At 37.9% G+C, this 58,342-nt stretch overlaps 1 long non-coding RNA gene across 1 annotated transcript; it reads left to right on the plus strand.

The window, feature by feature from the left end:
* Window positions 1-36,238: 36,238 nt before the first annotated feature.
* Window positions 36,239-44,476, plus strand: LOC116273839. Its single transcript, XR_004182298.1, has 3 exons — window positions 36,239-37,450; window positions 43,566-43,726; window positions 43,809-44,476. It is a non-coding gene; the product is annotated as an uncharacterized LOC116273839 (long non-coding RNA).
* Window positions 44,477-58,342: the final 13,866 nt, after the last annotated feature.

Consider the following 58,342-nt stretch of genomic DNA (forward strand, 5'->3'; position numbering starts at 1 on the left):
CTGCATCTACCAGAGTCATCATTGATACTGCAAGGTAAAGGAATCATTATGAGAGCTGGACTAAAGCTGTATCTTAGTGTCTACTCAATGCTAATGTAATGCAACTTTAAAACTGATTGTACCCTAGCTATTTAAAAGAACTCATTCGCTAAGAAAATGCTGGTTGTATTTGGGGGGTGGACTGGTGATCAATCTTAGTTTATATTTATTTCATGAATAGTTAAGTTTTCATGATGATAAACAACAGGAATCTGAGAGTAGGTGGTTCTACAGTTTGTATGGGGACTGTGCATGACTCCAACCCAGTAAGGATATGAGAGAACAAGCAAACCAAAAGAAAGTAGTGGCAGGTGAGGAAACCATTTGGGGCCACTGTCAGAGAAGGAGAAGTGAAAGAAAACCCAGATACAACTCCAGGCGAGTCCCCTGGCAGGGGAAGTTACTGTATACAACTAGAGGTTTATTCACTAACTAAATGATACTTCAGATGTTTACTAATTATTTCCTGAACTGCTCAATAAAAAACTCAATGTGAAATTGGTTGTCAGTGCATTTGGCATGAATTTTTATTACACTTTGGAAAATGTCAAGTCATATTACAGGCACTGCTTATCATAAATGCAGCCCAGATTTTGACTACTTCAAAATCTAAAAGGAAAAAGATGGGTCACAAAGTCAGAAAAATTCCTGATTCTCTCTCAATATGCAAGTGGAAAGAGGGAAAAAACGAAAAATCAGACTTGGGATGAATACATAGATAGTACATTTATGAAACTGAACGCTTCTTATAAAAGGTCTCTTGTGCCATTTAAGCTTTGCTATAAAATGACTGGGGGCCTTCAATGATTCTGATAGATGAGTATGTCTTTTGCCCCGAGTTCCTACAGCAGTGATTTTTATTTCATCACAGACATGATTTATGTGCAGGTCTATGTAAGGGACTCACCAAGCAGTTTTATTTTCAGATTAGGGAAACAAGCTTTTTCTTGTCCCTCAGAATCCCAGGAGCTTCTCCCTCCAACCCAGTTCCTTTTTTCTCTCCAGTTTCTCTCTCTAGTTCTTTCCCTTTATTATCCCATGTTCCGCATTTTTGATCTCCCTTCTATATCCTTCTCTCTTCTCTTAGTTTGGATTTCCACAGAAGCAGGCACTGAGTCAAAGATTCAAGTACAAATAGTTTATTTGGAAAGTGTAGGAAATACCTGTATAGAAGCATGGAAGGAGGTCAAGGAAGAAAAGGCAGTCAGTAAAACTACTTATTTTATTAAGTTAACATGGTGAGTGACTGGAGTTTAAGCCCACAAGAAAATTCTGGAAAATCATGTGAAATCATAAAATCATATGCTCCAGATTTATCCCAGCTGAGGGTGAACTGGCGTATTTTATACCATCTCTCACCACTCACTGACTGAGGGTTGCTCCTAGTGGAATTAATTCCCTGCTATTTGAGTTCTTCTGTGTACTCAGGCAGAGATCCACCTGACTTGGAGAAGGAGGTAAAGAGATGCAGAAACTAGCAGCTGAAAGTGACAGAAGCAAACTGAAGTGGAAAAGCCTAGTATAGAGTACCTCTCCTCTTTCCCCAGATTCTAGATCTTCAAGATTCCCCATCACAGTAATGATCTCTCCCAGTGGTAATAAGGTGTTCACAGGTGTTAAATCAGGAGAGGCTTCACAATTTAAGATGCAGTCATTAGAGGACTTTAGGCTTTGGTTGATGATAATAGATATGTATATCCCAGATCTGGATATCCATGGTTAAAATGTTCTGTAAGCCTCAGAAAATTAGGAAGACAGTTAAAGCCACAGTTCCCCTATGACAGCAGTGATGGAGGAGCTGCCAGACGACTGTGAGAGTGCCAAAGACAGATCATAGTATCAAGCATCAAAAGTCATTAGCAAGGATCAGTGTGCATTAACTCTTTTCATTTTAGGGCTAGATATATCAAAATATGCTATGTTGGCAAAAATGGTGTTTTAAATATGTATATCTGTCTACCTTTCTATAATACTTGGCAGAGAAGGCTATTTTTCATAGCGAGTGAAATTATAGGTTGTGAATTAGACCAATAAATGTAAATGCCAATTTTCCTTCTTACTAAAGCAAGTAATTCAGTCTATCTCTTTTCCTATCTATAAAATGAGGTTTATATTCCTTCAGTATATGTTGAAATAATTAAACTATATATATACACATGTGTATATATGTATATATATGTCTATAGTTTATAATTTATATATATATAATGTGTGCATGTGTACACAGTGTTTAGTAGAATACCTAATAGTCCTAAGGGTACTGAAAACATACGTGGTGGTTTTGGCACAGTTTCAACTCACTGGAGCTAGAATTATGCCTCCCAGAATTCCTTTCTGTGTATGGTTCTAAGCTAGCACTGGCCACAAGAGAAATTCTCATGAGCTTTGGAAGGTGGGAGTGAAGCAGCAGCCATTGCCCTTTGAAGGTAAGTGCAGAGCAGCAGGCACTGTGGCAGCCCACACACATCGTCACTGACCTCTGCCCCATTTGGCTGGCGTGGAGAAGTGCGTAGATCTGCAGCTTCTCCGGCTCCCACCGTATCTCCTCCTCCTTTAGCTTCTCCAGGACCTGGGCCAGATGCACGTGCTGCTCCACAGTGAAGAGTGTCAGCTTCTCCTACAGTCACCCACATTGTCAAAATTGCAGGTAGTGAGAAACAGTCATGGGTTCTAGTTCATCTTTCTGAGTTCCCATTTGTCCTTGCTGTCATTCACATCCAGCCTTTCTTCCTGATCATAGGTCTAGCTGAACCATAGCAACTTACAGGTAAAGATCAGACACACAGCAGCCCGCATAGCCTGTCCCACCAGCTCGCACACTTACTTAAGGTCTAACCCCAATATACATTTCTTATTCTAGGTCAAGACCTGACTGATACAACACGGTAGCTATGTGACAGGATGTGAAAATGAAATTATTTCAGATTCAGTTGTACCTAAGTGGTGCCATACATAAACCTTAAGAGAATAAATAATAATGAGGTATGCTGAGATAAATGACAGATGACAGCAAAAGTGATTATGTCATTCTTCTGTTTATAATCTTTCAGAGCTTTCCCACTGCACCCGAGATAAAGTTTAAACTTGTTTACACAGCACACAAAAACCTTCATGGTCAAAGTCCACTCTCCAGCCAAACTGGAGCCTCCTTCAATGACTCAACTCCTTTTCTCTCTTCCCCTCCCTCCCTCCCTCCCCCTCCTTCTCCCTCCTTCACTTCCTCCTTTCAAGCCTTCTCATAAGCTCCGTTGTCTATAATACCCCACTCTCCTACTCAACCGTAACACATACACACTCCTTTCACCTGACTGGCTTTGCTTATCCCTCGTATCTCAGTGTATACCTTACTTCTTTTAGAATATCTAACCGTACTCTGAGAATCCGGTTTGGAAGTTGTTCCCTAAGCATTACCTACTTTCTAACCTCCTAGCTTTCCAGTCTTCCCTCTTCCTTCACATTTGTCTCTCTAACTTCCAATCATCTTTCAGAATTTATCTGCTACTCCTTTTTCCTCTCTAAACTACATTAAATTCCTCTGCTATGAGACACTCACTGTTATTGTAGTCCCTATCACACAACATTGGAATTAGATTTTTACTCATCACCTCTACTAGACACTTAATTTTCTGGCCACCATTTATGGTGGATGCTGTGATATGCTCCCCAGATCTCCCTTTAAGAAAAAAGGACTTATCCTGGGACTTGGCAGAATTTGAGGGAAAAAAAGAATAAAGAACTTAGTACTGTAGTTTCTGGGAGAGCTGCTGGAGGAGAGCCCTCTGTTACCAGCAGCTTTGGGGACTGCAAAAAGCTTAAAACTGAAAAAAGTCACTTTGCCCAAGGTTGCACCCCCTCCTAGGAGTGGCCAATATTGATGCAGATGTATGAAGGCCCAGCCTTTCTTGCCCCAGTGCAGACCAGCTCTGAAAGGTCATTCTTCAGTCTTCTAAACTCCTCATATGGTTGCCTGAGGCTTCCCTTGAAACTGCATCACAGTTTAACCTCTCCATCTACCCCATCCAGCTTCCTTACCTTCTCTTCCACAGGTGCTGACCCCGTGAGCACTCCCCAATATACCTCCTACACACTAACATCTGTCTCAGAGTTTGCTTCCCAGGGAACCTAATCTGTGACACCCTTGTCCCCATCACCCTCAGCACAGGGCCTGGAATAGACAGGGTACTATTCAGTAAATATTGGTTGATTAAATGCAAGACTTAAAAGGGGAAGACTTCAATAGTCCAAGGAAAGAACACAGCTGGGGGCCTACTAGTCAGCTATCTCAAATACTTCATGTGATCTCTAGAAGGCTCATACACTTACCTACCACTTACAAACCTTCTGGATGTTGCTACAACCCCAGCCACTGGCTCCTTTGAGATAATTTAACTATGTAGGGAATTCAGCCACTGGCTGAAAGAAACAAACTCTGGCCTAGGTAATTCATGTTTCTAGAAAATTAATAGCAAATTAATTCTCTAACTGAATTATTAGTGTGTGTACACAGTGTTTGGTAGAATACCTAACAATACTAAGTGCACTGAAAACATGTTGTGTGGTGGTTTGACACAGTTTCATCTCCATGGAGCTAGAATTAGAATTCCCTTCTGTGTATGGTTCTAGGTTAGCATTGGCCACAGGAGAAATTCTCACAAGATTTCGGAAGGTGGATAGATTCTCTATGAGAATCCATTCCTAAATTACAACAAAAGAATAGGACATTCAAGGAAGAAAAAAATAAGAATGTATTATTTACATTATAGAAGAATAAAAAGTTCAGTCTGTCCAAAGTTCATAGTAGAAAGTGATGGAGAATAGGTAAGAGTCATATGGGCTATAGAGGGAGCAGTTAGTTGTAAAAGAATTGTATCAAAATACTTTAAATTTTTACTGAAGCTAACAATGGTATTTATTTACTAGTCACAATACTTTAAAATTTTTATTCCATTTTCCCAAAAAATCATTAAATTTATTTTTTTTAATTACTCCCTCTAAATCTAATCTACTCCCAAAGATTGAGTTATCTTCACAGCACTTCCGGTTCAGATACTTTCTTACTTGTCATTTAATAGAATAAATTAGATCTGTTAATAAGGAGAAGATAGGAAATACGATAGATGAGTGAAGATAAAATTTTGTTGTGCTGTCTAAGAGAAACCAATATAAAATAGTCTGATTATAAATATTGTGAATCCTGTTGAAAGATAAGTGCTTGCAAGATAACTTGACATTCTTCTAAGAATGTATAGATGCATACTTTGAAAATTTTTAGCATCTTAGCTATGTGGTTGCATCCAGTTAGATAACAGCATTCATGTTATCTCCATCGTAGCAGTTACCACAATCTGAAATTATTGTATTACTATGGGACAGGGGGTGAGATTGGGGAGATATTGATAAAGGACACAAAATTTCACTTAGAAATAAGTTCAAGAGATCTGCAGTACAAGATGATGGCTAAAGTATATTATATTCTTGAAAATTGCTAAGAAAGTAGATTTTAAGTATTCTCACTACAAAAAAAAAGATAAGTATGAGAGGTAGTATGTATGTGAATTAGATCAATTTAGCCAGTCCAGAATGTATACATATTTTAAAACTTTCTGTGCACAATAAATATATGGAATTTTTATTAGTCAATTTAAAAATGAAATAAAATTATCTTGTGATTATTTAAGTATTTACATTTGTCTCCCTTTCTAGAATGTTAATTCCATGGGAGTAGAAATCACGTTTTTATTGTTGTTGTAGCTGATGTTGTTACCCCATTTTATCTCCAGCACTTAGCATAGCACCTCTCTCACAGTTGGCACTAAATCATTAATTGGGGAATAACAATGAATAAATGATGAATAATTGTGAAGTGAAAAAAAGTCATTTTGGAGTACTTGAATTGCATTGGTAGCAACCTTAGAGACACTGATAAAACTGAGCTAGAGCCACTGAAGCCCTGGTTTAAACCCATGACCACTCCTCATCTGGTAGAATGGCAAAAAGTCACATTTGTTTACTTCTCTTATGCCATTTGTGTGCCTGTATCAATGCTATCCCCATCGACAGGATAGGGTTGAGGAAAGAGAGAATAAACTATAAATTAAACCATTTTGTGAGTTAGGGTTCTTCGGTGACAAGTAACAGAAAAACTTCTTGACTAACCTAAGCAAAGGGAAATTAGATTACCAAAACAAAAACGCAACAAAACCAAAGCACTGTTGGGTTTTTGACTGGAACACATTGAATATATAGACCAATTTGAGGAAAGCAAACATGCTGACTATACTGAAACCCTAATCTTTGAAAATGTATCTCTTCATTAAAAGTCCTCTATAATGTATCTCAACAAATTTTTATATTTTTCTCCATAAAGGTGCTGCATGTCTTTTGTTAAATTTATTTCTAGATTTTTCTACACACACATACACACATACATGCACGTATGTGTCAATATTTAATATGATTTTAAAATTACATACTTTACTGGTTATTTGCTGGATATATGAAAATTAAGTTGAACAAGGTATACTGATTTTATAGCATATATTATCCAGGCTTAGGAGTGTAAAAACCCACACCAGATTCAATGGCTTGTGTTCGTGTGCCTCTGTTATAAGAGGGAGATACATACAATCTTCCACATCCATGAGACATGAACTCATTGGTCCACTATCTTGTACAGAGTATGAATCTGAGTAACTGGTAGGTGGATATGACTCTCCAGGCAAGTTGTAACACTGATTCCTAAGCCCTGCTCTAGGTAAATGGAAACATAGACAATTGCATTTTTGAAACTGGCCACAATAATATCTCCCATTTCTCATGCTCTTCCACATTGTAACCTTACCACGAACTCATTAAAAGGTGGAAACTATGTTCCTTCCTCTCAAATTTTGATGGCCTCTGACTGCTTCGATGAATAACAGTGACACTCTGTGACTTCTGAGGATAGGTCATAAAAGATGACACGGTTTCTGCTTTCTTCAGTAAAACACTCACATTTAAAGCTCTGAGCCCGCCTATAAAAAGTCCAGTTACCCTAAGGCCTCCATGCTTAGCAGGAAGGCAAGCTCTGCGACATGGAAAGTCTGCACACAGATGCTCAAGTTGAGCTACATAGCCAAGGTTCCAGCCAAAAGCCAGCACCAACATCCAGACGTGCAAGGGAAGAAGCCACCTTTGGAAGTGGATTGTCCAGCTCCCAGCCATTTGAGTTTTCCCAGTTGAATGTCCAGACATCCTGAAGCAAAGAAATCTGTTTCCACCATGCCCTTATTAGATTGCCAACCCAGAGAATTTGAGGGCATAATGAAATTGTTATTTTATATCACTAAGTTTGTGATAGACTGCTATACAATAGTAAACAGAACAGAGGTTTAACCAAATCATTCTGAGACCTCCAGTAATTTCTAAATTCTGCTGCAAAGTGAATTACATCAGAGCAGGGCTATACAGAACACTACTATCTAAATCCCAGTCCTTACTTGCTCTCAGAATGATGAATAATTCAGAACCAAGGCTTGCCCACTTGGGGCTGTCTTTTTTCAGATCTTTGTTTTTCCAGTCAAGGCCATAACATCTTTCTAGCTACAGTGGAGTACAGGATCAAGGGAGCTTGCAGAAAAGACAGCCGTGCTCACTACATCATTGAGGAATTGACACAGCCAGACTTTAAACTGAGCCTGGTTCAGTTACTTCAGCTTCACTTTGGGTTTCCTGAAAGTATTCTTTGCTCAGCTGCTTTTGTACTTTTCTTTTTTACCAGAGAAACTTGAGATAGAAACACACACACACACACTCACATGGGTGGGGTGAAGAGGGGGAGGGCTGTTAAAAACACCCATTGTGTTGAATAATTAATTGCTCCCCAAAATACAATTCAGCTGACAGAAGCTGAACTGAATTCAAGCCTTCTATTGTCTTCCATTTTTCCATGTTGACTGCTCGTTTTGGGGCCCTAAAGCAGCATTCTTCTCTGACAGCAACAAGGAGAAAAACATCCACAAGCCTCCATGTTACATTTCTCTCTTTCAAAGGAATTGCTTAGAATATTACCCCAGTAAACACAGAAGATTTTCTTTAAAGCGTTATTTCTTATTTCCAACATGAGTAATTCACACAACTATAACAGCCTAGCTCACTATAAAGGATGATCATGTATGAAAAAGACGTTATTCGATTGTAAAAGTCTGAAGTTGCTGAGTGGGGTGTGGAAGGCAGCCAAAAGAATCCTTTGCGGGGAAATGTCTTTCCTGTCTTTGCCTTCACTTGTTTGTTTTCACTTTGGAAGGAAGATGCAAGTGTGTCGGCTTCACAGTTTCAGGGTCTTTACCTTACAGGCAAGAATTCTAACTATCAGAACCCCAGCATCGGAGCACTCATTCAAAAGGCCTCTGGTTGGGAAATACAAGCATCCTCATGAAAGAAAAGAGCGTCAGTTCCTTGCATAGCCTGCTGACAACCATAGTTGCCTCTTGCTGGAATGAGAGGCCATCCCAGGTTTTTCAGAGATCTACTTATTTCTAAAAATCAAACCCAGGTAACTTTTTTTCATGGGAATGTTCCAGCAGCTTACAGCTTTGCATTGAAAGCTTTCCAATCTCACAGAAGGATGCTTTAAGGTGGGAGTGAGGCAGGAGAATAGGATCTGAAGGCAGGGAGCCTACGGCCAATTCATGCTGACTTCCTAGAACTAAATCTAAAGGAAAATCCCAACTTTCCTGCCCAAGTAACAAAAACACCAGAGGCTACTCCCTTTGCATGCCCCCCCTCCACCTTTCCCGTGTGGCAGATGGAAAACTGAAAGTACCTCTGATCGGTCCCTTCCCACAACCAAACAGTCTGGTCATGAAGGCCAAGTCTTTATTTGCATGGGAGTATAACTTCGTTACTTCACTTCAGCCTCTGATTGGTCACTTTCCAAAACCAGACGTTTGCATAGGGTATAACTTTGTAACTTCACTTCAGCCTGTGATCGGCCACTTTCCACAACCAATCAGACTGATTGCAGGACACTACTTCATTTACCTGGGGTGCACACCAAGTAACCAATGGGAAGCCTCTAGAGGGTATTTAAATCCCAGAAAATTCTATAACCAGGCTCTTGAGCTCTTGTGCTTGGACCTGCTCCCACCCTATGGAGTGTACTTTCGTTTTCAATAAATCTCTGCTTTCGTTGCTTCAGTCTTTCCTTGCTTTGTTCATGTGTTTTGTCCAACTCTTTGTTCAAGATACCAAGAACCTGGACACCCTCCACTGGTACAGGAGAATTACTACAAAAGGAACCATAGTACCAGGAAACTCATGTCCTTTAGAGATAGTGATTCCATGTGGTAGCTAGTCTCCAAAGATGTCCCCCAGAAATCTCTCCCTCCTCTGTTTTCCCATGCTGTTCCTGCATGCAAAGGCAAAACTTATACCATCACTCCTTGAATCTGTGCTGGATCATCTATTGCTTTGAGCATCAGAATGATGAGAAAGTGGCATTTCGGTATGTCTCAGACCCCTTCTTCCCTCAAAGATGTTTGAGCTGCCATGGAAAAAAATCCAGGTTATCGTACTGGAGAGAAGGATGAGATACCAAGTAGAGAGAAAGGTGCAAAACATCCAATTCTTATAAGCTATGTGCATCACTAAATTATTAAACTTGGGTCAGGCATTGTGGATCACAACTATAATTCCAGCACTTTGGGAGGCTGAGGTGGGAGAATTGCTTGAGGTCAGAAGTTCAAGACCAGCCTGGGCAACATAGCAAAACCTCGTCTCTACAAAAAAAAGTGAAAATTAACTGAGTGTGGAGGCACACGCCTGTAGTCCCAGCTACTTGGGAGCCTGAGGCAGGAGGATCTCCTGAGTCCAGGAATCAGAGGTTGCAGTGAGCTTGGATCATGCCACTACACTCCAGCCTGAGGAACAGAGCAAGACCTCATCTCTACTAAGCAAATAAATAAATGAATATTATTGAACTTTCCTGAAACTCAATTTCTGAATTTTTAAAAATGAAGATAAATACCTATTTTGCACTGTTATAAAAATCAAATAAAATTATTCTCCCTCCCTTTTTTAAGGTTTATTGAGAACCTACCATGTGCCAGGCATTGTGGACACAACAATAAATAAATTATGAATGTTATCTTACAAGAGCCCATAGTCTAGAAGAAGACACCTGCAAAATCCTTGAGCTTTGTTCTGGAGTATGCTTTGAAAACGTAGCAATAATAAAATGATCCTTGAGTTAAGCAGGGCACTAAAAAGCTATAAAATTGAAAAATACGATTCTTGTCCACAAGAAGCTCTTAATATAGTTAAAATTCTAGAGTTAACATATAAATCATGAATAGTGACTACATGTCATTGTATTCTAAACTTCACAATTGCTGTTCAAGAAATTTTAAAACTAGAAAATGCAGTGTGGAGCAGTCTTGCAGTATATGATGGAGGTAAGAGTGAGTCAAGCATCAGGAAGGCCACTAAGATTTGCAGAGGCAGTGATGTGGGAAGCTCATATTTCTGGCTGGAAAACGACTTAGGCAAACTGATGACTGGAGTAGAACTGTCCATAGGACTTTCTGCCACAATGGCAATGTTCTACATCAGTGCTGTCCAGTGCAGTAGCCCCTGGCCACATGTGGCTATTGCATACTCGCAATATGGCCAGTGTGACTGAGGAATTGAATTTTTAATGCATTTAATTTTAATCATTTTTAATTTAAATATCCACAAAATGCCTAGTAGCTACTATGTTTGATGGCACATGCCCGAAAGACTTAGGGAAAACCAACCGTGATATTTTTCCATTGCTTTCAGAGATGTCACCCAAGTTCAGCTGACATATTATGACTATTTGCCTGCCACTACTCCACTCCAACTAAGGTATAAAACAGACTGAAAAATAGTGTTTCTTTGCAACATAATTCCAGGGCAACTTCATGGGCTTCCAGAATCTATTCACTCATCCTCATCCTGAACCAGTCGTTTCCTCTTTCAAAGGAGTGTGGTTCCCTATAAAATCCAGAGAAGAGGGAGAGAAAAAAACAACAACCACCAGCAGTGAAAAAGACAATGGCAGAAGGTGCATTTACCAGAAAGTTTCAGTATGTATCAGTTTCCTTGGTTACAAGCAATAGAATAAGGTGGGAGGAGGAAACATTTGAAGCACAAATCACTGGAATAAGAAACCAGACAAGGTTTCAAAGCTCAGAGTAACATCTAGGGCACTAGCAAAGCAGAGTGGAGAAATGAGGCAATTATTCTGATGGTCCAAGGCAAAATGAAATCTTTCACCTGGAAATCACCAGATAATTCCAAATGAAATGATATTTTTTTTTTGGTGGTTGTTTTCTGTTGAGTTGAGCTGATAGTTACTAGAGTTTATTTTCTTAATATACTCTTCAGTATATCTGTAGAAAGAAAAGTTCAGATGAACTTATTAGGAGCTAGAGTCTGACTATGATGGATCTGATGGAATCCTCATCCCTTGTGGAATTAAACCAAGGGCAAATAGGAAGAATAGAAAAGAACAGAGTACACACAAATCCAGAAGCCCTGAGGAGAGGAATATAAGATTAGGGGTTTGTCCCCCTTAAGAGACTTGCAGTGCAGCTTCACACCTAGCTGTCAATACTGGATTTAAGGCATGAGTTGTGGTGGGGAGGAGGAGGTTGTAATTTCAGGAGCAGCAGCAGCAGCAGCAGCTCCCATCAACATTACTGCTTATGTTTGCATTAGTAGGCATGGGCTGGATGTTCTGTCACGATTTCTCCTATTTCTCTCACAGTAGGCCTAAGAAAAAGTCTCATTAGAGTGTGGAAAACATGCATATGAATGTCCTGATTCAGGGAAATGTCCCTAAAGGAAAAGTACATTCATTAAATTAGTTAGTGAGGGAGAGAAATAACCAAACTATAAGAAATAAACTTCAGAATCAGTTTAGATGTATTACTTCAAATTCTAAATGCTTCTCTGCCAAGACCCAGCAGACCTTAAAAAATCAGAGTAGTGCTATAGTATATCACACTAGGGAAAACTCTCAAGTGATGAATTAACTTTAGTGTAAGGCAGCTGAGACCAGCTTTGCTCTCCTGCCGCTTAAAAGGCTGATACAGTGTTGCAGCGCTCTCTGAGTGTGCATTAGACACAAAAGGATCCCCCTACTGTTCAATACATTGTGCTGGAGCAATGGAATTTCCAGAAATAGATTCGCCCTAATCACCTTTCGTATATTTTCTAGGGCTGAACCTGAACTTTCAAGGGGCTTGACTTGGCTTTTATTTTCCACTCTTCTTTTCATAGACAGTTTAATTTCCCAATGTTGCTTTCAGATCAGATGTTATTTTGGGCACGACTCAAAGAAAGCCATCCATATACATTGAGAAGCAGTGGGCGGCAGAAAGTTCAGCTTCACTCCTGATTAAGCAAAGAGGCACATCAGGGGGTATAGGAGAAGGTGGAGGGGAAAAAAACCTCTAAAGGCTCCAAGGTCAGTGAAAAGTACAAGTATTTGACTACACAGGATGATGCTGGCTGATGCTCAGAGTCTACTGGGTCTCAAGGAGGGGATTTGCAGTTTTTTAAATACCGGAGCTATTGTTCACATTTGCTACTATCACAAACCATGTATTTCATTATTGCACCTTGAAATTTAAAATTTTAACAATAGAAACTGTATAAAATCACAATGGAAAAACATCACTTGATATAATTAAGGAATTCTTGTCATTAAAATCTGAGTTAACCTCCCGGTAACATAGCTATTCTCCAACCCTAGTTCATAACCTACCCTCAAAACCCTTCCGACCTCCTCTTTCCCTTCCTCCCTCTCATCTGCCATAAATAAAGCAGGAAATATTTGTTGAACCCAAGAACCCGTGCAAAACGATTTGCCTAACTGTTTCACTTAATTTTCCTCATCAGACTATGAGAGAAATGTGGGGCTCCTGTAGATAAATAACTTGCCCAAAAATGGACAGTTCACAGTCGGAGCTATCTGATTACAAAGTTTACACTCAAAAAAAGTTCTGTTTAACCACAAAGGGAGCAGGGCATTTATCTTAAATTCAATGTTTGAAGATTTCAATGCAATGATGTGAGGAGGGAAGGCCTGATATTTCCAGTGACTTCACACTAAGGCACCTCAAGTCATTATTTTCCTCTTCATTGGTTCCAAAGTGTATTAGAGAAGCAATATGATTTTAATATAGTCGCCATGGAGTATATTTTTAAAACATGTTGGTGTCTTCAACTTGCTGAAATAGAGCGGGAATTATTTTTTGTCATCCCTTCCTTCTTTGAAATTCTAATTCATTGGTAACCACCTGGGACAGCACCCACACACACTTCAGCATCACATGTCAGCGGGCCCCTCCCCTACAAGCTTCTAACTTGGATCCTAGGCAAAGAAAATGTGTTTGTGCTTAGGGAAAAAAATAACAGCAACAACAAAAGAAAAAAAAAAGAAACCATAGCACCCCACCCACACATCCGTTTCATGGGGCTGACATCAAATGAGGCAAATTACTGAAGGCAGGATTAATATGTTCAGAGAACTAGAGGTATTTTAATTGATTTTCCACCTACTTCATACATTCCAATGAAAGCATTTGAGGTCTCATTGAAGATGTCTTAAAACAAATAAAAACTTAAAAAGCATTTATGCCCAAAATGTATACCTTTGTTGTCCTACCTTATCATATCTTCCAGGGAAACTTATGGAGATGAGAAACTTGTGCCCACTCTTGACTCTACTTGATAGCAGGATCAGAGACTCAAGATTAAAGACAATTCTCTTGTTTTGAGTCATTTTTAATAAGATCAAATATGACACCAAAATGCCATAATCCAGGGCATGAGGGGAAATGATATGGATAATTTTTATCATTTTTAATGATCTCTATTTTCTCATTTTTAAATGATCACTTTCCTTATATTTGTAAAGTTGTTTTATCTAGAAAGAAAATGAAAAGCCTGCATGTTAAAAACCATAGACAAAAAGAAATCTGATGTGCTCCTATTTCAGACATTGCTAGGAAAAAAAATATGTTTTAAAGGCTTCATTGGATCCATACAGTTCTCAGGCTCCTTTGCCTTTAGGAATTCAAAGCTTGATTATTAACAGGGCGTAGTGGAAATCCCCCAGAGCAGAAGGCAGGCTGTATGAATTCTAAATCTCAGCAAGTCCATTCAGTAGTGGGATGACCTTGGGCAGATCATTGAACCTCTCCAGTTCTTAATGAGCTTTTTAGAAAAAGGAAAGATACACTGGACACACTCTAAAGACCTCTTACAGTCCTAACTGTGCTCAAAATCTAAAGCAACATGCCATATTTAAACAGTAATGAATGTTGCTGCTGGAAGTAATTAGGTATCTTTGGGGATTGCAAGATGGTAAATGGATGCCTGTTTCTCTCAAAGGATATTATTCCCCCATCTGCCAATTCCCTTGGGCCGGGATAATAATCATTAGTCCCTTTCTGAGTTTGTTCTTGTCTCTTTTACTGCACATATAGTTTACAAATGATGTACACTCTCTTATCCCTTGCTGATAACGAAGCACACATTATTCTCTGTTCTCTCAGCATTTCTATAGTCAAATAGTCATGACCTTTAACCTGCTGAAAAACACCACAGAACCTCGAAAGAACTCAAAAACAGAGTGGTTAGATAGGATATCATAAGGGCTATAGTAGCAAACATCTGGAGAAGGCCAGTTCTATACATAGTTGCCAGTTGCCAGAAAAGGCCTCTTTGAGGGAGAGAGATTTGAGCTAAGAGGTGTTAGATAAAAAATTGAACATGAGAAAAAGCAAAAATAAGAACTTCCCAAGTGAAAGGAACAGCATGTACAAAGGTCCTGAGGTGGGAAAGAGATTGCCATATTCTAGGAACTTAAAGTGGGCCAGTGTGATCAGCTGGGGGGAAAGCTACAGAAAATGAGGTTGAAGAGTTAGGAAGGTCTGGTTCATACATGTTGCAGGCTGTGCTAAGGTGTACTGCTAAGTGAAATGGGAGCCATTGCACAAGGGTATAACATGATCTGATCTAAGTCTTTGAAAGAAAAAGTACTCTGGCTGCTGCATGGGAAACAGTTGTTCAAGGTGTGGGGTAGCAAGAACTCAAGTGGAAAGAAGTATGGGAAGAGTTTTGCAATAGTTCAAAAAAGAGTTGGCTGGACTATGATGGTGGCAATGAAGACACAGAGAGTGCATGAAGTTTAGATATATTTTGGAAGTAGAAACAATGGGACTTGTTAATGGATTCAATGTGGTCAGAGAGCTGTGTGGAGTAGGATAGTTGAAAGATGCAATGATTACTCTTCAGATTCTGGCAGCTCAAGTACCAAAGAGGTGGGGAAATGTAATGAGATGGAAGAAAGCAAATAGCCCTACTTTTACAACACAAACTTGGTTTTCTTCAGAAAAAGAAAAAAAAAAAAAAGCCTGTTGTAAAAGCAAGACTGTCTGCATACAGATGATATTTAAACAGTGAAAATAGATGAGCTCACCTAGGGAGAGAATGTAGACAGGAGAGAGTACCTGGAACCAATGTCAGAGGATTGTAACGTTTTCAACAGAGAATGAGAAGGAACAGAGATGTAAGAGAGCCAAGAGAGGGTGTTACCATGGAACCCCAGAACAGAGAATATTTCAAGAGGAAAAATAGTAAGTTGGGTCTAATGCTACTCAGAAGTTTGGTAAAATGAAACCCGAAAAGTGACCATTGGAAATAGCAACCTAGTGACCTTAACAAGAGGAATTTTCATGGCATGCCAGGGAAGTCAGCTTCAGTGTGTTGAGGAATGAATGGAAACTGAAAGCAAAGGCACCCCACACACACAATTCCTTTTGTTTGTTTTAATTTCATGTTTTAATAGGAAATACATTAATAGAACTCAAAATTCAAACAGTACAAAAGAATATGTAGAAAGAGGACTCCCTCCCACACAGATCCCTGAGCCCCACTGTGCTTCTTGAGGTGTTCTATGCATAAGTAAGCATTATTCTTGTCTTTTTTTTTTTATACAAATGACTGTGACCTATATACATAGTTTCATGCCTTGCTTTTTTCACCTAAAAACATATCTTAGATCATTTTATATCACTATATAGTTTCCTTTATCATTTTAAACTTTTGTAGTGCTTCATTGAATGAAACTAATAATTGAGTCCCTACTTGACTTTCTGCTATTGCAAACAGTGCTGAAACAAATATCTTTGTGTACATGTCCTTTTGTAAATGTGCGGGTGTCTCTACAAAAGAAACTTAAAAGTGGAATTGCTATATCAAAGAGTGTGTGCCTTGGTTATTTTGATAATAATTGTCAAATTTATCTGCATGAAAGTTGTACATCCACCAGCTGCGTATGAGACTATGTGTTCCCCACACTTTTGCCAAAACAATATAGCTAACTTTGTTTTTCTAACTTTTAGGCTTAGGATGTACACGTGCAGTTGAATTACATGGGTAAAATGTGTGTCGCTGAGGTTTGGTGTACACCCATGTAGTGAGCATAATACCGGATAGGTAGTTTTTCAACCCTCACCCCATCTCCCCAGGGCTTGGAACTCCTAGTTCAGACGCACACTGAAGTCTAACTCCAGACCGCAGTGCGACTGAGAGCCACAGGAACATCTGTTTTGCGAGTCTCCACGGGAGTGGTTTCAGAGCGTAGGTTCGTCACTCAAACGGGTACAGATAGCTTTAAGGTCTGTCTGGTCTCCCATGTGGCAGCGCTGCTCTTCTTGTAAAGGAGGATAGGGTCCACTTTAGGCCCCTCCAAGAGGATGTTGGTTGTGGTCGTGTCAGCTGGTTGGCTCCGCCAGATCTCAGGCCCCAGGGAAAGTGGTCAGATGCCAGCAGAGCAGGAATGGAGCAGGTAGTTCCCCAGTTCCCAGGCCCCTACATATCCCCCTGGACAGCAAGTATGAGTCCTGAAGGGACTAAACCCTAGCCCAGAGTTCAAGTGCTGACTGTCATGGAGACGCAGACAAGCCGCTCCCCAGGTCACCCGCCAAACTCTCTGGCCAGGGCAGGCAGAACGCTTAGGTTGTGGGAGCCCAAGGACTATCACAGGGCTGTGGGAGGTGGGTTTTCGGAAAGGCTCTGGGCCTCGGGTGAAACGATGAAGCAGGGGCAGGGTGGCTGTGCCACGGACCCTTCACTGAGGAGGGCCGGAACCCTCACGCAAAAGATTCCAAGCATTATCTGTTCCCTCTGGGAGTTTTGCCCCAGAGGAAGGCAGAGCCACAACTATACAACAGTGCTCAGGCGCGGGCAGAGTTGCTGCGGGCAAGTCCAAACCTGGAGCCTCCCGGGTTAGCAGCAGCAGGGGTAGAGGCCGCACTTCTGCCGGCCGGCAGTTCCCTGGGGCATTGCTGTGCCTGCTTGCAGAGTTCAGGTGGGGGCGGGTTGCTGCGCTGGAAGCCCAGGGGAGCCTTACCTGGCGAAGAGGAGCCGGGCAGTCTGACCACTCCTCCGCTTGACAGCTGCAGCCTCTGTGGGGGCTCTGGCAGCCGATCGCTGCTCAGGGATCCAAGGCCTGTGGGGCTCCACGTGGGTTTGAGGGGTGCCTCTGAAAAAACTCCACGTGGCTCTCCGTGTGGGTCTAGATGCCCAGGGTGGTCAGGGGAGTTCTCCCGGGCCCAGGATTGCAAAGGTCCGCTTGGGAAGTGTGGATCCCCCGGGGCCTCTCACTCAATCGCCCCTTCCCCGCATTCAGGAGCTTCCCACAGCTCCACCGTCCCAGTTGGGCGGCTTCCTGGCTTTGCTCCTCTCTGTTCTCTGGGTCCCCTCCCTTTCTTGGTGAATCCCAACTTGGCCTCTTGGAGGATCCACTTGAAGAGCTAATATTTTCTCGCCACTTTGTTTCCACTCCGCTGCTTTTTTAGTCGGCCATCTGGAACTTCATACATTTTTTGATCTTCGTCAATCTGACAGATAAGTAAGGCTTCTCAGTGTATTTTTTTAAAGTGTTATATTGACATTTTCATTGTACTTTTAAATGTCTTGATATTTTTTGCATGGCTAGATAATGGATTTCTTCATCTCTTTCAGTTAACTTTCAGTAGATACACGCTAATGTTGACCACTCTGGATTTTTTTTTTCTAGGACACAGAATGCTCTCAAAGTATATATAATAGATTCGAGATCTTTCTCGTTTCTATAAAATTGTCTGGGATGAGGTGTGATGGCTCACACCTGTAATCCCAGCACTTTGGGAGGCTAAGGTGAGAATATAACTGTGAGACTAGCCCAGGCAACATTAGTGAGACCCTGTCCCTACAAATTTTTTTTTTAAATTAGCTGGGCATGGTGGCTGTGCCTTTATTCTCAGCTATTCAGGAGGCTAAGGCAGGAGGATCGACTGAGCCTAGGAGTTCAAGGCTGCAGTGAGCTGTGATTTCAGGCAACACAGCAAGACTCTGTCTCAAAAAAAAAAAAAATGGAAGTTGAACCTTTAAATATTTGTTTTACTTTATAATTTTAGTTTTCTTCTTTGGAGACTCAAGTTTTGCAAATATTATCTCTCCTAAGCCTGCTCATTCATTCCTCTTTTTTCTGACACTTCACCGATTATTTTTCTCTCCTTCTTACTTTTCTTGTTCTTGTCTTTTATATCACTTAATATGTTTTGATCTGAGTCTATTTCCCTGTTTGCTACTTCCAATTTCACTTCATTTCTTCAGTGAAGAATTACTATTATTTCACTTTTTTCTAGAGCTATGATAGCTCGTGTTTCCTCTTCTTATGCAGTCTCATCCTCTTCTACCTGAGTTATGTTTTCTTTAGTTTATGCTCTTATAATACAAACGTGAGGATTTCATGATTTTTCATAATTCATGAAGAAATGTTTACATACAATTTTCTCCTTTTTACACAAATATTCAGATCGGTTTTGTTTGTAATTGTAACAATCTGGGGCAACCCAAAATTTCTTTGATGGGTTAATGGTTGAATAAACTCTCCTGGCAGAAGCAATAACATCCATAAAGGTGTGGAAGTTGAAACAATTGATCTAGACTGCCTTCCACTGCTCCCACAGTCCGTGTTACTGATGTGACTGTTATGGAACGGAAGAAAATTTTGAGTGACACTCCTCTCATTTCTATGATTTTTATCTTTTGAATTTTATGGATAAATATTCTTTATCCCTAGCAATCTTCTTGCCTTAAGTCTATTTTGTCTAATATTAGTATAAACACACTAAAATTTCTACTAGTATATGCATGGCTTATTATTTTTCATTCTTTTACTTTCAACTTTTTTGTGCCCTTATATTTAAAATATAGCTTTTTTAGGCAACATACAGGAGGACTTTTGAAATCTACTTTAACCATTGCTTTGCCTTGAATTGGAGTACATATTCAATTTTCATTAAATGTAACTACTGATGTAGCTTAGCTTACATCTTCTGTCTATTTGTTCTCTATTTGCCCCATCTGTTCTATATTCCTTTTTTCTCTCCTTTCTGGTCTTCTGCTGTACTCATTAGGCATTTTTTACTTTCATTTTCCCCTTTATTAAATAATTAGTTATATGTTTTTAATGGTTATAGCTATTACAACATGCCTTACAAACCGCAAGGTTAATTTGACTTCTTCCTTTCCAATTTGGATACACTTTATTTCTTTCTCTGGGCCACCTGCTCTGGCTAGGACTTCTAGTACTATGTTGAATAAAAGTGATGAAAGTGGGCATCTTTGTCCTGTTCCAGATTTTAGTGGAAAGGCTTTTAATTTTTCCCCACTTCATATGATACTAGCTGTGGATTTGTCATATACGACCTTCATCGTGTTCAGGCACATTCCTTCTGTACCCAATTTGCTAAGAGTTTTTATCATGAAGGGATGTTGAATTTCATTGAATGCTTTCCTGTCATCAATTGAAATTACCATTTTTGGCCTTTGATTCTGTTGATACGACGTATCATGTTTATTGATTTGTGTGGCTTGAATCATCCTATACACATAATTTTTATCTGTTCCATGGCAAATTTTCTTATATTTTTTTCTGTCCCTAATGCCCCTTTTTATATTTGCACTGTTTTTGTTTAACTTCTGCTTCTCTTTCTTATTTATTTATCTTGGAATATTTTTCCTCAACCTATGGGTAAATTCATTGTGTAGAAAGAAACAAGGCCATGTTCCAGGCAATGGGGATTTTCCTTATGACCTGCAATGGAACATTTTCTTCAGTCCTATACTTCTCCCCAGCCAGTGGAGTGAAGCAGCTTTCTGAAGACTCAGTGTAGTCTCTTCCCACTACCCTGCCTCACTAACAGTTTCCTGCAGATATGGATTGCCTCTGTGACATGCTTTGTTCAGCACAAACTTCACTTTCAAAACCAACTACATTAAGGGAAGCTTCTGTCCCTTCTCCTTTCACCTTGCTTCCCTTGTTGCAATAAGGAATTTGGATTTTGAACTTCAAGAAGGACCTTTCAGTTTGAAAAAGAGTGCCCCTGTGCTCTCCGAGATCTGTAAGTGTGGGTATCTTTGCTCACTGTCTCCCTTGTTCCTCTTTGTTTTTTTGGCAGCCCATCCACGTATTTTGTGATTTTGTGTTTCTGTTGTTCTCTAATACGAGTTTGCATTTCTAGTCTCCTCCTCTCTTAGGGGAAGGACAACTGGGGATTTCTAGAATGAAGTCATGCTGCCTTTTCTAGTTTCATCAAGCCAAAAGTACAGACAATTCTTTTATTATTATTATTATTATTATTATCTATTATACTTTAAGTTCTAGGGTACATGTGCACAACGTGCAGGTTTGATAAATAGGTATACATGTGCCATATTGGTTTGCTGCACCCATCAACTCGTCATTTACATTAGGTATTTCTCCTAATGCTATCCCTCCTCCAGCTCCCCACTCCATGACAGGCCCTGGTGTGTGATGTTCCCCACCCTGTGTCCAAGTGATCTCATTGTTCAGTTCCCACCTATGAGTGAGAACATGCGGTGTTTGGTTTTCTGTCCTTGTGATAGTTTGCTGAGAATGATGGTTTCCAGCTTCATCCATATCCCCACAAAGGACATGAACTCATCCTTTTTTATGGCTGCATCCTTTTTTATGGCTGCACATACACATGGTGTGTATGTGCCACATTTCCTTAATCCAGTCTATTGGTAATGGACATTTGGATTGGTTCCAAGTCTTTGCTATTGTGAATTGTGCCACAATAAACATACGTGTGCATGTGTCTTTATAGTAGCAAGATTTATAATCCTTTGGGTATATACCCAGTAATGGGATTGCTGGGTCAAATGGTATTTCTAGTTCTAGATCCTTGAAGGATTGCCACACTGTCTTCCACAATGGCTGAACTAGTTTACACTCCCACCAACAGTGAAAAGCATTTCTATTTCTCTACATCCTCTCCAGCATCTGTTGTTTCCTGACTTTTTAAAGATCACCATTCTAACTGGTGTGAGTTGGTATCTCATCGTGGTTTTGATTTGCCTTTCTCTGGTGGCCAGTGATGATGAACATTTATTTTTTCATGTGACAGATAATTCTTTTAGAAGTTTAGCTGTGAAGAGGAGTTGAACATGGGTTGTAGCTGGAGAATAATGTGGGAGTCAATGGAGTTTTCATTTAGATAAAGGATCCAAAGGTTGTTGGTGTTGTTGGCTGATGAGAATATTGAGTGGAAAGGAAGTAATGATAATGGAAGAGAGAAAGAGAGGAGTTAGAGAAAGAATAAAGTCTTTGAGAATTTCAATTTTCCTCAGGTATAATAGGAGCAAAGATAGAGAAGATGCAGCCAATGCACGTATACTTATAGATCTGGCGGAAGGTACATGAACACCTTCCCATTTGATGACTGCCATTCCTCATTAAAGTATGAGCTAAACAAAAGAAGACATACAAACGGCCAAAAAAGTATGAAAAAATGTTCCACATCACTAATCGTCAGAGAGATGCAAATCAAAACCGCAGTGAGATACCATCTCACACCAGTCAGAATTGCTATTATTAAAAAAAATAACAGATGCGGCAAGGTTTCAGAGAAAAGAGAGCTTATACACTATTGGTGGGAATGTAAACTAGTTTAGCCCCTGTGGAAAGCAGTTTGGAGATTTCTCAAAGAACTAAAAATAGAATTACCATTTGGCCCAGCAATCTAATTACTGGGTATACACCCAAAAGAAAATAAATTGTTCTACCAGAAAGACATATGCACTAGTGTGTTTCTTGCAGCACTATTCACAATAGGAAAGACATGGAACCAACCCAAGCGCCCATCAACGATGGACTGCATAAAGAAAATGTGGTACATATATACCACGAAATACTACACACCCATAAAAAAGCAAACAAAATCTTGTTCTTTGCAGCAACATGGATGCAGCTGGAGGCCATTATCTTAGGTGAATAATTGCAGAAATAGAAAACCAAATACTGCATGTTCTCACTTATAAGTGGGAGCTGAACATTGGGTATACATGGACATAAAGATAGGAACAATAGACACTGGGGATTTCAAGAGGGAGGAGAGGAAAATTACCTATTGGGTACTATGTTCACTATTTGAGTGATGGGATCAATAGAAGCCCAAACCTCAGTATCACGTGGTACACCCATGTAACAAACCTGCACATGCACTTCTTGAATTAAAAAAAAAAAAAAGTTTTAATTAAAAAAAAAATGTAAGCCGAGGACATCAACTTAAAATAAGGAGGAGAAAAGAGAAAAAGTCACAGAGAGAGAAGATGGTAGGAAACAGTACCTTTGGAAGATGTATAATTCCAAGAGACACATTGTTGGACATTTGAGCCTTGAAATCAACCTGTGTATACTTAATTGCTTTTGTATTGGAATAGTTTTTCTCTTCCAACTTTTAAAAGCTGGAATCCTTATAAAGATAACCTATATACCAATACCAGTAAAAGTTTGACTGGTGGGAAAGATTTTAACACAGAGAGGCAGATAGGAAGCATTCCTGGCAAGGGAAATGCAATGAACAAAAAAAGCACAAACACAGGATGCCATGGAGCATGGACAGGCATAATGGAAAATACATTAAATCACATTTTAAACTCTTGGTCCTTATTGATTAAACCACCCTCTTCAAATGTGAAATTATCATCTACCAGGCTGCAACAAAACTATTGTGACAATATGAAATGCAGACATGTATAGAATTCTTGAGCTGTGATTGACGTCATGCTGACCGAACACACACACACAAACACACACACATCCCAAAAAAAAAAGCATACTTTATTGCCCGTTGTTGTACAAATGGCACTCAAACACATCTTCAATAAAATTGGTGTTCAAAGCAATGTGACTGGAGCCATATGGTTACACCTGCACTTACCATTCAAGGATCCTTGCTTTCCCACTACCGCGTGACTTCTAAGTTAAATCATAAAACTCCACTGTTTCCGCATTGTTCATTGGAACACTCAAATTTTGATCCCTGAGTCCACTTATCTTGATGACATTATGCTGTGAGGAATTCAGACCACACAGAGATGCCCTTCCTGCTGCAGTCCGAGTCTTTGAGTCACTCCTGCCTAAGAACCAAACATGCAAGTAAACAAGCCTTCAAATAATTCCAGCCACCATCCATTAAGTCACTTTCAGCCTTATAGTCTTCCCAGCTAAGGCCCTAGTTATTCTGGACCAGAGACAATTTATCCCCATTAAGACCTATTTGAATTCCTCACCCATAGAATCCAAGGGCACAAAAAAAGAAAAAGTTGTTTTAAGCTGTTAAATTTTGAAGTAATTTCTTATGCAGAAATAGTAACTAGCATAGTAATATTTTAAACAAGCAAGTGATACACATACAGCAGTAAGATACCTTTTGTTACGCCACCATTATGCGTAAAATTGTCGTATTTTTGTTTTTGTTTTTGTTTTGAGACAGGGTCTGACTCTGTTGCCCAGGCTGGAGTGCTGGAGTTCTGGAGCGCAGTGGCGCAATCTCGTCTCACTGCAACCTCTACCTCCCTGGCTCAAGAGATCCTCCCACCTCAGCCCCCTGAGTAGTATGTGCCACTGTGCCTAGCTAATTTTTTTTTCCCCCTAGAGACGGGGTTTCACCATGTTACCCCAGCTGGTCTCCAACGCCAGAGCTCCAGGGATCCACTCATTGTGGCCTCCCAAAGTGCTGGGATTACAGGTGTTAGCCGTGCATGCCTGGCCTGTGGTGGGATTTTTAAAATAAGCAAGACACTGAATCCTTACTCTTACACTCTGAAAAAGACAGTTTGTAGGAACTGTACAAGACAAGTGAACATGGCAGCGTTAGTAGCAACAGAATGATTATAGACACTCTTTCCAAAAGACAGTGTTTTTAGATTGGAATTTGTCAGAAGTGAAGCAAAGGTTGTAAAAGCCAGGAAATGTAAAGCTGCTTTTCTCATTTAGGAGAAAACAGTGAGGCTGGGTGCCCTTCTCATCTCTCACCAAACAAATGTACTTCCTTTGTGAGGTTGGCAGTAAAAAGACTAACTGGTGTATAAATTATTGAAATGGCATCCGGTTAGATATTGATATGGTCATTTAAAATTAAAATGTGTTGTATTAGTAAGTGCATGTTTATGGAAGAATTAGACACTCATTTATCAGAGGAAATGAATTCATAAACATGATCATAAATCTCCTAACTTATCAATTGATATTTTGCTCTCTTTCAGATATTTCCTAAGCTCTGCTTACATCTTTTATTTAGGGATACAAAACGGCTTGACATTAAAATCAGATAAGAAAATAAATACAATTATATATACAATTAGAATTATTATATGTTAAAACATGTATTTGTTCAAAGACAAGACAGAAAGAATAGCCATCACTTGGGAGTCATTAGATTGATACAGAAAAGGCATTATCTTGGATGTGGAACAATATACAAGATAAATGCTCACATGGTTATCACTGGGAGTGGAATTCGGGCAGAGGAGGAATTACTCACTTTCTGCATCATGAACATCTGTAGTGTTCCATTTTTTACAAAAATAATGTGTTGCTTTTTGGATGCCAATTCAAGCAAATTAACGTTTATCAGATAATCAAGGAAATCTGAACACTAACTGGATATTAAATAAGAAAATGTTGTTGTGATCGTACTTTTTAAGGGCCTTATATTTTAAAGAGATACTGAAGTATTTTTAGATGAAATATTTTAATATGTCTGGGATTTCCTTTCTAATATTCCAAGGGGTGGGAGGAATGGGTAGAGAGTTAGAAAAAATAAGATAGGATCAGGTACGAATGATTGTGAAGCTGAGTGTTGAGTAAATAAATGTCTCTACTTTCCTATGTGTGTGAAATTTACCATGACAAAGTGTTAGAAACATAAATTGCTTTTATAGTCAAAAGTAAATAGTATATGTTTAAATAATATGTTCTCCCAATGAAGAGATCCATCATAAACAATACTATAAGTGACATTTAATGATCATGAAAGATGTTGATATATTGTTAAGGGATACAAACAAAAAATGTAAAAATACATATATGCTTAAACACACACATAATATATGTAATATATATAATAGTACAATAAACATAACACATAATAATAAACATATATGAATGCATTTATACATAAAGATAGGGCTAGAAAGAAATAGACCAAAACATTATTGATCATCTCGTGTTACTGGTATTAGAGGTAATTATTTTGTTCTTCTTTTTGTAATTAAAAAAAGGGTCATTTAAAGTTATACAGAATAAATAATAATCTCAAAAGAGAAACTGAAGAAACATTTTGTTAAGTATTTCTGTGGCTTTTTTATTTTATACATAATTTTTTCTTTTCAAAAACTGGAAAACTTAAGAGTTTTAGAATATATATGATGTACATACATTGCTACTCAGCATACAATGCTTCCAGCTATCCCTGAAACAGTGCAAGAAATGATTTTAAACTACAACTGCCTGCCGTGATTGCTCCTGGAGATAGGATCACAAGCACATTTAACAGATATTTTTCATCTAATAACATTTCTGATTTCAACTCCAGAAGAAAGAGAGCAATTTTATTCAGAAATAGAAATAATCATAAGCTGGAAAATTTATTCTGGTTTAGGCTCTTTAGTTTTGAGACTCAGAGATAGAAATGCAACAAAGAGCCCACTCTTTTAGGAATTGGCTAAACTGAAAATTAAGGCATATACTTATTAGTCAATTTGTGTAAATGCCATCAAATGCTACAGATACAGAAGTTTCTGGTTTGGGGTTGGGAAAAGTGGTCAAGGATTTTTACAAACCTTTTTTTATTATTATTTCTTATTTTTAATAATAGTATTTAATAAGTTTTTTTTAATACTTTAAGTGGAATGGGGGGAGGGGAGAGGGATAGCATTAGGAGATATACCGAATGTAAACGAGTTAATGGGTGCAGCACACCAACATGGCACATGTATACATATGTACCAAAACTTTCTATCAAACAATAGTAACAAGGCCTCTTTATTCTTGCCTGCAGCTCCCAAAATTAATTGGCTCCACCTTTTAAAATATCCCAAATGAGTTCTTAAGAGAAAATTGATGTCTCTGTGAGGTAAACTTTTGTTTACAATACTCTGTGAACATGAAATTAAAGCACCAAAGCAAAAATTTCTGATAGCGTTACTCATAAAATTAAACTGACTAAACCAAGTTCCAAATGACAAATTTACATTCAAATGAGTTTAAGCGTACTTTTTCTCCTATGTTCTATCAGTTAGTTTTGTGAATGTAGATACTTCCTGTACATGATGCTTGACATTGTGTGGGACCAAAAGTCTAAGAAAACATATTATACTGATATGTTAATTTTTTACTGGTATGTTAATATTCATTATACTTCAGGCATATACTTCTGTGGCACAGATCCTCATTTCCTGGTATCCATGCCCTTGTAAAATCCTTTCCCCTTGAATGTGGGTGGGAACTGTGGCTTGCTTTTAGCCAATAGTGATGGTGAGTCACTTGAATGATTACATTACACAGAATTGTGACCTTTGTCTTACAGAAAGACCCTCTCCCTTGCTGGCTCTGATGAAGCAAGTGACCAGATTCAGAGGCCTGTGGTGCAAGAAACTAAGGACAGTCTCTGGGAACTGGGGGTGACCTCGAGCCAACAGACAGCAAAAATTGGGAACACTACCTTACAACCTCAAGAAACTAAATTCTGTCAACAACCATGTGAGGTTAGAAGGAGATACAACCCAACTCTGTCTGATACCTTGCTTGCATCCTTGCAGAAAACTAGCTAAGCCATGACTGCAGAAACTGTGAGATAATATATGTGTGCTGTCTTAAGCCACTAAGTTTGTGATAATATTATTTTGTAGCAAATCGTAGTAATATAGCTTTATTTTCACAATTGGACAAAACTTAATTCTGTCATATGTCACAAAGTAGAGCAACTTTTAGCTCCAAATATAACCAAAAAAAGGTTAAACATTGGACCAAAAAAAGTTAGTCCAATTAATAAAGTTGTGATTTCTCTCTAAATAAGTTGCACTTTTATACTCAAAATACAAACTGTGGTAATTTTATGATGTAAACTATTTTCCATAATATATTTTTCTGTTTTAAAATATACAAAGTTAGATTAGATCTGAAGTAAATACTAATAAGAGAGACACACACACTGATCTAAATTTATTTTCTAATTCTCTTTTTGCCATGACTTCCAAGCCTACAGAAATTTTACTCCTCTGTTTCAGAACCACAGAGTTTATTAGAAGAGGTAAGAAAGAAAACTATTATTTACTCTGTGCCTGCTATATTTCAAACCCTGGACTAGATACTTGACATACATTCTCTTGTTTAACTTTTGTAACCACCCTGCAATGTAGGCATTAGTTCTAGCATTTTACTGGCTCAGAAAGCTGACATTACATACTTAAGATCTTATCACAAGTAGCAAGTAGCTGAGTGCTCAGTGAGGGTTCACGTCCAGAAGATGTGTGTCTCCCAGTTCCATGCTTTTCCCATTCTACCACTTTAGAAACCAGAACATTACAAAACAAGTGCTGAATATTGCTAAATTCTCTGCAAGCAACCCCCCCAAGTTGCACTAAGGAAAACTATTTATAAGATATTCCTAGTCCCACAATAGGTTGGTGTTAGTTGAACATTACTGAGTGGGGTGAGCTGTACAAAACAATCCTGGATGAAACGGTTCATATTCTAATGGGTTTAAGGTCATCCGGGAGGGGCAGGTAAGACGATGAACACAAAAAACAAGTACGGTGGAAAAACAAGTACCAACAATATCGGCATCAGCTGAGAGCTTGTTGGAGATGCAGAATCTCAGGTCCCATACAGACCACTTGAATCAGAATCTGTATTAGCAGGATTCCCAGGTGGTGCATATTAAAGTTGGAAAAGCACTACAGTTGAGAGAGTAAGACATTCTTCCTCTCTATAGGATTACATCTCTTCAAAAGAAAGGAGATATTTTTAATTTAAATTTTAAATTTAAAAAATGGATGTTAAAAAGTTATCCTTAGAAAGAGATGAGTTCATACCTGTAATTTCTCACTAGTTATCTTTAGATGAAATCCTATTCCTTGCACATCTATACCAAATTATATCCTAAAACCCATAGCATGTATGTTCTATATTTTATTCTTCAGATTGACAATAACAACTATATCATCCAGAAGGCAACTTTTATATACCTCCAACAGTTCTTACCTATGGATTACTAAAGCAACCTGATCAAAATATTTATGATATACCTAAGAGATCTAAAGAGATAATTCCTGAAAAAAGCAAGAAATACAATGTTGTTTGCTGGTCACCTAACCAAAACAGCTTAAAGTTTCCCCACTTTGCAGTGAAGGCACTTAGAACAACTGCCAAGTTAATAACTACAATCAGTGTCCCATCTTTATGTTTTAACCTAAATTGATATGCAAAACACATAGCTAAATTCCATCGGACTGGAAATGATCCTGATGGAAGACAACATTCGTCATGAAATTTTAACCAAAAGTTCTGTTAATTACACTTCTAAAAACGAACTCTTGACAGCTTGACTAAAAGTTTTCTTGTTACATGTTGTGATACTCCTTTTGCTGTTTCCTATTTCATTATCAGGGGAACATTTTTTAATCATTGTTTGCTAAGGAGGGCATTTGAGGTTAAAAGTTACATTTCCAAGGATTTATTTTAAACCCTTTTAAGACATTTGGTATTTTCAAAGGATATATGTAACAAAGTGTCAAAGTAAGAATAAAGCACAAATTATTGAATTCAAAAAAATCTATAAATATTCTGCTATCACTTCTGTCTAAATTATTTAAGATCCTTCAGCAGTAAAGTTCCAATGTACACATTATCTCTAACAAACAGAACCTATTTTAAGCCTTGTAATTGTCTAACCTGCTTTTTAATAAAGGTTCACATTATTAAATATAAATGACATAAATAAAGGAGAGCTTTTTGTGTTTTTCTTTATATAAATTAAAGTTTTAATCCAAATTCCCACAACCAAAAATGAAAGCTTTTTTTTCTTTCTTTTTAAAACAATTTCAAATCTAACAAATTTGTGTTGTATTTTACGTGGAAAACAAAAAATTTTAAAGACTTACTGAGAAGTTTATCATTCAAAGAAACTATTGTATTGCTTCTCAGCATTTTGCCTAAGATCAAGTGCAAAGAAAGCTATTTTTCTACTGTATTTCCATCCAGTCTTATATATACATATATGTAGGTATGTCCAATAAGTCTTCTCTTAACACTGTCTGTAGGCTCCTGGAGACTGCAGCTTTGAGTGAAACAACCTATAATGAAATCAATTTTACCATAAGTTAATTGATAGAAGCAAGAGTTAAGTTCCTATGGCATATTTCTGGTCACAAAAACATCACAAAACTTCTCAATAAAGACCCAAACACTTCTAATGTTCAATATTGAAATAAATGTGAGCTATCATACACTAAAGAAAGATTAATCTTAAAAAGTAAGAAAATTATTTACTCAGTTATTCCAGCTCGGGGTCACAGGTGGCCAGAGCGTATCTCCGCAGCTCAGGGTTAAGGTGGGCACCCACCCTGGACAGAATAGCATTCCACTGTAGGATGCGCTCACACTGGGACAATTCAGACACTCAAATTCCCCAACCCTGCACATCTTTGGGGTGTGGGAGAAAGCTGGAGTACCCAGAAAAACACCATGCAGGCATGGAGAGAACGTGCAAATCGTGCGCAGTGGTCTTAGCCAGGAATTGATTTTTTTCTCATCAATGTTATAACAAGAAGTCATCTTTAAGGATCCTCCGTATGTGGTTATGTTTATTTATATATTATTTATCCTGTGCCTGCTATATTTCAAACCCTGGACTATATACTTGACATACATTCTCTTGTTGGAGACTGCAGCTTTAAGTGAAATGACCTAAATGTATATGTGTGTATATATATATATGGATATATATATAGAGAGAGAGAGTCTTGTTACAAAAGTAATGCATATTTATTATACAAAACCCAAAACATTACAAGAAAATGTTTGAAAATTCCTCATAATCTCACTTCAAAAGACAACCATGATTTATAATTTTTCTGTTATTTAATCACACATTTCTATATTTTAATTAGATATTCATTCATGAAGTGCCTACCTATTCACAATGGCAAAGACTTGGAACCAACCCAAATGTCCATCAGTGACAGACTGGATTAAGAAAATGTAGCACACATACACCACAGAATACTATGCAGCCATAAAAAAGGATGAGTTCATATCCTTTGTAGGGACATGGATGCAGCTGGAAACCATCATTCTCAGCAAACTATCGCAGGAACAGAAAACCAAACACCGCGTGTTCTCACTCATAGGTGGGAATTGAACAATGAGATCACTTGGACACAGGAAGGGGAGCATCACACACCGGGTCCTATTGTGGGGAGGGGGGAGGGGGGAGGAATAGCATTAGGAGATATACCTAATGTGAATGACAAGTTAATGGGTGCAGCACACCAACATGGCACATGTACACATATGTAACAAACCTGCACGTTGTGCACATGTACCCTAGAACATAAAGTATAATTTTAAAAATATAAATAAATAAATGAATGAAAATATTTGGAAATTCCTCATAATCCCACTTCAAAAGACAACCATCATTTATAATTTTTCTATTATTTTACCACACATTTCTATATTTTAATTATATATTCATTCATTAAGTGCCTACCATGTATCAGGTGCAATTCTAGATACAATAAAATTGCAATGCAGAAAACTGACACAAATTCCTTCTTCCATGGGACTTATATGCTAATGAAATAAATGAATACAATAATCAAATAAACTATATAGCATGTTAGATGGTATTAGGTGCTACAGAGAAAAATAAAGCAGAAAAGGAGGCCTGGGCAATTACAATTTTTGATGTTTTGAAATCTGATTTTTTCCACACTTAACCTTATAATATAATCTTTTCTATGTAATTCACGTAATTTAAAGTCAAATTTCATCATGTAACTAGCTATATCACAGTTTACTCAACTATTCACTTATTACTAAACATTTGCATTGATTCTAACTTTTCATTGTTTTAAATAGCCTGTAATTGCCTTTTACTGTTTGATGTATGAATGTCTGCTCTTCCTAGCTAGTCTTTTACTAACTCAAGTACAAGGATGAAGACACCTTCAATCTTTATGTCTCAAGTGCGACCACCTATTCAATTTCCTATCTCATCTACACTTAGTGAATGCTTTATGAATGAATAAACACACAGCCTAATGATAAATTACAAATTAATTATAGAATTATAAGTCTTCAGGGGACATTAAAGCAACATTGAGAGCAGTCAGCCCATTGTTCCAAATGAACCAAGGCTCACTAGAATGAGTAGAACTTGAGCATGCCATGCCTTCATAAAATTCTACAGAGATGGAAAGCTTTTGGCCTTCTAGTCATTATATCATCACTGAAGAAAGAGAAGAAATTCTATTTGAAACTACTAAGGACAATTCAAGTGGCTTATGAAAGTTCCTTAATGAGTAAATGTCCCACCTATAAAACATACGTCCTATGTTAAATTAATGAAAAGCCTACAATGGGACAGGGAGCAGTATGTGGGCAGAAGAAAGATAAAAAGATCTACAGACCTTCCTATATAGAAACCTTTTAACAGTATGCTTGATTCTCATGTTTCAGAGATAAGTTTCCTGTATTGCTGCCTGAAAGCAATGAGGGGTACCAGATCTCTGATGAATAGCTGCGGTGTGCCAGGCACTCCAGTAGACACTAGGACATACAATGGTTTGCCATGAAGTTTAGAAACTAGAAATGAGAAAGGGAGACAAACAACCACAATGTAAACAATTAAATGACTGAAAACTATCGTAAGTGCTATCACAAAGATAAACAAGGCTCTGAGAGTTATTTAGTGGGGACAGGTGACTACTTAAAGTAAGAAGGCATTTCCAGTGAAAACACATTAGACCTGAGACCTGAAAGATAAGAAAAAAAATCAACCATACAAAGAAAAAGCAACAGGTAAGGATTGGTAGGAGGAAGAATAATGTTCCAGGTAAAGACCACAGCATGTGCTTTGCTATGAAGAAGCCAATTTAACTTCAAAATGTTCCCCACTATCCTTTTTCATTTTCACAACCCAGGTGCTCCCATCCTGGCTTCCTGCCTCAGCCTCTCTTCAATAGCCTCTTTCTCAATTAAACTTTAACTTGCATTTCAGTGCCATAGCATACTGCTGTCTATCAAAACCATTTATTTTGATGTGCTCAGAAGAAATTAAGTCACATGTTGTACAGTATTTCACACATTTTAATTTTTGTCTATAACACCAATCATACCTGCATATGTGTGTACGCCTATGTGTAGACCTACCTGAAAAAAAAAACTCAGCAATATTTCCAAAGTCTAACTAGGGGTAATATTTATGTGTTTACATTCAGCCAAAGAATACCCAAGTATTCAATGATCACACAAAAATGTCACCTTAATTTGTAAATGCTGATAGTTTCCAGAAAATCAAGATTCTGCCTCTTTTTAAGTTACATTGTTATTTATCTACTTGTAAAACTTATTTTACAACAAAAAAGGCCTTTTGATATTTTCTTGATGTAGAGAAATATCCTCGCAGCTTTTTTAAATTGTTGAACTCATTCTCATTTATTGAATAAGATCAATGACTTAATTATCACGAAGTGATGTGTAAAACCAACCAGCTGTGGCAAACATAACTCACAAATGAAGTGAACAAACACAGTATTTGCCCATAATAAACATTCAACATTTTCCAGTCCTTGAATTATTGCAATGAAGTTTTCAACTTAATAGGAAATCTGTGAACATTTTAGGAAACAGACATAAATTCAACAAAACAAATGTTGAATGTTGGTTCAACCTTAGTATTGCGGTAAACACTATAGAAATACTGACATTTTGTCAACGGAAGCAAAGCTTAATGTTCACTTCATTGTGATCTTTAAGATTTCAAAAGCTCTAGGGTCCATATTTCTCTCCAGATTTCTATTACTGGAGATTGTAACCTCTAATCTCAATTTAACTTTTATCCTTTTTATTAAATATTAATTACACAGAAAGGAACAATGATAAAATATGGACATGGGGAGCCTGTAATAGAATAGAGAGCCCAGAAATAAATCCACACATATGCAGTCAACTGATCTTTGGCAAGAGTATCAAAAATGAGGAAACAGTAGTTTCTTCAACAAGAGATGCTGGGAAAACAGGACTTCCACAGGCAAAAGAATAAAATTATATCTTTGTCTAACACCATACACAAAAATCAACTCAACATGAATTAAAAACTTAAACATAAGACCTGAACTATAAAAATCCTAGAAGAAACCATAGGAAAAAGCTTCATGACCTTGTTTTCAGCAATATTTTCATAGATATGACACTAAAATCACAGACAACCAAAAGCAAAAATAAACAACTGTGACTATATCAAACTAAAAAGCTTCTGCACAGCAAAGGAAATAATCAACAGAGTGAAAAGGTGATCTACTGAATGAGAAAAAACATTTGTAAACAATATATCTGGTAAGAGGTTAATCTCCTAAATATATAAGGAACTCTTACAACTCAATAGCAAAAAAAAAAAATTAAAATTAAAATAAAGTACAGACTAAGGACTTTGAATAGTAGACATTTCTCCAAAGCAGACATACAGATGTCCAATAAGTATATGAAAAAATGCTCAATGTCACTAGTCATTAGGGAAATGCAAATCAAAACCACAATGAGATATTACCTCACACATTTTAGGATGGCTATTACTTTTAAAAAAGCAAAGGACTATATGCGTTGGTGAGAACGTGGAGAAATTGGAAGCGTTGCACCCTGATGGTGGAAACTCAAAATGGTGTAGCTCCTGTGGAACTTTTTGAGTATGGAGGCTCCTCAAAAAATTAAAAATAGCACCACCATATGATCCAGCAATCCCACTTCTGGGTACATATTCAAAAGAATAGAAATCAGGTTCTCGAAGAGATATCTGCACTCCCATGTTCATTGCAGCATTATTCTCAGTAGCCAAGATGTCGAAACAAGCTAAGTGCCCACTGACAGATGAACAGATAGAGAAAATGTGGGGGGGGGGGGGTGTACAATGAAATATTATGCAGCTTTTTAAAAGGAAAGAAATTCTGTAATATATGACAGCATGATGAACCTGCAGAACATTACGCTAAGTAAAATAATCCAATCACATAAAGATAAATACTGCATGATTCCACTTACATAAAGTATCTAAACAGTCAAATTCAAGAGTAGAATGGTGGTTTCCAGGAGCTGAGGGAGAATGGGAGGATTACTAATCAATGGGCATAAAGTTTCAGTTAATTAAGAGGAATGAGTTCTAAAGATCTGTTCTACAACAGTGTACCCCCATTATCAACAATATTGTAGTGTACACTTAAAATTTGGTGAGAGTAGGTATGTCAAGTGCTCTTACCACAACAAAAAAATAAATAAAATATTTATAAGGCATAAAATAACAATAAGGAAACCTACGTGTACATGAACTCATTGTGCAGTTCAAGAAATAGAGCACTTTAGGCCGGGTACGGTGGCTCACACATGTAATCCCAGCATTTTGGGAGGTTGAGGTGGGCATATCACCTGAGGTCAGGAGTTTGAGACGAGCCTGGCCAACATAGTGAAACCCCGTCTCTACTAAAAATACAAAAATTAGCCGGGCATGGTGGCGGGCACCTGCAATCCCAGCTACTCAGGAGGCTGAGGCAGGAGAATCACTAGAATTCAGTAGGCAAAGGTTGCAGTGAGCCAAGATCGTGCCACTCCACTCTGGCCTGGGAGACAGAGCAAGACTCCGTCTCAAAGAAAAAAAGAAATAGAGCACTTTAACCTTCAAAGTTCTACAATATATATAACATCAGACATATACCACCAAGTCTGAAATTAAAGTACTACCTATGAAAGAACTCAATAAATGTGACTATTTTTCTGAGCATTAGTTTACTTAATCAAATAATTTTTGTGTTTCTGGAAGTTTAATTATATAATCAGTATTAAAGCATTTTTAAAAGTGTAAAAATGACTGAGTCATTTGAAAAATTGTAGAAGAAAGGATATAGAGAATAGACTAAGAGATCATTTATGACTCTCTATGACAACTAAGATGAACAAATGACGAGAAGAGTAAATTAAAATAGGATTCATAAAAGTACCAAATGCAAATAGTCAAAAGATGGTCATTGCAGAAAGGTTTGAGCTTGAACTCTGAGCTGTAAAATGGAAAACATCTGTATCAAGAATTCAAAATTTAAACACCACAAACGCTGTTTTGGTGAAAGTGACTCACTTCACTGTGTGAGACACCAATTCTTTTACAAGAGTTGCTTACAGGAGAAAGGTCTCAGGAAAAAAAACCCAGCGGACGTGTGTAGGATAACTCCAAGCCATGGTGCGTGCATCAGACAAGCACCCTGAGTCTTTTGCTACCTGTATTAGTCACAAATCGCTTTTTGTCAGTTTCTCTTCAGAATTGTATATCTTAAATATATAAATAAAGAAATAAAATGCATTCTCATTTTATAAGCATTCAAAGCCTCTAAAACAAATTGTGTTGAAACTGTGTAGCTAGTTGCTTCTTTAATGTTTCCTTTTTCTTCTAAGCTCCATAGGGGCAATGACCATAACTTGTTCATTACCGCTTCTCCAAAATATCCAGCCCAGTGGCTGGCACATGAAATGTACTTATTATACATTTGCTGACTAACTGACTACAAATAAATTCATTGGTTAGTTCAAAATGTTTTCCCTAAAAGGTAATGTATTTGATTTTTAATAATTGCCCCCTAAACTTTTCAACTTTCAAAAGAGCCTTTTCATTGTCTCTCTAGGCACACATCAATCCCATTTTTTGAAAGACTTAGGCCATGATATTACAATTAATTATTTATCTCATTTTTAAACAAAGGCATACAAATCAGTACGTCCAATTGGTTCTGGATAATTGGTGTCATCTCCATAAATTCCATAAACCAGTAAAAATTAAGAAGCCACAATGTATTGTCTAATCACCAAAGAATTTCATTTAGGCTTTTTGAAATATTGAAAATAACTCTAGAATGCCAAGCAAGCCCTTCTCTGGGCTCAATTTAAACTAATCCCTTTTGTTTACATGTCTGCTACAACCTTCAGAACTGCCCTCAATCCTATTCATACAAAAAAAATTATCTCCACATTTCACAAAAGACAATGAAATAATTATGCTGTACTGCCTTCTTCCCCAACCCCAGGGCCTCATACCGATACTGCTGCCCCCTCCAAAAATAAAAAATAATTACTGTTCCATAGTACAAGAAACATGCTACCAATTATAAGAATATGGCCTTTCTCAATGTAAAATTGTAACAAAACTGCAATGTGTAAATTCTCATGAAACAAAACTTCATTGATTTTGCCATGTTCCTACTGGCATTGAGTGATATTTTTCTCATAATGTGTTTGGCAGAGGTACTCCAGGGTGTTCAACTTTTCAGAAATCTGAATTCTTCTCAGCCCTGTTAGTTTATTTACAAATGGATAAAATGAATTGCTTTTTCTAAGAAACCAGCTTGACAGAAAGACAGAGAGATAAATAAAACATGTGCTCTCTCTCTGTTTAGAAAAAAAAATTGCTTTTTAAATACATAAGTGTTAAGGTGTATATTTGCCAAGAAGAGTTCTATACTTGAATAGCAAGAGTCATTTATTTCTAGCTCTTTGTGTAGTGTGACATTTGGGAAGAAATAACTTCTTAGGTAGCAATCTCTCTCTTCTACAGGTTCTTCACTTCCATGATTTGTGTTTTTCCTGGAGCTTCCCCATCACCAGAGCTTCCATTTAAAATCCTGCAAGAATTTAAGCCTCACCTATATTTCCGGAAGAGTCACAGAAGTCTCCTCCAACCTTCCCCAAGATCCACGGTACAGTGGATCTCTTAATCACGTGAGCACGAACTCTGTTGTCCTTTTTTTCTTTTAAATATCAATGAATTTTGTGTGCTATCCTATCGGGTATGACTACAATTTAGGCTATAATCTTTCAGGAGGCTACACGAAGATTTGTGCAATAAAAATAACTCACATCACTGATATTCTAACCCATTGATACTCAAAGAGTGGTCCAGGAACCTGCAGCATGGGCATCACTTGAAAGCTTGTTAGAAACGCAGAATTTCAGATCCCATGCCAGTCCTATTGAATCATAAACTGCATTTAAACAAGATTCCAGGTGATTTCTAGTCACATTAAATTTGAACAAGCACTGTCTTAACTGACCTTAATCCATCAGAGCCAACAGTTGAGTCTGTCAATGAATCTGCCAACCACCACTACCACTAACGTTTTCTACAAAACACATGTCCTGTTGATTGGCCATTGTTAGTAAATAATTATGCACATTCTTAAGACATGGTTTTTTTGTACTGTGGAATATTCATAATAAACTTTTTCTTGGCTAGAGAGAATTAATATTGTACAGATACTTCAGAAATTAATTTTTCACAGGCTAATATTTCTTACAGCTAAATGGTATTCTAACTCGAAGAGTAACGCATAAGCATATTACTTAATCTCTCTGGAGTTCATTTTCCTCACCAGCAAAATAGAAATAACGATAGATAATCTAGTGAGTTATTGTGAGGATTACATGAGATAATATAAATGGAGCCACACGGCACCTCAAGGCATCTCTTTTCTTCACACACCGGTCACTTTCTCTCCTACTGGGGATGACCCTCTTCATGCAGCCAGGGGAGAGGCAGCAGCGTCACAACTCCAGCAGTTCACAAAGCTCCTGACATCTACAGCTAAAACTATCAGAAAATAGGCCAGGCGCGGGTGGCTCACGCCTGTAATCCCAGCACTTTGGGAGGCCAAGGCGGGCGGATCACAAGGTCAGCAGATCGAGACCATCCTGGCTAAAACGGTGAAACCCCGTCTCTACTAAAAATACAAAAAATTAGCCAGGCGAGGTGGCGGGCGCCTGTAATCCCAGCTACACGGGAGGCTGAGGCAGGAGAATGGCGTGAACCCGGGAGGCGGAGCTTGCAGTGAGCTGAGATCCGGCCACTGCACTACAGCCTGGGCGACAGAGCGAGACTCCGTCTCAACAACAAAAAAAGAAAAAAAAAAAACTATCAGAAAATAATGTTGATTCGTCCTGAATGGGAGGCTGATACAGTGTACTGAAATCTTGGGTCACATTCCTAACCACAAAATGGGAATAAGGATAGGATTGCCATATAGTTTGAATCTGCGTCTCGACCAAATTTAATAGAGTTGTATCTCCAGTGATGGAGACGGGGCCTGAGGGGAGGTGACTGTATCCTGGGGTAGTTTCTCATGAATGGTTTAGCACCATCCCCCCGGTGCTGTTCTCACAGTAGAGTTCTCACAAGATCTGTTTGTTTAAAAGTAGGTAGCACCCCCACCCCTTCCCTCTCTTCCTCCTGCTCTAGCCATGTGAAGTGCTGGCTTCCCTTTCCCCTTCCACCATCATAGGAAGTTTCCTGAGGCCTCCCCAGAAGCAGAAGCCACTATGCTTCCTGTACAGCCTGCAGGACCATAAGCCAATTCAATCTCTTTTCTCATAAATTAACCGTCTCAGATATTTCTTTATAGCAATGCAAGTGCAGACTAATAAAGACTGGAAGAATGGGATTCTCATAATCCAGATTACATGACTGAAAGATGGGGTTGGATTGCTTTGCAGAAAAACAACCAGTAAGCAACATGCACCTAGCCACTTCCGAGATTCAAGTGAAAGAACTGTACGAGATATATAAATCTGGGTATTATCCAAATTTAAATGATATTTTATTGTGAGAATGGGGGAAATATCAGTGAAAATGTAGGGAGGGAAAGAAGAAGGAAAGTACTGCATGCCAACTCAAGAAAAGGCATAAACCGTTCATGGTACCATATGGTTTAAATCTGTATTTTTTGATTTCCCAGGTTATTCTGATAATGGTCCAGGCTGGAAACCAGTTTTACAGTATATTTTCTAATAACTCTCTGGCGGAGGTACTTTCCCCATATTCAAATAAACCCAAGAATGTTGGAAAAGGGACTATGTTTCTGAAAATAGCAAAAATATTTACTGGGAAACTTTAGGGGGAAAAATCATTAAGACAATTTAAAAAACACAATAAGTAGAAAAAATATGTGTTCTTATGACTAAGTTTCTTAACGAAGGAAAGATGACTGATTGCACAGATATTAGCATCCTGATTATCCTGGGGTTTTTTTTTGTACCAGTCATTTGAGACCAGATAATTAAACAAACACTCTCAAAAAGTACATCTATTTTTTCCAGAAGCTTGTACCAAACTTCTTACATCCTGATCGTGTCAGAAGGAATCATGGAGGGGCAGACAGAAGCTCTAAAACGGAACAGTAATTACAGTAAAAGAGCATAACTATTACTTATAATTACATGCATCTCAAGAGTTCTTTCCTTCTAGTTCTAGAAGTTTGACCCCTTCTGCGGTAGAGTAATTGTAAATACTAGGGAAGGAAGACAGATGTAAAGGTTATCTGTCAGTGGAAGGGGACATATACTTCATAAATTTTTGTATCTTCATTAAAGGAGTCTAAAAAACACAGTGAATGTCACTTTAAGAAATAGGTGCTGAAAGTAAAAATGAATATAAATAATTTAAATGTTAAATTTCAGGGCAATACCTATAACTTCTAATGAATAATAAAGCAGCAAGAAAAGCAATTTTATTCTAAATACTCTGCTAAAGTTAAAAGATATTCATAGGAAATTTTGGCAAGCAGAAAGCAAATAAAAACATCCAGATAGTGTATTGGTTCTATAAGCAGAATTTTTTTTTATTTTAACTTTTACCAAATGAGGAGGCCACTCCATCCAAAGATTTCTGGTCTCTCTATATTCCCCTCCCATGACAATCTCATTGTATCACAATATGCATGTAGAAATAGGTGACTTTCAAATTCAGATAGTCTTTAATTTCACATTTTCAATGACTTGCTGAATATTTATACCTAGACATTCTCAAACTCACTCTGATCAAAATGATTGCATCCTCTTCCTTGAAAACATGAACCTTCTCTTGTATTATCTTTGTCTATGCCATCACCACCTTCCTTGTTACCTGTAGACTGCAAATTTCAGACCTATCTTTGTCTCCTCCTTTTCACCTTCAGCATCCAATAATTTGCCAGGCCTTGAACTTTCACCTCCATAAAATGTTATATTTGTCCCTTTTTCCAAATTTCCTCTGCCATTTCCACATTAATTCCTTGTTATCTTGCCAAGACTACTGTTGGAGGCATCCTACGTAATACAACCCACTGAGGTAGACATTTCGGGAGGCTAGTGAAACTTAGACTTGGGGTCCAACACTTACATGGACCCCTTCCATTGGGTCCTATACCTAATGTCAAATTCATAATATTGAATCCTTTCTCTTGAAGTGTATTCACTACTTGCTTAAGCTTCAGGTCCCCCAGAGCACCAGATTAACTTTTCTAAGGCAGAAATGGCAATTCCACTCTCTGATTCAATGGCCCACCATCAACCCACCCAAGTTGACTACATAATAAATTTATTCCTCTTGCCTGATTGTAAAGCCTTTCTTAGTCTGAGTGAAACCTTTCTTTCCACCTATGTTACCATTACTTTACTTAATGCAAGCTATTACATTTAAACAAACTGAGTTGCTACTGCACACCCATTTGCTAACCAACTCCACCACACTTATGCTTACATTTGTTTCCTCTACTGAGATTATCCTTCCTGCCTCATCCTCACCTTTCTACCTACCATACCCCTAAGCTGATATTATACACAACAATGAGGTTCCAGGTTAAATCATCACCCCCATGAAGTTTTTTTATACTGTTACCAGGTAGATACAGGCTCTCCTTTCTCTAAATTCCTATTTACTGGAAATTCTCAAATGGAATTAATACTTTCTATTTTTCAGGTGTTTACAAACTATGGCCCATATATCAAATTCAACCCACCACTTGTATATAAATTAAGTCTTATTAGTTTCTTTCTGCTAGGAAGAGATTTTCTTAAAAATTTAAAGAACACAGCCACACCCATTTGTTTACATATTGTCCTATGGCTATTTTTTGCACTACAACAGCAGAGTTGAATAGTGGCAACAGAGCCGATACGTGTGGCAAACCATAAAATATTTACTATTTGGCCCTTCACAGAAAACGATTTCCAACTTCTGTTCCAGATTATTTATGTATGCATTTTACTTCCCTTATAGGCAATAGCATAAGCTGCTCAAAGAAAAAAATGGCCTCTTTTTATTGATATTCCCCAACAATACCTAGCCAGCTTATTGAAAAGAATCATTCCATAAATATTTGAAGAGGGGATGAATAAATCAATCCTATGTAGTTATTTAAGGATTTTTACTGCTAATTTTAAAAACTAAAGTATTTAAGTATTCAGATTTTGATCATTATCCCAATTAGTGTCAGAAACTTTGAATATTGCGCACACACATACCCATTCCACGCTACTCATCTTGTAACTTTTATCCAGAATATCTTTATTTTTATCTTTTTAACTTTCTAAAATTAAGTTGTTTTCTTATCAGTCAATATTTAATTAGCTGGGCTGACATTGTATCAGTTTTCATTGGCATTGTTATTTCTTGCATTCCAGGTGAAGGAATTAACCTTGAATACAAAGAGCAAGGAATAGAGATGTTAAAATGGGTGGCGAGGAACAATGAGAGGACACTGACTGATTTATGTATGAAGAAAAAAACTCAGTATAAGGGTTTATGAATGCAAAAATCTTATCTTAGAGACATCTGACTGTAGTAGACAATAAAATGTGATGCTCAGATGCCCTTTCAAGAAAGGACTGTGCCCAGCTATAAGAGGAGTAGTTAGTTAGCTGATAGTCTTGCCAACACAATGTTTACTCAAACTTTTTGACCTTTTCCAACATAATAGGTGAGAAATGGCATTTCAGTGCAGTTTCAATATGCACATTCCTTACCATGAATGAGGTTGAACATATTTTCATATGCTTATTTTTATGTTGCAGTGATTTCATTTCTGTAATGTATCTGTCCATGTCTTTTGACTTTTTTGTGACTGGGCTGTTAGTCTTTCCAATATTGATTTGTAGAAATTTCTTATATGTTAGGGAAATTAACCTCTTACCTACAATGTAAGTTGTAATTCATTTTCCTACTCTGTCATGGGTCTTTTGACTTTGTTTGTGGTGGCTGTGTTGTAAGGATTAATTCCACCAGGCCTAGAATTGGCCTGAACTGTTTTGCTGAATTACCTGCATACGTTGATCTCTGGTGAAGGTATGAAATGAACTGATGAATAGTGTTGCTTTGTAAGCATGGGTTCCAAGTGAGTTTTGGAGTAATGCATATGAGCTTGTTAGCATGTTTGTTAATAATAGTGAGACACATTATTTGAACCTGGTCTCATTAAGGTCCCTACAAGAGCTCTGCCACAGGGGCTTGTTATGTGGAAATAATACTCCTAATTTACCAGCAAAGTAGAAGCAGTTCGGTCTGAGACTCCATTAGTGGATCCCTGTTTCTGAGATATTTCATACACATATTAGTGGTTCCCTATTTGAGAGCTAACATGTATCCTGGTATGACCCATCAGACAGAGTACAGTTAGAGTTTGCAACTGGCCACTCCAGATCCCTTGCTGCCAGGCTGCCTTTAGCTGTGATATATATCTTTATTTTAATACTGTCGCTGTATCATTCTTCTACAAAGAAAAAAAAATACTATAGATTTGAAAGCATTGTCATTTGGGGTGCTGTGAGTAGTCTGTAGCAGTCAAATCCTATCTAACTGCCACTGTTGATACAGTGGCTTTTTAACATAGCTAAAATTGTCAATCTGCCTTATGACATTGAATTCATTGTGCTTTTTAAAAAATCTGGACTAATTTTTCATTTGATTGTTGATTTAATTTACCATCATTTTTAGCCTAAGATTTCTTCCTTTATTGTAGAATTTTGAGTCTCTGACTCTTTGAATGGAAGCTTTGGCTCACTTGTTCTCATTCTCTGTCTCCCCCAGTCTGTCTTTCTCTCTCTTCACTCCTTGCCATTCCAGGTTGACTGCACCCAGACCTTCAGTCTTATACTGATAATTCAGTCTTTGCCCCAGAGTAATTTGAAGAAATACAGCAAAACCAGTTCACTCACTGAACCAGTGGGAGGCTGGTTCAGTTCCTACTGGTAAGACCGAATTCTAATTCCCTGAACTCACCAACTTCTATCAGTCATAACCCACAATAACCTCTTTCTGTCTCTTTTCCAGAGCAGGGGACTTGAAGCAGTGAACCCCTTACAACCGCTATATGCATGTTCGCCCAAAGCCCAGCAAATCCACATTTTGAAATCCAACTAAACCTTTGATGTTTTTCTGCCCATAGAGATGTTCCTCTATATATTGAGCCCACCTATGTCTATTATATTTAATCTATCATTTCACATGGGCAAGAAATCCTATGTGTTTATAAGTCACCCTAAAGAAAAGTATTCAAATACTGGAAGTTGTATGCTTACAAGTGAATATAAAAAGAAATAAAGATCACAAACTTGACTTCATTTCAGTGTCTAATTTACTATGTTTAGAAAGACAATTGTGTTTCAAATGTAAAATTGCCTTACAGCTTTAGAAAATTGTGACACTTGAAAATTACTGCTATTAACTGTGTTAGACATTTTTGGAATTCGAAGGAAGGGCAAACATGCAGAGGTAGGAATGGATGACTTCTTTAGAGAAGCCTTCTCTAATGTAAAGCATAGAGTTGGGAAATGGTGCAGTCAAGTAAGATTAGGAGTCCATTGTTAAAATGATAAATGCTTGAGGTGATAGATACCTCAAGTACCCTCATTTGATCAATAAACAGTGTACAGAAGACCTTAAATGACCTGATGGAGCTGAAAACCATGGCACAAGAACTTCATGATGCATGCACAAGCTTCAGTAGCCGATTCAAACAAGTGGAAGAAAGGGTATCAGTGATTGGAGATCAAATTAATGAAATAAAGTGAGAAGACAAGGTTAGAGAAAAAAGAGTAAAAAGAAATGAACAAAGCCTCCAAGAAATATGGGACTATGTGAAAAGACCAAATCTACATTTGATTGGTGTACCTAAAAGTGATGGGGAGAATGGAACCAAGTTGTAAAACACTCTTCAGGATATTATCCAGGAGAACTTCCCCAATCTAGCAAGGCAAGCCAAAATTCAAATGCAGTAAATACAGTGAACACCACAAAGATACTCATTAAGAAAAGCGACCCCAAGACATGATTGTCAGATTCACCAAGGTTGAAATGAAGGAAAAAATGTTAAGGGCACCCAGAGAGAAAGGTCGGGTTACCTACAAAGGGAAGCCCGCCAGACTAACAGCGGATCTCTTGGCAGAAGCTCTACAAGCCAGAAGAGAGTGGGGGCCAGTATTCAACATTCTTAAAGAAAAGAATTTTCAACCCAGAATTTCATATCCAGCCAAACTAAGCTTCATAAGTGAAGGAGAAATAAAATCCTTTACAGACATGCAAACGCTCAGAGATTTTGTCACCACCAGGCCTGCCTTACAAGAGCTCCTGAAGGAAGCACTAAACATGGAAAGGAACAACCAGTACCAGCCACTGCAAAAACATGCCAAATTGTAAAGACCATTTACGCTACGAAGAAACTGCATCAATTAATGGGGAAAATAACTAGCTAATATCATAAAGACAGGACCAAATTTACACATAATAATATTAACCTTAAATGTAAATGGGCTAAATGCCCCCAATTAAAAGACACAGACTGGCAAATTGGATAAACAGGCAAGACCCATCAGTGCGCTGTATTCAGGAGACCCATCTCACATGCAGAGACACACATAGGCTCAAAATAAAGGGATAAAGGAAAATCTACCAAACAAATGGAAACCAAAAAAATAGCAGGAGTTGCAATCCTAGTCTCTGATAAAACAGACTTTAAACCAACAAAGATCAAAAGAGACAAAGAAGGCCATTACATAATGGTAAAGGGATCAATTCAACAAGAAGAGCGAACTATCCTAAATATATATGCACCCAATACAGGAGCACCCAGATTCATAAAGCAAGTACTTAGAGACCTGCAAAGAGACTTAGACTCCCACACAATAATAATGGGAGACTTTAAACACCCCACTGTCAATATTAGACAGATCAACTAGACAGAAAATTCACAAGGATATCAGGGACTTGAACTCAGCTCTGCACCAAGCAGACCTAATAGACATCTATAGAACTCTCCACCCCAAATCAATAAAATATACATTCTTCTCAGTACCACAACACACTTATTCTAAAATTGACCGCATAATTGGAAGTAAAGCACTCCTCAGCAAATGAAAAAGAGCAGAAATTATACCAAACTGTCTCTCAGACCACAATACAATCAAATTAGAACTCAAGATTAAGAAACCCACTCAAAACTGCACAAACACATGGAAACTGAACAACTTGCTCCTCAATGACTACTGGGTACATAACAAAATTAAGGCAGAAATAAAGAAATAAAGATGTTCTTTGAAACCAATGAGAACAAAGACACAATGTACCAGAATCTCTGGGACACATTTAAAGCAGTGTGTAGAGGGAAATTTATAGCACTAAATGCCCACAAGAGAAAGCAGGAAAGATCTAAAATCGACACCCTAACATCACAATGAAAAGAACTAGAGAAGCAAAAGCAAACACATTCAAAGGCTAGCAAAAGACAAGAAATAACTAAGATCAGAGCAGAACTGAAGGAGATAAGAGACACAAAAAACCCTTCAAAAAATCAATGAATCCAGGAGCTGGTTTTTTGAAAAGATCAACAAAATTGATAGACCACTAGCAAGACTAATAAAGAAGAAAAGAGAGAAGAATCAAATAGATGGAATTAAAAATTATAAAGGGGATATCATCACCGATCCCACAGAAATACAAACTACCATCAGAGAATACTATAAACACCTCTATGCAAATAAACTAAACTAGAAAATCTAGAAGAAATGGATAAATTCCTGGACACATACACCCACCCAAGACTAAACCAGGAAGAAGTTTAATCTCTGAATAGACCAATAACATGCTCTGAAATTGAGGCAGTAATTAATAACCTTCCCACCAAAAAAAGTCCAGGATCAGATGGATTCACAGCTGAATTCTACCAGAGGTAAAAAGAGGAGCTGTTACCATTCCTTCTGAAACTATTCCAATCAATAGAAAGAGAGGGAATCCTCCCTAACTCATTTCATGAGGCCAGCATCATCCTGATACCAAAGTCTGGCAGAAACACAACAAAAAAAAAGAGAATTTTAGACCAATATCCCTGATGAACATCAATGCAAAAATCCTCCATAAAATACTGGCAAACTGAATCCAGCAGCACATCAAAAAGCTTGTCCACCATGATCAAGTCAGCTTCATCCCTGGGATGCAAGGCTGGTTCAGCATACACAAATCAATAAATGTAATCCATCACATAAACATAACCATTCACAAAAACCACATGATTATCTCAACAGATGCAAAAAAGGCCTTTGACAAAATTCAACAGCCCTTCGTGCTAAAAACTCCCAATAAACTATGTATTGATGGGACGTATCTCAAAATAATAAGAGCTATTTATGACAAACCCACAGCCAATACCATATTGAATGAGCAAAAACTGGAGGCATTCCCTTTGAAAACAGGCACGAGACAGGGATGCCCTCTCTCACCACTCCTATTCAACATAGTGTTTGAAGTTCTGGCCTGGGCAATCAGGCAAGAGAAAGAAATAAATGGTATTCCAATAGGAAAAGAGGAAGTCAAATTGTCCGTGTTTGCAGATGACATGATTGCATATTTAGGAAACCCCATCATCTCAGTCCAAAATCTCCTTAAACTGATAAGCAACTTCAGTAAAGTCTCAGGATACAAAATCAATGTGCAAAAATCACAAGCATTCCTATACATCAGTAACAGACAAACAGAGAGCCAAATCATGAGTAAACTCCCATATTCATAATTGCTTCAAATAGAATAAAATACCTAGGAATCCAACTTACAAGGGATGTAAAGGATCTCTTCAAGGAGAACTACAAACCACTGCTTAAGGAAATAAAAGAGGACACAAACAAATGGAAGAACATTCCATGCTCATGGATAGGAAGAATCAATATCATTAAAATGGCCATACTGCCCAAGGTAATTTATAGATTCAATGCTATCTCCATCAAGCTACTAATGACTTTCTTCATCGAATTGGAAAAAACTGGTTTAAAGTTCATATGGAACCAAAACAGAGCCCGTATAGCCAAGACAATCCTAAAACAAAAAGAGTAAAGCTGGAGGCAGCACGCTACCTGACTTCAAACTCTTCCACAAGGCTACAGTGACCAAAACAGCATGGTACTGATACCTAAACAGATGTATAGACCAATGGAACAGAACAGAGGCCTCGGAAATAATACCACACATCTACAACCACCTGATCTTTGACAAACCTGACAAAAACAAGAAATGGGGGAAAGATTTCCTATTTAATAAATGGTGCTGGGAAAACTGGCTAGAAAGCTGAAACTGGATCCCTTCCTTACACCTTATACAAAAATTAATTCAAGATGGATTAAAGACATAAATGTTAGACCTAAAACCATAAAAACCTTAGAAGAAAACCTAGGCGATACCATTCAGGACATAGGCATGGGCAAGGACTTCATGACTAGAACACCAAAAGCAATGGCAGCAAAAGGCAAAATAGACAAATTGGATCTAATTAAACTAAAGAGCTTCTGCACAGCAAAAGAAACTACCATCAGAGTGAACAGGCAACCTATAGAATGGGAGAAAATTTTTGCAATCTACCCATCTGACAAAGGGCTAATATCCAAAGAACTTAAACAAATTTACAAGAAAAAATCAACCCCATGAAAAAATGGGCAAAAGATATGAACAGACATTTCTCAAAAGAAGACATTTATGCAGCCAACAGACACATGAAAAAGTGCTCTCCATCACTGGTCATCAGAGAAATGCAAATCAAAACCACAATGAGATACCATCTCATGCCAGTTAGAGTGGTGATTATTAAAAAGTCAGAAAATAACAGATGCTGGAGAGGATGTAGAGAAATAGGAACGCTTTTACAATGTTGGGGGATTGTAAATTAGTTCAACCATTGTTGAAGACAGTGTGACAATTCCTCAAGGATCTAGATCTAGAAATACCATTTGACCCAGCTATCCCATTACTAGGTATATACTCAAAGGATTATAAATCATGCTACCATAAAGACACATGCACACGTATGTTTATTGCAGCACTATTCACAATAGCAAAGACTTGGAACCAACCTAAATGTCCATCAATGATACACTGGATTAAGAAAATGTGGCACATATACACCATGGAATACTATGCAGCCATAAAAAAGGATGAGTTCATGTCCTTTGCAGGGACATGGATGAAGCTGGAAACCATCATTCTCAGCAAACTATCACAAGGACAGAAAATCAAACACTGCATGTTCTCACTCATAGGTGGGAATTGAACAATGAGATCACTTGGACACAGGGTGGGGAACATCACACATTGGGGCATGTTGTCGGATTGGGGGAGGGGGGAGGGATAGAATTAGGAGAAATACCTAATGTAAATGATGAGTTCATGTGGCAGCAAATCAACATGGCACTTGTATACCTATGTAACAAACCTGCACATTGTGCACATGTACCCTAGAACTTAAAGTATAATAATAAAAAAAAAAAAGGAAAAGAAAAAAAGAAGTGCTTTTTGCCTCCCACCATTATTCTGAGGCCTCCCAGGCCATGTGGAACTGTAAGTCCGATTAAACCTCTTTTGCTCCCAGTTCCGGGTATGTCTTTATCAGCAGCATGAGAACAAACTAATACAGTAAATTGGTAACAGTAGCGTGGGGTGTTGCTGAAAAGATACCTGAAAATGTGGAAGCAACTTTGGAACTGGGTAACAGGCAAAGGTTAGAACAGTTTGGAGGGCTCAGAAGAAGACAGGAACATGTGAGAAAGTTTGGAACTTCCTAGAGACTTGTTGAATGTCTTTGACAAGAATGCTGATAGTGATATGAACAATAAGGTCCAGGCTGAGGTGGTCTCAGATGGAGATGAGGAACTTGTTGGGAACTGGAGCAAAGGTGACAAAGGTGACACTTCTTATGTTTTAGCAAAGGGACTGGTGGCATTTTGCCCCTGGCCTAGAGATTTGTAAAACTGTGACAGAGATAATTTAGGGTATCTGGCAGAAGAAATTTCTAAGCAGCAAAGCATTCAAAATGTGACTTGGGTGCTGTTAAAAGCATTCTGTTTTAAAAGGGAAACAGAGCATAAAAATTCAGAGAATTTGCAGCCTGACAACCAGCAGAAAAGAAAAAACCCATTTTTTGAGGAGGAATTCAAGCTGATTGCAGAAATTTGCATAAGAAGCAAGGAGCCTAATGTTAATCCCCAAGACCATGAAGAAAATGTCTCCAGGCATATCAGAGACCTTTATGGCAGCCCCTCCCATCACAGGCCGGAAGACCCACGAGGAAAAAGTGGTTTCATGGGCTGAGCCCAGTGTCTCTGTGCTGTGTGCAGCCTAGGGACTTGGTGCCCGAGTCCCAGCCACTCCAGCCGTGGCTGAAAGGGGTCAACACAGAGGAGCTGAGGCTGTGGCTTCAGAGGATGGAAGCCCCAAGCCTTGGCAGCCTCCATGTGGATGCACAGAAGTCAAGAACTAAGGTTTGGCAACCTCCGCCTAGATTTCAGAAGATGTATGGAAATGCCTGGCTCAGGCAAAAGTTTGCTGCAGGGGTGGGGCCCTCATGGAGAACCTCTGCTAGGGCAGTGCAGAAGGGAAGTGTGAAGTTGGAGCCCCTACACAGAGTCCTTACTGAGGCACTGCCTAGTGGAGTTGTGAGAAGAGGGCCACCGTCCTCCAGACCCCAGAATGGCAGATCCACTGACAGTTTATACCATGTGCCTGGAAAAGCTGCAGACACTCACTGCCAGCCCATGAAGCAACCAGGAGGGAGGCTGCACCCTGCAAACCACAGAGGCAGAGCTGCCCAAGACCATGGGAACCCACCTCTGGCATCAGTGTGACCTGCCTGTGAGACCTGGAGTCAAAGGAGATTATTTTGGAGCTTCAAAATTTGACTGCCCTGCTGGATTTCAGACTTGCTTGGACCCTGTAACCCCTATGTTTTGGCCAATTTGTCCCATTTGGAATGGCTGTATTTACCCAATTCCTGTACCTGCATTGTATCTAGGAAGTAACTAGCTTGCTTTTGATTTTACAGGCTCATAAGTGGAAGGGACTTGCCTTGTCTCAGATGAGACTCTGAACTGTAGACTTTTGGGTTAATGCTGAAATGAGTGATGACTTTGGGGTACTGTTAGGAAGGCATGATTGGTTTTGAAATGTGAGGACATGAGATCTGGAGGGGCCAGGGATGGAATGATATGGTTTGACTGTGTCCCCAACCAAATCTCAGCTTGAATTTTATCTCTCAGAATTCCCACGTGTTATGGGAGGGACCAAGGGGAGGTAATTGAATCGTGGGGGCCAGACTTTCCGATGCTACTCTCATGACAGTGAATAAGTCTCACGAGATCTGATGGGTTTCTCAGGGATTTTCGCTTTTGCTTTCTCCTCATTTTTCTATCTTGCCACCACCATGTAAAAAGTGCCTTTCACCTCCCACCATGATTCTGAGGCCTCCCCAGCAATGTTGAACTGTAAGTCCAATTAAACCTCTTTTTTTTCCCAGTTTTGGGTATGTCTTTATTAGCAATGTGAAAATGAACTAATACAGTACCTATAACAATTAAAATATTTTTAAACAAAAAATAAATAACTAAAAGTCTATTTTTAAAGTATGCCCTCAATACGACATTTTTAAGAAATGTCATGAGACCTCAGTGAAGGTATACTGTTTTCAAATCATCTAGAAAGTTTTAGGACACTTCTGTAAGAGTCTTGAGTGATCTATCACTTCAGCATTTAGCTCTCCAGACATCTGCCTGTTATCTGTATGCACCTAGCCTTCTTTAGGAAAATTTTGACTTCGCCCTCACCAGTAAACAGAACTCAGCACTGCACAAGACAACAGTAAGAAATCAGATTTTATTAAAATGTTTTAAGAAGATAAGGAGAAAAGATTTATATTAGTCACATTCACTGGTTGTCTAGTGGTTAGGAAAAAAAATACATTACTCACATACTTCCATAATGTTCATAGAAATTGGAGATTCAAAAAACATAGACTAAAACAGTATTTAAACTCTTCCCAGCCCACAAAAAGTCTAGAAGTGCTACATAAAACATAACCATCCTTAGATTGCTTTTTTTTTCTTTTTCTTTCTTTTTTTAAATTTAACTCTACAGGAAAGAGAAATCCCTAGGTGCTAGAAGATACAAAGAAGCTAAATATTAGAGTAGCATGAGTTTGCTCTGAATTAGACTTCCCTGGAGGATAGCTGTAGAGCTTGGCAGTTAAGAGTTGAGGTTTGTTTGGGATTTTTTAATCAATTTTATTGATTAATAATTACATACAATAAAAATGTACCCATTTTAAGTGTGCGTTTCCATGAGTTTTAGCAAATTATACACATACACACCCTTGAAACTATCACAATAATTGAAATATAGAATACTTCTCTTACCCCAAAAGATTCCCTTGTTTCCATTTGCAGTCAAGCCTTCTGAACCCCCAACCCCAGAGAGCAATTTATCTACTTTTTGCCACTATGGAAGGGATTTCTCTCTTCTAGGATTTCAGGTCAATAGAATAATATGGTATGTAATCGTTGAAAATAAAATGTTTTCACTCTGCATGCTTTTATGACTCATCCAGGTTTTTGCATGGGTCAGTAGTTTATTACTTTTTATAGTTGAATAGTATTCCATTATACGGATAAACCATAGTTTCTTTATGCATTTACCTGTTGATGGACATTTGAATTATATCCAGTTTGCGACTAATATGTATAAAACTGCTATGAACATTTGTGTATAAGTCTTTCTTTGGGCAAATGATTTCTTGTCTCTTGAGTAAATACCTAAGAAGTATAATTTCTTTGTCATATGTTTTGCATTCTAAGAAAAGAAACTTTTGCAAACACGTTTAGACCATTTTATACTCCCAATAGCAACGTTTGTATGCTACACACCCTTTTCAACACTTAGTATTGACAATGCTTTTAAATTTAATCATTCTAGTAGGCATCCAAATGGAATCCTATTGTGACTTTACTTTGTATTTTTGTTCTGACTAATGTTTAGCATCTTTAGATGTGCTTATTGACATTCAAATATCTTCTTTGTGTCTATTCACATTTTTCCTGAGTTGTCTGTCTTATTATCAAGTTGTAGAGTTTGTTATATGTTCTGGATAGAAGTCCAGTGTGAAATATCTATATTATTAATCATCTCTCTCAGCCTGTGGTTTGCATTTCCATTTTTGTCAGCTTGAACTACTAAACCAGGTTAAATTAAAAGGGGTTACTTATATGGTGGACCACAGGGCTTTATGATGTTTTTAAAATCTCAAGGAGAATAGGGTCAATGGAGGTATTTTATTTATGGAGCAGTAAATCTGAAGTAGTCCTATAAGGAACTGGATAACAAGGCTTCATTAGATGTCTGATTTTCTAGTGCAGTGCTTCCAAAGCTCAAGTGTACATAGAAACACTTGGAGATATGGTTAGCATACAGATTCTGATTTAGAAGGTCTGGAGTAGGGCCTCATATTCTACATTCCTAACAAGCTCCCAGATGATGCTGATGCTGCTGGTCCAGGGGCCATGCTTCAAGTAACAAGGGTCTAGTTTAGCCAGACCGGTTTCAAAACCAATAATACACAAGCATTTATTCCCTTATTTATACCAGAATGTTTGAGGACTAAACACAAAATTGTTGGATCTGTCTGTGAACATTATCACCAGACATTTCAAATACCCCAGTCCAATCATGCTATACACTAGCATTGGTTACAAAATAAAATTACCCCTTTACTTTCCATATTTTTCCATCTACAAACTAATGTTTGTTTATTTTTATTAGATTTTATTTTTTAGAGCAGCTTTGGGTTCAAAAAAAATTGAATAGAAGTTAATGAGATTTCCCACATATCCCCTGCAAGCTAACATTTTTAAAATCATAAAGACAATTTGGGCAATTTAGGACATAACATAAATATCACTTTAGATTCAACCAGGGGCCCCAAAGGGCTCTATTCCAGCAACTCATATTTAAGAAGGCTTAACACAACACTTGAAGAGCGTAAAATGACCAGGCAAGAATGCTTGATAGCAGCCTGTGTCAAAAGGATCATCCTCAATGAGCAGCACTTGATAAATTTCTATTAAATAAAATCACATTCCAGCCTGAATGGCTCAGAAAGTCATTCTGCCATCATTTTAACACTTAGCAAAGCAAGACTCCTTGTGTCAGTGCTTTGGAATATACACCCAACTGACCAGACATGGTCATGGGCAAAAGGCAATATACCTCTGATTAATTTGAGGAAAAGAATTAAAACGTGTACAAGAGGCCTGAATAGATATTTCTCAAAAGAACATATACAAACGGGGCCAGGCATGGTGGCTCTTACCTGTAATCCCAGCACTTTGAAAACCCAAGGTGGGAGGATTTCTTGAGCCCAGGAGCTTGAGACCAGCCTGGACCCCACAGGACACCACAGCAAGACCTTGCCTCTGCAAATAACAATAAATAGCCAGGCATGCTTGCACAAGTGTATAGTCCCAGCTACTTGGGAGGCTGAAGTGGGAGGATTGCTGGAACCTGGCAAGTCAAGGCTGCAATGAGCCATGATGGCATCATTACACCCGCCTAGGCACCAGAGCAAGACCTTGTCTCACACACACACACACACACACACACACACACACACAGATCTACAAATGGCCAATAGGTACATAAAAACAAAATGCTCAGCATCCCTAATCATCAGGGAAATACAAATTAAAACCACAGTGTGATATCATCTCACCACAGTTAGGAATGCTATTACCAAAAAAACAAAAAATAACAAATGCTGGTGAGGATGCAGAGATAAGGGAATGCTCGTACACTGTTGGTGGAATATAAACTAATACAGCCATTATGGAAGACATATGGAGTTTCCATGTAGAACTACCATGTGATCCAGCAATCTCACTGCTGGATATATTTCCAAAAGAAAAGAAATCACTATATCAAAGAGATATCTGCATACCATGTTTATTGCAGCACTCTTCATAATAACCAAGTATAAAATTAACCTACGTATCCATCAGCAGATGAAGGAATAAAGAAAATGTGGTATACATAGACAATGGAATATTATTCAACCATAAAAAGAATAAAATCCTGTCATTTGCAGCACATGGATAAAACTGGAAGTCATATCGTAAATGAAGTAAACCAGGCACAGAAAGACAAATACTGTATGTTTTCACTCATAAGTGTGAGTTACCTCACTCACATGGAGGTGGAGAGTAGAATAGTGGTTACCAGAGAAGGGCAAGTGAGGACAACAATGGAAATAAATTGGTTAATGGGGATAAAAATTACGTTTAGATAGAAGAAATAAGTTCTAGTATTCAATAGCACAGCAGAGAAATTATAGTTAACAATAATTTGTTGTATATTTCAAAATAGCTAGAACAGAAGAATTGCAATGTTCTCAACACAAAGATAAAGGTTTGAGGTGATGGATATCCCAAATGCCCTGATTTGAGTATTACACATTGTATGCATATATCAAAACATCAAAATATATTCCAAAAATATATACAGCTATGATATATCAATTCAAATTTTTAAAAAATTATAAAAAAAAGAGATGGGAATTATATTGTGCCAGCTACCTTGAAGTGTAATAGAGACGGATTTTTCAGAACCAACTAAATAAATTCTCCTTAGGAAATTAAAATGCATAAATTTTCAGTTTCCTGAAAGCAGCTTAGCCACATTAAGTCATTTTTTATAAATAACCAATACCAAAGATTTTCTAGAACCCACCCCCAAAACTCATTTTCTGTCATGTCAATTCCAGTACTACCCTTATTAGTGAAGACTGCTAATTGCTTAGCAAAATCTGTTACCCTGTTCCTCTACAGTAATAAAATTTCAGCAATAGCTGTCCAGCTAACACTGTATATCCTGACCACCCTTAAAGTTAAGTGTAGCTATATGACTGTTGTCACCAATTTAAGATGAACAGAAAAAGTACAATGTTCAACTTAGTTTCACTTACTTATGAGAAAAACTTAGTTGAAAGTGCCACTTCTTCTTATTCTACTGTGCCTGAGATTCAGCTTGACCAGGCAGATGAAAACAAGACCTTAGGGTGTGGAAGAACCACAAGATGCAAGAGATCTATGTCCATGAATGACTGTGTGGAGCTGAGCTGTCCTGGCCTAGACCACTCTCTTCAAAACTCCTGTGAGACTTAAATTATTTAAATGACATTCTTCTTTAAACCACAATGTTTTGTGACCCCTGTGTTATACCAGCTTTGCCTATATGTTAAGTACTGCCACCAACTTCAGAAGAAGCTGTCAAAGTAAGTCTTTCTAAGTTAACTGATGAAACAATTTCAAACCTTGCTATGGAAACTATACTAACCACCCATTAGAATCTACTGTATTTTCCATAATAAAAGAGTTACATCTATGAGCAAAACTATTTAAAGGAAGTTGGAAAAGTTAGCCATTTATATCACGGTTAAGCTACAGTGCTTTAAGTAATAAGAGAAAGATATTTAAAGGCAAAAAAATTTTAAAAGGAATTAGAGAAGATACCCATTTATATCACTATTCATCATTTTTATTTCCCATTATTCAGTAAAAGAAATGTGATGTAAAGGGAAATATTATTTGTATAAGTTATCAAAGCTAACTGTTTCCAAAATCAAAATGAAATATGATTCATCCCATTGGTGTTGATGCACAGCTTATACACTAAGAAGTAGGTCATTGGCATATTTCATTAGGCAGTTTCTCCTAGCACATTCTCCTCTTTCCATGGCTCCCTGGATTAAGGAGAACAGCACAAGTTTGTTGTAAGATGGATTTCCATTTGAACATTGGATCTAGCAATTACAAGCTGTTACTTTATTTATCCACCTAATGCATCATACACAATGTTACACACTAAGGATACAAAGATGAATATAAGTCTGTTACTACACTCAAGGAACCCACAGCCTGGAGTGACTGGCAGACAGATTATTACATACAAAATGAGCATGACAGAAGAAAACAGGAAAAGAGAAGCCAAATGGGCATTTCATCCATTTATAATGTCAGAGACCTATTCTGTCTTCTAGCCCTAAAACCCCAGTTTCTACTCCATATATACTGGTCAGACTGAAAGGACTTGAATTTAGGGCTATGCTGCCTCTAAAGGGATTTTGTAACTTTTGTAACTTTAAATGAGCTGCTACTTTAAGTCACAGTTTCCGCATTATTAAAATGGGAAAACCAACATTTTGCTGATAAGATTGTTTATGAAATAAAATGTATAAAGTATCTGGCATGTATAATGACTTAACAACTTATGGTTCTTTTCCTTTGTCTTACACTTCCAACAGTGATGTCACTCCTATATTTTACCCTTGAAGCTAGAAATGTTAATGCATATTAGATTTATTATTAATTTTCCCACTTTTACTAATACTTCTATAAATACTCTGTCACATACTTCTATTTTTAGACTATAATTCTCTTGTGGGTAATATAGTCTATAGTTTATTACTTTCTATAAGTAATAGTGTTTCCATATAATGGCTATAAATTTGCTTTCATCAAGTGTCAATGGAGTTTTATTCCACCATTTGCTTACGTGACCCAGACTATTTCATCAACAGAGTCCAGACACAAGGAAAATACTCTATATTCAGTGAACAAAAGTCACAAGATCTCAACCTGCTAGCTGAAAATTGCAATAAAATCAATCATCTATCTCAAGTCATGAGTGGAGATAGACTTATTTGAGGAAAACTAATTCTTTTTTGAGACAGGGTCTCACTCTGTCACCCAGATTGGAGTGCAGTAGAACGATCATGGTTCACTGCAGGCTCAAACTCTTGGGCTCAAGGGATCCTCCCACCTCAGCCTCCTGAGTACCTGGGACTACTGGTGTGACATCACAGTTGGCTAATTTAAAAAAAAAAAAATGTTTTTAGAGATGGGGTCTCACTATGTTGCCCGGGCTGGTTTCAAACCCTTGGCCTCAAGCTACCTTCTCTCATCAGTCACCCAAAGAGCTGAGATTATGGGCATGAGCCACTCTACTAGGCCAAGAAAAACTAAATTTTAAATTACCCATGGGTAAGGATCACATGTGTGCCACCCACATATGAAGAAGCTCCAGTCACATAAATAAACATGATGACTGATACAAAAATGATTTATGCCATAGAGCCCCAGGAAAAGCTGAAGTGAAACTGCCCCATAGAAAGGCCTCTACAACCAAAAGTATATGCAGGACCCCCCTACACACAAACACAGATATGCATATACATATTAGATAACTCCCTTTAAAGAACTCACAGAAATTATAAAATATAGAAGATATTCATGTTATAAAATTCAGGTGCTGAACAAATACGTAGGTGACCTTACCTTCTCGGTGTTATAGAATAGCTTGCTGAGGAACAACTCTCCCTCCATGAATAATTAGAAAACTGAATATGATACCTCTCTAAAAACTCTATTTGAAAGTATCAGAGAGCTACCAAAGCAACTAGGACTTGAGACATCAGGATTACAGAGAAGTAAGCCAAGCATACCACCCACTTTTAC

This window comes from Papio anubis, chromosome 2, assembly GCF_008728515.1.
Source record: "Papio anubis isolate 15944 chromosome 2, Panubis1.0, whole genome shotgun sequence".
NCBI lineage: Eukaryota > Metazoa > Chordata > Mammalia > Primates > Cercopithecidae > Papio > Papio anubis.